Genomic DNA, 69,389 nt, shown 5'->3' with positions numbered 1-69,389 from the left:
GCAGTGCTGGCCTTGAGGCTCACCTCCACAAGGAATGCCAGGGCAGGGAAATCCCAGTATGGCATTTCTTTGCCGAGCATGCTGAGCAGGTAGAATGCAATCTCGGAACAAAAGTGTATGTCTGATTGGCAAATTTCTCTGACAAGAGGAAAAAGGAAACAAGACCCTGAGCCAGTGGGCAAACCTCTGCCAGGAGTGACTCACAGAGTTGAAATCTTTCCCCACCAGCCTTCCAGCAAGGAGCCCTGGGCCATGTGGGAGTTGGTTGCTCATGGGCACCCTCCTCTCCCTGCCTTTCCCAGTGTGCTTGGCCATTCCTCAGTGACAGGGCCCTGTAGCCCACGACCACGGGGACTGTGTGGGGCACCTGGGCACAGAGCACAAATGTCAGAGGCAGTGGGGAGAAGGGGTCTCACCTGCCCAGCAGAGCCACGGCAAAGTGGTGGGTGTCAACAGAGAGCAGCGTGTCCCAGCCACGCCTGCGTTCCATTGCCACCACCACATCCTCACACCGCAGAAGGCAGAGCAGGGACTTCAGGGTCTGCACTGCAAACCTGTGTGCAGAGCAAAGCCCAGGTCACACTGGCAGCACTGGCTCCTTCCCAGGCCACGTGGCAGGAAAACAGGATGGAGCACCTGTTTGGGCTGGTGGCAAGGCCGTGCTCTTCCTGGCATTGCTTCCAGAAGGTATTGACCTCCTCTGGCATATCCAGAGTGCTGAAGAACACTTGGAAGAGCAGATGCACAAAGAGGCGGGGGAAATACACCTTCAATATACGTGGGATACAGGGCACCTGGAGGATCTTCCACATCACCACAGTTGCCTGCAAAGAACAAAGACCCCCGAGACAGTGCTCAGTGCTGAGGTGTCCGTGTGGCAGGGCCCGAGCTTGGCAGGGAGAGGCCCAGAGAGACACAGGGGGAGCACGGGGCCTGGCGGGCCTGAAGCTGCCCCTGGGCCAGGTTTGAGGCCAGCGCCTGAGGCAGGGAGATGCAGTGGGGGACGGAGGATGGAGAGCAAAGGCCAGTGTCAGAAACTCACAGCCAGGGCAAAGACACCCGTTTCGTCCCCATCAGAGGTGCACGTGCTGTGCTCTGGCCAGCTCCCCAGCACATCCAGGAGTGTCAGCTGCACCAGCTCCACAGTCCTGGCTGAGCCCATGATGGTCTTCCACATGGCCATGGCAGCTCTGCGGGGTTAGAGCTCCGTCTCAGGTAGTCTCAGAGCACTAAGGGGGAGCTGAGCTGGCTGCCAGTTCTGCCTCTGCCCATTGCCCCTCGCCAGCAGCACCCAGGCAGCCCAGCCCGTTGGGGACAGAGCTCTGAGGGGCAGGGAGGGAGCATGGCAGCAGGCTCAGGGGCTGACATGCCAGGGCTGGGAAAGGGAGCAGCCAGAGGGCCCTGGAACTCTCTGTTGGTCAGACACCTGGGACAGGCTGTACAGGCTGATGGGCTGGGGAGCCCTGAGCCCTCTGGGCAGGTGGGCCCCATACCTGTCACAGGACGGGGCCAGACGCAGGAGCGTCACCACTGTGTCATCTGGCTGTGCTTCTGTGAGATCCAGCAGAGGCTTGTCCAGCCTGTGCACGTCAGAATCATTGGCCATGAGCCACTGGTGGATGTACCTCACCATGGCAGGCACCTGGAGAAGGCCAAGGGAGACTTGGAAAGCTGCCAGAAGGAGGAATGTCCCCCAGTGTCCCCAGAGAAGTGCTTCCCTTGCCACCACACTGCCATGTGGCCTCAAAGGCTCACAGCAACCAGCATGAATGGCTTGGGAGGCCAAGCAATTTTTGGGAGAATCAAACCCAGCCCACAGGCTGCTTACTTGCGTTGGATTGTAAAAATCTTCCTCTACAAGCATACACAGCAGGGCAGCACTGGTCTTAGTCTGGAAAATGGGTGAGTACGGTCTGAGCCCAGTGCCCATGGCGATGGTCTCTTCCTCCTTCATTCTCTTCATGAATTGGCAGATGAACTGTAGGAGAAGGGCAGGGAGGCAGGGATGTTTCATGGAATGCTGCACACATGGTGCTCGGCTGAGCAGGGAAAGCAGGCCCAGCACAGGTGGGGATGGCTGCAGGTACCTGAGCTGTGCTGCGGAAGCGGCCATGGCTGGATTCCTGCTCTCCCGTGCGCTCCAGGGCTTCATCTGGCAAAGAGTGAGCGCAGACAGAGCTGAGGGGCTGCGGGAGAGGCCGAAGAACACAGCCCAGCCCTGCTCTCCCCAGGCAGGGAGAGCCCTAGGAAGTCCCAGGAGGATGGAGCACGGCCACTGCGGGGTGTTTGCCTGGCCCTTCTTCTGTCCTGTCCGTGGGCATGTCCCCAGGGGATGGCATGGCATGGTATGGCATGGCATGGCATGGCATCGGGTCAAGCCGGCTGCAGGCACCAGTCCTGCAGCTCAGCTCTGCCACTCACCCTCCTGCGGTGGCTGGAACGGCACCACCTCTTCAGTCTCCTGTGCTGGGGCAGCTCCAGGGTCTTCTTCCTCCTCCTCCTCCTCCTCCTCTACCCAGGCCAGCTTGGGCACTCTCGGGGGTCTCTGCTCCATGTCTCTGACTGGATTTGTTGGTATTTGCAGGAGAGATGCCTTGGAAAATCTCCAAGTCACCCAGTCCTGCAGTCGTGCCTGGAAGGCACCTTCAAGAAAGAAGCTCAGGAAGGCTAAAGAACTGCAAGTCCTGCACTCGGTCCCAAGGGCTCCTGCCACAAGGACAGGAGACTCCTGTCAAGGATTGTGGTCTGGCCTCGAGGGCACCGGCAGCAGGGATGGGAGATGCCTCCGGGGCACCAAATCCCACGCTCTGCCCTCAAGGGCACCTGCAGAAGAGAAGGCTCAGGGAGACCACGGGTCGGCAAGTCCTGTGGTCTGGTCTCGAGCTCAGCTGCAGGAATAACGCCTCGGAAAGGCTCCGGTTTGGACAGGAACGAGCGCACTGTGTGGGGGCTCCTCACGGCACCGCTCTGTCCTGTCCTGTCCTGTTGTGTGCTCCGAGCACTGTGGTGTGCTCTTGTCACTGCCAGCTCCTATGTCACCACGTGTCACAAAGGGCCCTTGGACACCCGTTCTATGCCACAGTGCCCACGCTGCTCCATGTCACAAAGGGCCCCTGCACACACTGCCCCTTGCCCTGGGGCCGCCCCCAGCCCACCCAAAGTGGCCCAGGTTGAAGGAATCTCTCACCCCAGATGTCTAAGACAGCCCAACAGGGTCTTTAGGAACAGCTCAAACCATCAGCAAACGCTGCCCTGCTCTGTGGGCTCAGGACAGCAGAAGTAACCCCAAGGGCTCTGCTGGGCAGGGCACAGGGCCTTCCACAGAAGCTGGCTTGGCCTCCTTGGGACACATCCTGGCCAGTGGCCATCCTAAACCCACGGGTGTGACACGGACATGGAACGTGGGGGTCAGGGTATGAATGCTGCTTTGACCCTTGCGGCCTGGGGAGTGCTGACATCAGCAGGTGTGGCAGAGTCCCTGCCCAAGCAGACCTACCACCCTCCGAGCCCTGGCAGCGCTGGTGCCCATCTCCTGTCCCAGAGACCTGTGCCCCTGGGGGGCTTCTGTGCCAGAGGGAGCCAAAGCCCACAGGCACTGGGGACTGTGCTCCTTCCTGCAGGGGCTGTTGGCAGGAGCACCTGGAGACACTGCTGGCAACACTTGGTCTGGGTCAGAAGTTCTCACTCCATGCTGAAATGATTTTCTCATTGAAGTCATTTCCTTCAGCACAAAAACACCTTAGTGGCAAAGGCACAGAAGAATCTGGCATTTAGGAATCCTCACTTCAGAAAAGCTTTACTTCCCGTTGCTGAACTCAAGTAGTTCCAAAAAGTTGCAAACTTCCCAACTTCATTGGGATGGCCTGAGAACGTGACGAGTTGGAATTTTGCTTCCTGTCTCAAAGCAGCAACTCATTTGCCTTAACATCATCCACTGAGAGTCACTTAAAATAACACTGCACAGAGGTAAAAAAAGGGCCATTCTTTTTTTTGCAAATAGTTTTCTATGAAGGGATGATTTTATCCTAATTCTCTTAAAGAATAAAAGCTCTCAAGAAATTAAAGTCCACTCAGTGTTACAAAAGTAGCCCAAACAAATGAGTAGATGGCAAAAGGGCTAATCCTCCCCCTGGTACAGATATCTAAGTGGCCAGTAAAGTACAGCTCTCCCCTCTTGTTCCCTGCAGGAAAATCAGGACCATGAACAAGAATAGTCACAGGTATTCTTTCTGCCCTCTGTAACCAAATCTGTGCCAAACCACAGATGCTGCTTTCAAACTGACTCAGATTCCAGCCTACACTTCTCACCTTCCAGACAACTCCTTCCCCAACAACCCACAAACACCAACACCCCCAAACTACCACAGAGAAGCCCTCAACACCCCGCCAGGACCCCCAGCTGTCCCTGTCCCTCTGCAGAGCTTTCCCACCCTCCAGCAGACCCCCTGGTTCCCTGCACATGCCGTGGGATGGCACTCAGAAGGATCTGCCCCAATACCTTTCTTCTGTGGCAAGCTCAGGCTGCCAGGCCTATGGTTCCTGGATCACCCTTCCCACCTCACTGGGAGCTCCCTGGGAAGCACTTTCCTTGAGAAGCAAGCCCCTTTCCTCCAAAGGCATTTCCCCAAATGTTTTGCTTTCCTGGGGAACACCAATACACTCTTAAGAAAAGCTGGCAAGGCTGAATAACTTCAGGTCCTTTCAGGACAGGCACTCCAGCTCTAGCTCGTATTCCCCCAAGTGTGTTTCCAGGTGGAGGTTCAGAGGTGCAGCCCCAGGCCCTCTACAAACATAAGCTGCCCACTGCCTCTTCACCTGCCTCAACTCCTGCCTGTGGTCGCAGCAGCAAAACCAGGCTGTTCCCAGCCAGAGCCCAGAGCCCTGTTCCTGCAGGATGCTCTTGCCAGCACCTTCCAGGACTCTCGGCTGTGCATGCAGAGCTTTTCATGCTGGCTCCCAACAGGCTTTGGAAGGCAGAGCACAACCTGGCTGGCTCTGCCACCAGCACACCCCAAACACAGGCAGAGGATGAAGCAGCAGGGGCTGTTTTGCAGCCATGCCCAAGAGAAACTGGAAGGGTGCCCTCCCTCTGGTCTCACTTGGTTGGCTTTCTGACTGGCTCTGAGCCTGGGGCTGCCATTCCTTGGTTGTGGGGACCAGAACCACACCTGGGATCCCAGCACTGCCTGACAGCGCTCCGGGCACTGGCACGGTCGCGCCTCCGAGTCTCAGGCACCCTGCTGCTGCTTCATTTCCCATTAGGCACACCCAAATCTCTCTGTTAAGCCCAGATGGTCTCTGGTTCTGCCCTCTTCCTGATCCTGTGCAGGGATGGAGCACTGCTGTGCTTTCAGGAAGCTGTTCTTGAAACCTTCCAGCATTCCAAGCTCCTTTGCCCTCCATGGATGCTTTCCATGGAATCCCTCACAGCTGGGTTCAGAGCATTCTCAGGTTTGCTCTTCCAAAGTCCAGGGGCTCCAGGGTGCTCAGCAAGATCTGCAACTCCACAGTGTTGTGGAACTGGACTTTCAGCACAGGGACCTTTCCAGCCTGATCTGCCCTCGTTCCTCTGTGTCTGTGCAAAAAACACAGTGTGGAAGAGAATGGCAGGAGGGACCTGTGTGTCCCAGGGCTCCGGATTTGCATCGCTCCAGCTCCACAGAGATGCAGGTAAAGCAAAGAAGCCAAACTGTTTATTAATGGAAGGCAAAGCAAAGGGATGAGCTGGGAGGGAAGAAAGGGGATGGGCAGGTTCTGAGGGCTGTCAACAGCAAGAGAGAAGGCAGGAGCTATGGGAGCTTCCCACAGGCTCAGCTGTGCCAGTCATCAGCTGTGCCTGGAGCTCCAGCTGATCTCCTCTGGTCTCCAGGTGGTCTCACCTTCCAAGGGATCTGGAGGTCTTAAAGAGACACTGGTTCTTCTGAGCCTGCAGATGAAAGTAGTTCAGCTCTTCCCTCAAACATCACCTGAACAAATATGCTTATGCAGGACGGGCTGTTGTCTTCACTCAGGCCTTGAAGGGCTGAAAGAGACAGGAACAGAGCCACAGTCAGAACCTGGATGTGCAGGAATCCAAGGAGACCTTTCTGCCAGAGCCATCCCACCCAGCTCTTGCCATGGCCACAAGAGAGGAGGGGCCAAGGGGATCAGCTGCAAAGTGCCGGCCATGAATCCCCCTGCCCACATCCCTGAAATCTCTGTGTGCTCTGCCCACAGCACCCCACCACACAAGGAGCAAAGCCCACCACAGCTGGGGCAGGGATTGCAGCTCCCTGCCCAGGGATTGCAGCTCACCCAGCCAGCCCCTGCTGACAGCCCACTGCCCTCAGTCACCCTCACAGAGGGCCTGGAGCTCTTCCTTCTGCCCCATCAGGAGCAGCCTGGCCATCCCTGGGAACACAGGCTCACCATAACTAAGGCTGCTGTGGCTATTATCCAGTTTGCTTTATGGCTTAATAAGGTGAGGGATTAATGGATTTTTAACTTCCTCTGGAAGGCAGGCACATGGATTCAGAGCTATGAGACACTAAGTGTATGTTTTTGGGGTTACTTTAATAATGGTACTTACTGTGAGGAAATGACACTGGGGGAAATTTTCTCCTAGCCATTCACCCAGCCCTTTGGGTCTGCCCCACCAGTTTTCAAAGGGTTCAGATCCACTCTAAATGCTAATGATACCATACAGTGGTTGGTGTTGCTGATAGGCCTGTTACATTTAGCATTCAGAGATAAGGGAAGATTAACCTGGATAACCACACTGACACCTACCCCAGAGACAAGGGATCCTGCTGTCCCAGAGACTGACCCTGCCCCAGAGCCCATCTCAGAAATGAACCACCCAGGTTGGGTGGGGGTTCTAGTGAAAAAGATGGGCCAGATGCTGAAGGAGTACATTTCCTTGGCTGGTGAAAAACCCTTCCCCTGCCTCAAAGAGGGAGAGTCTGATGGTGCAGCAGTGGAACCCACAGATGTTACAACTGTCCAGGTTCCAGGTGAACTGCAAAGGCAATCACAGCCAGCAGCAGTTGCCCCAGTGGAAACAAGGAGATCTAAGATGAAGCCAGAGCACCCAGATGAGCATAAGAAAGGAGGGCCCTCACAACCCACAGGAGAGACAAGAGTTGAGATCATCACTGAGTCCCTGATGTACAAAAGTCTCTGTAATCTGCACAAAGACATTGTAGAACGGGGATGTGAGGCTTGTACAATCTGGTTACTCTGGGTCTGGGACCTTATGGGTACAGGTGTGCAACTGGATGGTGGTGAGGCAAGGAATGTGGGACCCTTGACCCAGGACTCAGGTATCAATCAGATTTTTGTAAGGGAGCCAGGCTCCCTTTCCCTCTGGGAGCGGCTTTTAGTGAGTGCCAGAGGGAGGTTTGTCCGCAGGGAGGGAATGCAGGAGCACCACCATAGAATGTGCTGGAAGACCCTCTGAGGGGGGAGGAAGGGATCCAGCAGCTGAGAGAAGTGTCAGTATTGGAGGTACTCTTTGGGAGGGATGGACAGCATGATAATGACCCCGACAAGGTCAGGTGCACAGGGCAAATGTTGTGGAGTCTGGCAAATCTGGGGCCATCTCAATACACCACCTTCATTGCAACAATTAATGCCGATACCAACCGAGAGACAGTGGGCTCTGTTGCCAACAAGCTTAGAAATTATGAAAGTATGATCAATGTCCTGATGCAGGCTCATGTCTCTGCTGTAGTCCAAGAACTCAGAGCAGAGATGAGGGAGGAGGTGAGGAGGAACAGTTCCCACATTGTGCCAGTGGCTAATTGCCTACATAGACTCTCCCTTAATTTTTCATCCTCTATCTGTTTTTCAATTGCTGCAGCAATTTTTTCTACAAATTGCAGAAAAGGTTCTTTAAGACCTTGTTTTATAGTGACATATTTTTGTTTTGGATCTGCCATTTCCATTGTTTTATAGCGTTCATACCTAATTGTTGAGCCTGTGTTAAAACCAGGGGATCCCACCATGCCTGTAAATCTGGATTAGAAAAAGGCCCTTGACCAAGCAAAACATCAACTCCTACAGCAGGACGAGGGTCCTGCTGAGGTAGTTTCATTTTATCTAAAGCTGTTCGCTCAGCTAATTACCTCCAATTTTCTTGAAACACGTTATACTGCACTGGTTGAAACAAAACAGTTGCCAAATGCACAATATCATAAGGAGACAGCAAATCTGTATTAACAATACAAATTAATTGCATTACTTCAACAGAATTAATACCAAATTTAGCTACTTTAGACTGAAGATCCTGCACAACCTTCCATGCAAAAACCTCATGACTATCACTTCATCCTGAATTAGGAACTGCTTTAAACACAGAAAAAGCCATTTTACCATTACCAACACTAGTAGCAACACTATTAGCATCCATATCAAGAGCATCCAAGCCCTTTGGTGTGCCTATTCTCTCCACTAAATCCCAGCCTCCTATCTCAACTGCTTTCCTTTTAACATATTCCCAGCACCGAAAAGAATCACGAACAGTTACAGTGACATTATCAGAAGGCTGAGCTTTTGAAACACCAAGCTTATTTCTACTACCAGTTTTACCAAGGTTATTTCTACTACCAGTTCTACGAAGCTTATTTCTATTACCAGTTTTACAGCAAACAGAAGTATGCATTAAGTCAGACCTTTTAACCCCTGTAATTTCCTCATTATCACTATCAGAATCAGAAAAGAAAGGAGGAGAAAGAGTTAATATTTCCATGTGTTCATGCAGTTCAGAGTCAGAATCAAGCAAAGGAGCAGATGGCTCAATTTGTTTCTTTTTTAAGGTCATCTTAGCCGGCCACTGTGCCGAGGACTCAGAGTTAGATTTAACATTAAGTTCAGCTAGTGGCTCTATGGGGGAGGGGTACTTGGATTTGAAGCCTTTTGCAGACAAACACGAAGAAGCCTTATCAACTTTTCCTGTAGCAACAGACCCAGCAACAGTCTCTGCAGAAAAAATCCCAGCAGAACACTCATGCTGAGCTTCTTCCCTTTGCTGCTCCCCAGCAGCTACGAGTTCCTCCTCCAGGTCTTTCTTGTCCTGCTCTGCTTTCCACTCCTTTAAGGTGTTATAAAGCAACCTCCAAGTAGGAGATAAATCTGCAGCTGCTTTATCCCCATTCTGAATTACTTCCAGAGTTTTTCTCCAACTTCTTTCCAAGCTCTAACACTAAAAGCAGTAGTTACATCAGTCTTAAAATTTTGAGACTTTGCCCATAATTAAATACTATGCAGAGCATAGTCCGTTGTTTTAACTCCTTTTCTTTTTAAGGACGTTTTCCATGTAGATAAAACAATCTGTTCTTCACTTGTTAAATTATTTCCCATTGTTCCCAGCAGCTCACCTTTTTTCCAGGTGTCAGAATCAGGTCCGGACTGGCAGCTGCTCCCCGCTGCTCTCAGCTTCGCTGGGCTCTGTGCTCACTGCCCCTCGCCCGGCAGTTCCATCAGGTCAGGGTAGCACCAAATGTCACCTTTAGGCCGGATGTGACATACACACGTGACCAAAGTCCAGGAAGAAAAAAAGTTTTTACTCTGCGTCTTCTCCCGTTTATCCACCCTTAACAAAGCGTGATCTTAAGTCATTAACTACATTACAATAACTTATTATATTCATTGGTGCAAAGCAATCAGCGTCAATATAATTGGCAAAAGTTTAACAGAAATTGTAATAAGGCACGTATACACATCCACTTAGGCACATAGTCTAGCTTACAAAAATTCTCATGTATCTTTTCTAATCGGTTTCCATGCTGACGGCCTTGTCTTCTTCCTTGCTATGGATACACCGAAAATCATCAATTGTTATTTCTTCTATTAACTCAGCTTTGCTTGCAGGCCAGCTGTCAAGCCCCGCCAAAGCAGCCACTCTACCCATGGACAGCCCAAGAGTCACATTTGCTGGAGCCATCAGACTCAGTCTGAGCTGTCCTTTTTCCAAGCTGCAAACAGAACCTGCCCCAGCCAGTGCCCTGCAAACAGGGAGGGTTCTGTCAAGCCAAGGAGAGTGCCCAGAGATTTGGGGTCTGTGAGTGCTGGCACAAGAGATCAGGCACAGGGAAACACCTGCAGGAGGAAAATCTCCAGGAAGACAGAAGATCAGGCAATGAGGGAAAACCAAACTCAGAAATGCTGTCGCAGGGAGAGATCAGAGATGTCCACAGGATCCCCTCCAGTGCAGCCCCTCCCTCTGAAAAAGTCCCCTCCCTCCTGTGCCCCCAGCCAAGCCTCTGCCCTCAGGGCCGGGGCTCCAAGGCGTGCAGCCCCTCCTGTGCAGGCAGAGCTGCAGCAGAGCCATGGGGCAGCTCTGCAGCCCCGGGCCCAGTTCCCTCTGCAGGGCACAGGGCTGGGAGCAGCTGCCCAGCCCTGGGGGCTCTGGCAGGGGGCACAGCTGGCTCAGGGTGATGCTGTCCCCAGTGCCTGGCTCTGAGCAATGCTGTCAGTGCAGCCAGGGAAGGAGCTGCATCTCCCTTCATCCAATGCCATCATAGGAACATCTGGAAGTCTCCCTCAGATTTCAGTCCAAGCTGGGAACTTCAGTCCAGGGTACAAATCTGTCCTAGGGCATCTCAGAGTTATAAGATTGACAGGGAAAGGCAGAGGTGTTGTGACACTGAAAATGCTGCTGGGTTGGTGGAATGAGCAACGTGAGTCCTTGTCTACAAATGTGGAGCTGGGCTGTGGTGGATCCATCTGCTCTCAGCAGCACCTGGTCACTTTTTAAGGGAAAGGTTGGAAGGTGATGACCCTCCACCTGAGAAAGGTGAAATCCCAGAGAAACTCTGAACAGGTCAGAATGACAGACCATCTCCCCTCACTCTCCACTCACCACTCTGCCTCACAGAACTTGCTCTGTTCTCCCTGAGTGCAGCAGTGTTATAGGTTGACTATATGATGCTTTTATCCCCAGTCGTCTTGTTCTGTTTGTGCTGAATAATAAGTTTTGCACCTTTAAGACTTGTTCCAGAGAGTGAAGGAGAGAGAGAAGCAGCAGCAGTTTGTTTTCAGACACAACTCACTCCTCCACATTCCTGCTCCTGGACTGTGTTGTCGGCAGACAGACAGCGGGACAGAGCTCTCCTTTGCTTTTAGTTAGTTTAGCTAGGTGAGGCAAAGAAGTTCTCTAGACTGTGGTTTTTCCCTTTTCTTTGGCCCTGTTCACACCTGCTCTGGACTGAACACCAGCAGAGCACCGGCAGCTCCACCTGTGGCCCCCGGGCCGGGCCTGGGCCGCGGCATTTCCAGCACCGGAGGGGCTGAGCAGAGACTGAGTGAGCTGAACTGCAACCCAGGGGGGACTTGGTGAGTTTGTCATCTCTTCTGGAGCAGTAAGAGTTTCATTGTTTAATATTGTTTAAGTTTTATTGTTTAATGAACAGGTTTTTCCACTTTTCTCCAAGGAGGTATTTTCTCCCGGACCGGTTGGGGGAGGGGCGACTGAATCTGCTTTCCTAGAGGAGCCCTTTGGGGGGTTCTCTCCCAAACTTGCCCTGAACCAGGACAGTGACAGTCTCCAGAATTTTGGGGGTTTTATTGGGGTATTTGGGGAATTTTATTGGATTTTTGGGAGCATTATTAGGATTCTTTGCAGGTCCAGGAATTTTGAGGAATTTTTTTTTGTTCTTTGGTGGGATTTGCGGGGGGTTTGTGGGGTTTTTTTGGATGCTGCCAAGATTTCTTTGGGTCTTGGGGGGATTTTGTAGGACTTTTTGTTGTTTTGGGCATATTTTTGGGAGGATTGGTGGGGTTTAATTGATATTTTTAGGAGGATTGGTGGGGTTTAATTGGGATTTTTGGGGGGGGTTGTTGGGATTTCAATAGATTTTGTGGACTTTGATTGGGATTCTAGGGTGTTCTAATGTGATTCTGTGAGATTTAATTGGGATTTTGTGGGTTTTATTGGGATTTTCTGGGCTTTGAAGGAGATTTTAGTGCCTCTCAGCCCTTCCCCACAACTGGGGACAACCCCAAAGCCCCCTCAGACCACCCAAGGTCCCCCAAAATCCCCCCAAAATTACAATAAGATCTTCCAAAACCCCAGAGAATCCCACAAAATACCAGTGAAACCCACTCAAATTAAAAAATACTCCCAAAAACTTCAATAAATGCCCCAAAACAACCAACCCCCCACAAAACCCCAAAAAAATCCCCCAAATTCCAAAACCCCCCAAATCCACAACACCCCCAAAACTCAGTAATTGTCTCCAAAAACCCCAATAATTCCCACTAAACTCCCTATAAAATTCCCCAAAACCCAAAAAAGCCATCCCCAAATCCCCAAAACCCTCCCAAAATCCCCCAAAAAAGCCCCCAAAATCCCCCCAGACTCACTGGGGCCGTCCTGGATCAGGGGGCACCGGCCGGTGGCACAGGAGCCACTTCAGGGGGCCCTCGAAGCTTTTTGGGGAGGGGGCACCATGGGAGACCACCCAAAAACCGGTAAGGGGGGGGACACCCTGCTGTGACCCCTCCTCCTGAAACCCCCCGACCCCGGTTCAGGGTGGGCCTGGGACCCCCCGGGACCCCCAAATCTCCCCCAGGACCCCTCCAGGAACCCCAAACCCCTCAGAGCCCCCCAGGGTTGGCCCAGGACCCCCTGAGAGCCCCAGACCCCAATCGGGCCCAGCCCAGGATGTCCCCTGAGACCCCCCCAGACCCTTCCCAAGACCCCACCCAGGACCCTGCCAGGACCCTCCAGACCCCTCCCCAAACCCAACTCAGGCTCCCCCAGCCCTTCCCCAGACCCCCGCAGGACCTCTCCCCAAACCCTTCCAGACCCCCCAAAGCCCCTCCCCAAAACCTACAAAACCCTCCCAGGACACCCTCAGGACCCCCCAGAGCCCTCCCCAAACTCCCCCAGGACCATCCCAACCCCCCATGACCCTCCCAAGACCTTCCTACGACCCCTCCCCAAAATCCCCCCAGACCCCCCCCATCCCCCCTCGAGACTCCTCTTAGGACCCATCCGCACCCCCAGGTCCCCCCACAATGCCCCAGGACCCTCCCCAGACCCCACCCAAAGCCCCGGACCCCTCCCCAAAGCCCCCCCAGACCCCCCAGGACCCTCCCGCACCTGTCCCCAGCCCGGCGGGTCCCGGTGGCGGCGGGGAACGGGGCGCCGCTCAGGGCTCGTCTCTGATTGGCCGGAGCCGCGCAGGGAAGGCGGGCGTTACTGAGAGGAACCACGCCGTGATTGGTTTTTTGGGGACATGCAGCGTGGTCATTGGTTGAATCGGGTTGGGGCGCGTCGCTATTGGCTGGGAGCCTGCCCACGCGGCGGAGGCGGGTGATTGTGAGGCGAAAGCGGCAGAGGAGAAGCTGAGGTGGGGTCGGGGGGAAACTGGGGGGGTTTGGGGCGGGTCTGAGGCGAAAGGGGGGATTGTTGGGGGCATTGACTGGAAATAGGGGGGTGTGCGGTGGGTTTGGGGGGAACGAGGGCGTGTGAGGGGGCTTTGGTGGGTCTGAGGGGGCTTTAGGGAGCTTTGGGGGAAGCTTGAGATGGTCTGGAGCGTTCTCAGGTGGGTTTAGGGGGATCTGAGGGGAACTGGGAGGGTCTGAGGGGATTTTGAGAGGAACTGGGGTGTTGTGAGGGGATCTGGGAGGTTTTGAGGTAGGTCTGGGGGGAATTTGGGGGAGTCTGGGGGGATTAATGGGCCTGAGGGGGATTTGGGACAGTCTGCATTTTGGGGGGTCTCAGGTGGGTCTGGGGTGAATTTTGGGGAAAACTGGGGGGAGTCTGAGGGTCCTGGGGAGGTTTTGGGGGTCTTGGGGAGTGGTTTTGGGTCTGGAGTGGTCCTGGGCCAACCTTGGGGGACTGTGGGGGACCTGGGGGAGATTTGGGGGTCCCGGGGGGGTCCCAGACCCACCCTGAACCGGGGTCTGGGGGTTTCAGGGGGAGGGGACACAGCAGGAGTTCCCCCTTCAGGTTTTTGGGGGGTCTCCTATGGTGCCCCCTCCCCAAAAAGCTCCGAGGGCCCCCTGAAGTGGCTCCTGTTCCACCGGCCGGTGCCCCCTGATCCAGGACGGCCCCAGTGAGTCTGGGGGGATTTTGGGGGCTTTTTTAGGGGATTTGGGGGAGGGTTTTGGGGATTTGGTGGGGGTTTTTGGGGAGAATTACTGGGTTTTGGGGGAGGTGTTACATGATTTGGGGGGGTTTTGTGGATTTGTGGGGTTTTGGATTTTGGGGGATTTTATTGTAGTTGTGGAGGGTTTCTTGGGGGGGATTTATTGAAATTTTCAAGAGTGTTTTTAAATTTTGGTGGGTTCCACTGGTATTTTGTGGGATTTGCGGGTGTGCAGAGGGTTTTTTGGGGATTTTGGAGGTTTTTAGTGGAATTTTGGGGGGGCTTTGCAGGTATTCCCGGATGTTGGGAAGGGCTGAGAGGCACCAAAATCTCCTTAAAATCCCCAAAAGTCCCTATAAAACCCACGACATCCCAATTAACTCTCACAAAGTCCTGTTAGAACACCCTAGAATCCCGATAAACGCCCACAAAATCCATTGAAATTTCAACAAATCCCCAAAATCCTCATTAAACCCCACAAATCCCTTCAAAAATGTCCGCAAAACCATAAAAAGTCCCACAACATCCACCCCAAGACCCAAAGAAATCTTGGCAACACCCAAAAAACCCCACAAAAACCTCCCAAAATCCTAACAAAAAAGGCTGATAGAATCCCCCAAAATCCAAACCTACCAAAATCCACAAACCCCCCAAAATCCCCAACACCCCCCAAACTCAGTAATTCTCTCCAAAAACCCCAATAATTGCCCTAAACTCCCAACAAACTCCCCCAGCCCACTGGTATGAACCAGCTGTGCTCCACATGGTTGCAGCTGCTCTCTTTCACCCTCACTTTTGTTCCAGTCACTCCCAGTATCTCCCAGTGTTCCCCAGTTCCCTCCAGCATGTTCCCAGTCACTCCCAGTATCCCCAGTATGATCCCATTTGCTCCCAAGCACTCCCAGTCACCCTCAGTTTAGTGGGACTCACTGCCAGTATGATCCCAGTTCATCCCAGAATAAGCCCAGCAGTTTCCAATGGCCCCCAGCATGCACCCAGTCACTCCCAGTCATTCCCAGTTGCTCCTAGCATGATCCCAGTTCCTCACAGCTGCTGCCAGTCACCCTCAGCACCATCCCAGTTTCTCCCAGTACATCCCATTTGCCCCAACATGGTCTCATTTGCTCCCCACAGGCTCCTGCTCACTCCCAGTGTGATCCCAGTCTCCATCAGTGTGATCACAGTCTGCCCTGGCAGTCTGATCCCAGTATGATATCAGTACAAACCCAGCACAGTCCCAGTCACTCCCAGTATGATCCCAGTATAATGTCAGCACAAACCCAATACAGTCCCAGTCACTCCCAGTATGATCCCAGCATAATGTCAGCACAAACCCAGTACAGTCTCAGTATGATCCTTCTTTGATCCCAGTACAATGTCAGTACAAACCCAGTACAGCCCCAGTCACTCCCAGTACGATTCCAGTATGATGTCAGTACAAACCCAGTACAGTCCCAGTCACTCCCAGTATGATTCCAGTATGATATCAGTACAAACCCAGTACAGTCCCAGTCACTCCCAGTATGATGTCCATACAAACCCAGTACAGCCCCAGTCACTCCCAGTACCATCCCAGTCCAGCCCAGTCCCCGGCAGCGCTGCCACTGCTGGGATCCCCCAGCCCTGTGTGCGTTCCCCCCTCCCGGAGGTGCCGAGAGGAGCCCCAAGGGCTGGCAGTGCCCAGGCAGGGTCCCCAGCAAGGCCCAGTTTGGATGTGCAGCCCCCAGTTTTCCCAGTTTGCCTCTCCTTTGGCCCGGGCCGGGTTCCCCCCGCCCGCAGCGGCTGGGAGCAGCCGAGAGCCCCGCGCTGCCCATCCCGACCTGTCCCGGCTCCATCCCCGCTCCTGCTGCGGGCTGCGAGGGCTGCGGGAACGGGGCACCGAGGGTGTCGCTGCTGCTGGGGGAGGAGGAGGAGGGAGGGAAGGGGAGGGATGGAGGGGGAGAAGGAGGTGGGGTTAGGGAGGGGGAGGAGGGGGGGGAGATGGAAGAGGAGGGATGAAGGCGGAGAGAGAGCAGTGATTGATAGAAGCAGGGAAAGGAGGTGGGGTTAGGGAGGGCGAGGAGTAGGGATAGAAGGGGAGGGATGGAAGAGGAGAAGGAGGTGGAGATAAGAGAGCTGAGGAGGACAAGGAGCGGGGATGGAAGGGGAGGAGCGGGAGGAAGAGGAGGGACAAAGGCGGATCAAGGCTGAGCGGACAGAACCACGTGCTCGAGCCCTGCCTGGATTCGCAGCCCCCACCTGTGGGATCATCGCCCCCCCCATCGCGCAGGTGAGCGGGGAGGGGGAGCTCGGCCCAGATATCCCGGGGGGATCCCTGGGTTGGGTTTTTTGGGGGGATGTTTGGAGAATTAAGAAGTCCAAGGCTGAGTGGAAAAGGCCCCTTGGGGGGACATCGGGAGGTGCCGGTGGTGGCTGCCGGCAGAGGCAGCCTGGAGGAGCAGAGCCCTGTGTCCCCCAGGTGCCCAAAGTGGGGAGCCCAGAGAGGGGGGAGCGCCGCCATTGGCGGGACCCTCAAGAGCCTGGAGAGGGGCAGGGGGGACTCCTTGGAGCCCCTGCAGCCCAGAGCAGAGAGTGAGGGGAGAAAGGACCCGGGAGCCCAAACAGCCCCGGCATCCCGAAATGGGGAGAGCGAAGAGGGGGGAGCTTTTGGGATTGCTGGGACTGCCAGCAGCCTGGGCAGGGCAGGCACCGAGGAGAAGGGGGACCCCCAATCCAAGTGTGACCCCCAGCAGCTGGGACAGGGGGGAACCCCGAACACCAGAGGGACCAGGGACAGGGAACTCTTTGGAGGCTTTTTCAGGGCTAAATGTTGGTGTTTGGGAGGTTTTTATGGAGCCCAGGTGGCCTGTGACTTATAGAGATGGACTTGGACAGAGGGACCTTCAAAATCCACGTGGTCATCCATTGTTTTACCCAAACCAGGATTTCCCATTGCCAGCCCCTGGGAGGCAGTGAGGAAGAGGAAGGTGCCCCAGGACACTGAGGCAGGTGAGGAGGAAGTCAGTGCCCCTTTCCCCCTCTGTCCTGCTCTATCTCCCAGCCCAGCACGGCCCCTGGCTGCAGGACAGCCCTGGGGGGATCTCCTTCCCCTTGCCTGTGCCACGGAGGCAAATCCCATCCTGTTTTTATCCCTCTTCCTCCAGAGCAGGAGCTGAGCATGGAGAGCAGGGAGGACAAATCCCTGTGTCAGAACCTCGTGGAAGAGGCCGTTTTGAGCGGCTCCACGGCGCAGGAACCCAACGGGGAGGAAAAGCCCCGGAGATCCTGCACGAGGAGGGGCTGCAAACGCAGATGGCGGGGATCTGAGGGGGAAAGAGCCAGCCTGGGCCGGGAAGGCGGCCAGAGATGGAGCCAGAGCTCGGAGCTGGTGCTGCATGAGCAGCTCCATGATGGGGAGAAGCCCAACACGTGTGGGGAGTGTGGGAAGAGCTTCAGGTGGAGCTCCCACCTGATCAGGCACCAGAGGACCCACACTGGGGAACGGCCCTACGAGTGTGATCAATGCAGGAAGAGGTTTCAGACCAGCTCCAATCTCCTCAAGCACCAGCGCACTCACACAGAGGAGAGGCCCTTCCGCTGCCCCGACTGCGGGCAGGGCTTCAGGCGAAATGCCCATCTTGTCATGCACCAACGCATCCACACTGGGGAGAGGCCCCACGAGTGTGAGGAATGTGGGAAGAGCTTCAGCCGGAGCTCCAACCTGATCAGGCACCAGAGAACCCACACTGGGGAGAGGCCCCACGAGTGTGGGGAGTGTGGGAAGAGCTTCAGCCAGCATTCCAACCTGGTCATCCACCAAAAGATCCACACTGGGGAGAAGCCCTACGAGTGTTCTAAGTGTGGGAAGAGGTTTCAGACCAACTCCCATCTCCTCCAGCACTATCAGATTCACAGAGAGGAGAGGCCCTTCCAGTGCCCTGACTGCGGGAAGGGATTCAAGCACAACTCCACCCTCATCAACCACCGGCACATCCACACTGGGGAGAGGCCCTACGAGTGTCCCCAGTGTGGGAAGAGCTTCTCACGGAGCTCTACCTTGACACAACACCAACGGAGGCACCAGTAAGGGAAGCCCTGCGAGTGCCCCGAGTGCAGGAAGAGCTTCGTGTGCTGCTCCAGCTCCATCCCCCACTGGAGGAGCCACATTGGGCAGAGCCCTGGTCCCCCACATTCCTGTGATCCATGTTGGGAACACACCTGGCTGCTTCTCCTTTTGGTCTGGCAATGATTTTCTTGTGCCTCATCTTCATCCCTTAAAACCACCATAAACATGGTTAAATAAATGAAATTGATCAAAGATATCTAAAGTCCCACCATTTCTCAGATGTTTGAGGAGGAATTTAGGATTTGGGGACACATTCTGTGTGGAGTGTCCCTGTTGCTAAAAGGCAGGAATTTGATCTAACCCTTCTTGTGTTGCTAACAACTCCTCCCCTGGCCCAAACGCAAACTCCACCCCTGGCGTACCCTATAAAAACCCCATGGCCCTGCCTTTGCCCTGTTTTTTGGGGTCAGAAATGGATTCTGGAGCTCTCTGAAACCAGGACCCGTCTCGTTTGTTCCCGGCACCGGCAGCTGCAGCCTCCCTGGGCACCATGAACTCTGGAGAATGGGGGCAGCCAGTGAGGACAGGTCCTGGATTGCAAGATAAGTGTGTGTTGTGTTTGCCATCTGTCAGAGGTGGGGCAGTTATCTTCTGTGCATTGGGCAGTTTATCTCTTCCACAACCATTCCTCCCTCCAGGAGAGATCTGCTGTTAATGGGCCATTAATTTACAGGAGAGTGAACATGTTTTTCACAGGCAGCTTCACAGAAACTGGAAAACGTGGGGGTTCCCAGGAGGGGGCACCGCTGATCCAGAGCATCGAGGTGCTGCCTGCAATTGTCCATAACCACCCCTAAGGAGCCACCAGGGCTTCACCCTCCATGAGCTGCAGCAGTCGTGTCGGGAAAGGTGACAAGAGCCCGCGGAATGGTCCTTGTTGCAGGCAGATTAGCCACTTGCAGCTCTTCAAAACTCCCTCCTTTAAAAAAACGAAAAAACTGAAATCGTTCCTAAATGTGAAAACCACATTCACTCTCCTGTGAAAATGTAAAAAGTTTAATAAAGGACAGTGGGAGACCAGGACCATGGAGCAAAAGTTATTATGGCCGGGTGCATCTTGGCACTCAGCCAGGAGCGCCCTGTTCCCTTTGGGGATCCCCCTGAAATACCTTTTCCCTTACACCAGCCTGTTGAATATTCATAGACCCTCATGCATATCCATAAACTACTTCACATCTTCCAGAAACTCTTCTACCTGGCCCCTCCTTGGGTCTGCCTTTTCAGAGCATGTGTGTTTCTTGGCTGTGGTTTTGGCTCCTTCTCTTTATCACCTCCAGTTTTGGGCCTTGGTGCACTCTGCCTTCAGACAGGGAGTGCTGATAGTTGGCAGATCTGTACAGGTGTCCTCATCCTGTGTGCACTGGATGTTATCCCATCCCAGCAGGAATTTTAACACAAGCGGCTATTTCATGAAGCTTAATTAACAACAGGAATAAAACCTATATGTTTATACCAAGTTGCTTTAACATCACACATATAAAATCCATTTTAATATCTGTGAAAAACCAATATTATAATATGTTTCTATAACATTGCCCATATCTTTCCTTACCCTTTTGTTCCCAAGCGTGCAGCAAGGAGTGAAAACTGCCAGCATGGCACGGGGTTACTGCCATCTCTCTGTCACCCCGTGTCTCTCTCCCTTAAGAGCCTGAGTGAGAGATGAGGGGCTCCAGGCAGCTCTCCAAAATGCAGTTTATTGTATCCAAGATGTTACAGCAGTCCAGGGTCTGGTGACAGAGCCTGTGCCTCCAGCTGTCAGCTCCAGCTGCAGGCAGGCCTGGAGATCCTTTAGCTCTGGTTACAGTGCATTATATACTCTGCTTTGCTGAGCATCTTAACACAGAAGAAACAATCTATACCTTTACTTTTATCTATAGCCTATCATAACTCCTGTAATTACCATATTCATGTCACTATTCTCCAATCACTAAAAGTTAGTACGTTAGTTTAAGCTAGAAGTTGTTTTTCAGTTTTCTTGCAGTGGAAAATTCAGAGACCTTTTTTCTACTTGCAACTTTGCTGACTTGTTTACCTGTGGAATCTTTTTGGTTGGTGAAAACATCTTGTTTGAGGTGGGTTTATCCTTTGCTCTAAGCCATAAAAACCACTTGTAAGTAGCACACCCTTTGCCTTAGTTACCCAGTAAGACTGGCTCAACAATTCTATGTCAAAACTTGGTTCCATCTCTATTCCTTTTTCAGATTCTACATTCAAAAATCTTTCTGTCATGCACACATATCTTTAAAGTTTCTTGTCAAACTTTCATCCTTCCCAACACTCTGTGCCACTCTGTCTCTCTTTTCCTGAGGGCAGAACACGGGACAGAATCCATCCAGAGGTGACATGGGAGCGCTGCTGTCCTCTCTCCGTCCTGTGTCCTCCTTTCCCCCCCATCTTTCCATGTCCCCCCTTCCCTGCCTGTCACTGCTGAGTCAGAAATGACACGGATAAATGAGTGACACACTCCATGCATCTTCAGAAGGCCAATAATCATCTTTATTAGGAGACGCATTTTTTGGTACTCGATCCCAATACAGGTGGACCTAATTGGTTATTTTACATTTCACATGATTGGCTAATTAAGAAAACACCCCTTGGGGTAAACAATCCATGAGGAAAACAATTGTCACAAACACCACCTGCAAGGTTGTTCAGGATTCTTCATCTCCAGCTCCCTAATGTTTCCCAGACGGATCCATGAGAAATCTTACCTGGATTGTGTATCCACACCTACCCGGGAAGGTGACGGCCGCGCCGTCCCGGGCCCTCCCTCTAGAAATGGCGCTTACCACGCTGTTTAAGGTTCCCCTTTTTCCTGCCCAAGTCCTTTTCCTGTCCCCAACCTCCCCTTCCCCCCTGCTGTTGGAACCCAGGGCACAGGGAATGTCTCCCTGCCTGTCCTGAGAAGTCCTGATCCCCAGGAGAACACTGCTTTTAACTTTTGTCCATGGAGAAAGCTTCCAGGACTTTGGGATGAATTGGGATCTATGAGCGTGTGAAAGAGAGAGTATTGTAGTTTATCACAGGGTGAAAAACTGAGAGCTTTGGATGTTTAGTCTGAGGGTGGATAGAAGACAAGATGGAGGATTTTGGGCGTTGCCTGATCTCCTTCTTGTTCTTCATCTCCTCCATTTTCTGCTGTGTTGGAAGCACAGGGTGATTGGTTGGAAAGAGCTGCAATGCAGATGCTGAGTGGCAGACAAAGAATTAGTTACTGGTAGAAAGGTAGAAATAAAATGTGTTCTAAGAGTTAATTAGGCAAAATGATTTTAAAAGACCTTGAACCTGTGGGTCCTGTGACTTTTGGTGCCTTCTCTTTGTACGCTAAGTCTGGTGTGCAGACGGCGTGCTGAACTTTTGGTAAGAGAAAAATAAACAACAGCCTGAAGGCCAAAAAAAGCAAAGGTCCCGTTTGTTTCTCAATCCTGGCACAGAACTTTTTAGGGGTGTCCCCATCAGGGGATCCTCGGGGGAGGTTCACACCTCCATCCCTCCCTTCCTCCCTCCCTCCCTCCCTCCCTTCCTGTCCCGCTGCTCAGCCCTGCTCAAAGCCCTGCACCCTCGCTACTTCACAAAAGGACCCAAAATTAACCAAAATCCACCCAAAATTACCTCAGAACCCATCCTGAGGGGCTCTGGGGGAAATTTGAGGGGCGTTTTGAGGGATTTGAGCAAACTTTGGCTGGGTTTGAATCCTTCACCCGCTTGGGCATCCACAAGGTACTAAAACCACCCAAAATTTCCTCCAAATTAACCCAAAATCCACCAAAAACCGATCCAACAACCAGGCAGCTGGGGGGAAATTTTTGGGATTTTGAGATTTGGGGGGGATTTTGGCTGGGTTTGAATCCTACGCAAAATTTTGTGTCCAGGAGGTACCAAAACCACCCCAAATCAACCTAGAATCGACCCAAAATTACCTGAAATTAACCCCAAATTACCTCCAAATCCGTCCTGAGAAGGTTTGGGGGTATTTGGAGGGATTTTAAGGGAGCATTTTGAGGGTTTGAATCCTATGCCTACTTCTGTATCCATAAGGTACCAAAACCCTTCACAATCCACCCAAAATTACCTGAAATGAATGAAAAATTCATCCTGAGGGGGTTGGGGGGAGGTTTGGGTGGGGTTTGAGGGGATTTGGGGGTTTTGGGGGGGATTTAAGGGGGCTTTTTGGCAGTCATCATCATCCAAAAAACAACACCCCCTGCCAAGCTGAGACCAAACCCTAAGGACTGTGCCCCTCATGAAGAGGAGATCAAAGAACTGCTCCCTTTCTGGGGAGGAGATCAAAAGCCAGAGGAGACTGAGCTATTAACTCATTAAGTTAAAATGTATTCATTTAATCAAGTATCATCATTTCTGTAACTTTATCCTTTGTGATTAAGTCTCAAATGCTTTTCTATTCCTTGTTAATTTAGCTGAATAATTAATTTGGTTTTATAAACTATTAAGTCACATTTCTGATGTTATATATGAGGTCCCATACATCTAATTTATAAAACCAGAAACTGAAAATTTAGCAGCAGTTTTAACTGCGATAAAATAATACAATCAAATAGAATCCACTAATTACAAAAGGAAATTTGGCAGTGGTTCAGATAAAGCTGAAGCAAAACCAATCGATCGGGGTATGGGGAGGGCTTCCCACCCTGCCTGACGTTCAAAAGGCAAAAGGATCCAAACACAACTTATGTACTGTGTGCTAATACATATTCATCAATATTTTCCTGTAAATCTCCTCCTGTTTCTGATTCTTGAAATCAACATCACCACACTCACAGCGCATGGTCCCGCTGTGGCTAAGGGGGCTTCTGGCTCTCTGGGGCTCTCCTTTGAGGAAGGCTGACAGTCTTCCTCACTGTCCTCTGAATAACCTGGCAGGCTGTGCCTGTGCCCCAAGTCCTGTGTTGTGTAAGTAAGCACTATGCTCCAGTTAAGCCTTTTTATTTTATAGAAAAGAACACTGTTTTAGACTCCCTGTCTGGAATTATCCCAATGTTATTTATGTCATGGCCGATCCTGTCCTGGGAGTTGTCTTAACTTCGTCTTGATGCCAATTCTGACTTGGGAGTCTTCCTAACTTTTGTTCATCAAGGCCAATTCCAATCTCCTGTATCCTGTTTCCCACATGTATCATCTACAAAGAAACCCATCTGCTTCATACTATGAATCACATATACCTTTCCAATTTTCTTCCCAAAATATTGATATAATTACAATTTTGTTAGCACAAACCACATCCATTTATCACAATTTCCCCCGTCTTCTCTCTGGATAATATTAATTCATGCTTTTTATTAAAGACTGAATTTGGGTATCTTCTACATCCCACAAATCCATGTTTTCACACTCCCTCATTTCTCTTTTTGATCAAATTTGATACATGGTATTTTACCTATGCAGGAAATAAAACATGGTATAGACCACAATAGAGTCCAGCTGGTACAAACCACCAGACTTTGTTAGCACAAATCATATCTATTTATCACAACAGGCCAAAAGCTTGGAAAAGGATGAAAGAAATGCTCCGATGATGATGATAACAAACAAAAACCAAAAAAATTTATCTTTGACAGCAAATGAACACCAGCCCCCCTCCAGCCCCCTGAGCCTGGCAGGCCGAGCGGTGCCGTTCCCATGGCATGAGGTGCTGGCAGCCTGCGGAGAGAAACCAGAGAGCCACGGTCAGTCACAGCAGGCTCCTGTCCCCCTGTCCTGCCATGGCCTGTGCCCAGGCCAGGCTGCTGGCTGTGCTCAGAGCCCAAACCTCCCGACCCATTCTCTGTTTTTAAAGAAGGGCAGCATGGCAGGCCACGTTCCACCTCCTCTGCTTAATCACGGCACAGCAACTCCTCAGCAGCTGCAAGAGCGGGATGCCCGTGTGCCCACTGCCGCCTGCCCAGAGCCCTTCTGCCAGCTGAGCTATGGAGCTGGGTGCCCACCTCTGGAGAGCTGCTGCCAGGAGAGGAGCCGATCCTGCACCAGGTCCTCGTCCTTCTGGAAGGGGCTGTCCCTGCAGACCGTGACCCCTGGGGTAGTGCTGGCACTGGACGTGCTCCACAGACGCTGCAGGCGCTTCCCCATCCGGTCTGGGCACCAGGTGTAATCCTCCTGGGAAAAACAAAGAACAATTGCATGAAAGTCAATTCAAAACAAGGCCTGGAAACAAGAAAAAGCACAAAGCCTGTCACCGTTTCACAGGCCTGAGGAGGGTCTGACCACTCCATGCGAGAATTAAACCTGCCCAAGGGTGGAGAAAATCCCCACCTTTCCTCCCGTAAACGCACCCCCCATCCACACGGATGGATGCTTTTGTCGGGCTGGCTGCCCCTGCCTCAGCCCGTCCCAGTCTGGCTGGCAGAAGCTGTCAGCAAGGCCAGCAGCCGGCTCCCCTTCCACAACTCTGCAAGCAAGGGATGTTGTTTTATGCATAAGTTTGTGTATGTGATTGTAACCTAATCACTGTAGTACACATTACTAGTCTCCCTAAAATAGTATATAAGTGCTTGTATCCCACAATAAAATCGGATTCTGATCCCCGAGTCAGTCTCCCCGTCTCTCTCCATCGCTGACACTTCCCTGATAAAGAACTGTTATTCCTGCTCCCATATTTTTACCTGAGAGCCCCCCTTAATTTCAAATTTATAACAATTCAGAAGGAAGGGGTTTCCATTTTTCCATTTCCAGAAAGGCTCCTGCCTTCCTTAGCAAACACCTGTCTTTCCAAACCAAGACACAGGAGCCACCTGTATTATACATGGAAATACTTCACACGAAAAAAACAAGAGCCTCAAAAAGGCAAAACAGCTTGGTAATTGGTAGAAAGTAACTCTGATAAAAAATAAAATGTGTGAATAGATCGGTCTAAAGATGACATTCACAATTTTCCTGGTGACATTGTGCACTGTACTGTAGCAGTGGATAGGCACTGGACATAGCCAGTAGGATAACTGGATATGCTTTTCAAACTTATTCTTAGTATTCATTGAATTATTCATTGAATTCTCATCCTTCTGTACACTTCAGCTCTGCTGTAAACTTCAGAGACATTTTTTCACAAGCTTCTAACAAGTTACTCTGGATCCATAATTCCTGAGCTCCAATGGAGTCCAAATGCCAAGTGGGATTACTCTTTTCAAAGCCTGGAGTCACACAGAATGGAGCAGCACTTAAATCATCCTGTGCATCCCATACACATAACAGTCCAGTCACTGACCATCTGCAATGATTTTTTGACTTTTGCTGCAAATTACCTTCAAGAATAAGCTACAAATAATATCTTGAACCGGTTTAAATTTAGAGACAGCACTGCAATTGCCCTAAAAAATTCTAAGGGTACCTGGTGCTGTTGCAGTAATACAAGAGAACTGTAAGTGTGTATTATTAGTTGTTATTCATATTAGGTACAAATGGCTCAGCTCAGCTTTGCCAAGCAAGAAACAAAACATGGAGAGTTGAAATGATGGAGTTGGGACAGTGTAGCCAGTCTGCTTTTTGTGAGAGATGCTCTTAAGCAGTGGCAGTAGTCATGTACTCATCTCCTGTAACTTTGCTCCTTGTGATCTACTGTCCACCTCAGCAACTTTTTCTGCTCTTTTTTTTCCTTTATTTCTTCAGCTGAGTACCAAAAGGAAAAGACAGAACTGCAATGTTGCTACCAAAATAATAGATATTTTTTTTCAAACTAAAAAATACTCACAGCTTTTAGAAAACACAACAGAAGTGTTGGAAAGTATAAACAATACAAGGTATTGAACAGTATTTTTACATTATACTACATCAGCCAAACAAATGGATAGTAGGGCTTGAGGAACAAGGATGTAATTGAAGTTTTGTTAAAAGGGCTTCTTTTGTTCTGTGTGTGGTAACTGTCATCACCCTGATGTAAATACTTCACAATCTATTCAAATTTTCCTAAATTGTATTATCTTGAGATCAGCTATGATTTTTTAGATTTCTCTTGTACCCATCACTGAATTATCTGAGCACAATCTCCAAACAAGAAAAATGGTAAAGTAGCAAAGGGCTGCAATAAATGAGCAGCCAACAGGATAAGCCACACTGGCACCTATTGGCTTTGCCAAATCCTCTGTGAGTGCTTTCGTTTCTTTTCCTCTTTGGTTTAAAATGCAACACATTTTCATTACTTCTGATGGCTCACCTCTGAAAGAAAAAGGCAGTAGCTGTTTTTGGCAGGGTAAGTTACATTTGCAAATTGGCTCACCTCCTTGGCAGCAGAACTGCATTTTTTCTTATCAAAGCTGCTCCTCAGTTTGAGTGGGGAGAAGGTGCAAAAGGATGAGAGAGGCTGGTGGAGCTCTGATGGTCTGAGGATCCAATGGTGCAAAGAGCTGGAAGGTGAAATACCTTCTCTTGAGTTCAGGATCATTAGGGAAAGGGAATGTGTGCCCGAAAGCTCAGTCCTGTCAGCCATATTCACCGAGTAAAAGGTTTTTTTCCTGCACCTGTGTGTGTGGCCAATGCCAAGGAATGGCAGCTCTTTCTGTTGTGGGGGCATTGCAGCCTCCAACTGCAGAGTATGCAAAGTGAGCTGCATTGAAATGTGTTTTCCAGGGCTCAGTTTTGGGGCTGGTCCTGGTTAACTTCTTTATTGCCTGGTTAACTTTTTTATTGATGATCTGGAGATGGAGATTGAGAGCACCCTCAGTAAATTTGCAGATGCCCAGTTGGGTGGGAGTGTGGATCTGCTGGAGGACGGGAAGGCTCTGCAGTGAGACTTGGACAGACTGGATCAATGGGCCAAGGACAAGGCCATTGAGGTTCCACAAGGCCAAGTGCCACATCCTGCAGGTCACCAGCCGCCTCAGTGTGAGCCAGAGTGTGCCCAAGGGGGCAAGAGGCCAATGGCACCTGGCCTGGATCAGCAGCAGTGTGGGCAGCGGGACCAGGGCAGTGCCTGCCCCTCTGTGCTGGGCACTGCTGAGGCCACAGCTCGAGGGCTGTGTCAGCTCTGGGCCCCTCGGGAAAAAGGACATTGAGGGGCTGAGTGTGTCCAGAGAAAGGCAGCAAGGCTCACAAAGGCTCTAGAAAACATGTCCCATGAGGAGTAGCTGAGGGAGCTGGGTTTGTTCAGTCTGGAGAAGAGGCTCAGGAGGGACCTCACCGCTCTCTCCAACTCCCTGACAGGAGCGTGCACTGAGGGGGGGCTGCTCTCTTCTGCTGGGCCTGCACTGAGAGCCAGAAGAAGTGGCCTCACGTTGAGAGGAAATTCAGGTTAGACTTTAGAAAAAAAATTCCACTGCTCAGGTGTTCAGGCCTGGGAATAGGTTGGCCAGAGAGGTGGTGCAGTTGCCATCCCTGGAGGTGTTAAAGAGACCTCTGGATCTGACACTGGCAAATGGTTTAGTGGTCTGTGTTTGAAGTGTCAGAGCTGGGCTGACGTTGAACTGATGCTCTTCAAGATCTCTTTCACCTCTGACGGTTCTACAATTCCAAGCGCTTCCCGCCTGGCTGAGGGGAAGGCTCAGGGCTGTCCCGAGTCCGAGGGCGGCCGTGCCCTGACGCGCTGGGGCGGCGTCTCCTGAGGGGCCGGGCCGGGCTCTGCCCTCAGCTCCGCGAGATCCCAGATCAGCCCGGCGGGGCCTCCGCTGTCCTTCAGCCCGCAGATCCCATTCCTCAGCCCGCAGATCCCACCCCTCAGCCCGGCGATCCCACCCCTCAGCCCGCAGATCCCACCCCTCAGCCCGCAGATCCCACCCCTCAGCCCGCAGATCCCACCCCTCAGCCCGCAGTTCCCACCCCTCAGCCGGACAGCGCTCGGCAGCGGGCACCCGCCTCGCCTCGGGGTCTGCCCGGAGACACCCGCGCCACTGGATCACAGGTACCCGAGCCGTGCCCCATTTCCCCCCTCGGGACTCCCCAGCCTTCCCACAGAAGAATGCAGCTGCTGTTTCATCTTTAGACTGTTGCCTTCCAACCCCCACCCCCCCACCCCGCTCTTATTTTAAATATGTATATGTTCTTTCCCTTTTATCTTTGGGCTGATCTGGAGTGCTTGCTAAGGCTTCAGAGTGGAGCTCTGATAACGAGCTGTAAATCACTCATGGCCCATCTGAGGGAGGAGGGTGCGAGGGAGCTGAAATAGGCCAGGACAGCCCCAAGTCCTGTTCCACAGCGCAGCGTCCTCACGGCCTCAGCTGCTGCTGTGGGGTTTGGTTTCCACAGGACGCCAACAACCCGCACTTCTCCCCTCTGGCCTTTGCTCCCTGGGTTTTGAAGGATAAGTCCTGCCCAGGCTGGCTGGTCTACTGACCGTGCCAGCCATGTGCTCTGGTGCTGCTGAGCACACACATTGACAGATCTGCACTTCTCCAGGAGTGGTTTCTGAGATTTAAAGCAATGTTACTGGGTTGTTTTCCATAACTGATGGAGAAGAATTTTAGATGCAACATTTGCCAGCTGTTTGTTGAAGCAAATCTAGTTGTTTGTCTTTCCACCTTGCTCTGTGATGCAACAACCGAGGTGAGCTATTTGAATCTAATTAATGTAGGCTGGTTTATAAATACTATTTTGCGTACCTCCTGTAGGTTGCAAAAGTCAAAAAGATGCAGGTAAAGGTCAAGATGTGTCCTTGTATACATCCAGTTTTAAACCCCTTGTGCTTCTTATATTGCATAATTGTATAAACATGTATTAAATGAAACTCTTCTGAAAAGCAATTAGCTCCAGAGCAAACTCATTTTTACAGGCTTCCTTTTGTTTGGGTGGGTTGTGTTTTTTCTTAGGCTGGCAGGGTGGTGGCAGTAGGACAAAAAGAGGTGAGGAAGGCTGGCAAGCTTTTCCTTGTTGTGGCAGGGTTGGATTTGCAGGAAAATGAAATGCATGTCTGTTATCACTTCTGAAAGGCTGCAGGGAGATGACCTCTCTCAATTCTCCTCTCTAAGGGAAGCAGCAAAGGAACGGGGCAATCAGTAACTCCCAAGAGAAAGCAGGGCTGGCTGCTTTCAATGGATGGATGCACAATGATGACAAGGATTCTGCTTTGAGCCTTTGCTCCACTTGGAGAAGGAAAATGAATCCATTCTTATGCTGCATTTGCCACTGATTTAAAGTTTCTACCTGAGCTGAGTAATTTTTGGAGAAATTGTAAGAGGTTACTGTGATGCTTGCATCAACCTTCTCTGTTTGGGACTTGGGGCGTGTTTGAGGGAGCATCTTTGTGCCTCCAAAGCTGAATGTCACTCTGCTGCTCTGCTCTGAGAGGCTGCCCCGTGGGGTTTGTGAAGAAGCAATGCTGTGGGGTTTTGTGGGTTACATGGTTCATGTAATGTGGCAATGTCTTTGGAGAATTTCAGTGGGTTCTCACTGTAAGGAACATGTCTCTGTGCTCACTGCCCTTGGTTTGATCAGTGCTGCCAGAACAATGCTGATGGTTTGGTGGCTCCTTGAGCAGCAGGAGGCCGAATGTTTTAGAGTGTCCATCCCCTAAGTAACATGACTTGGTCTTAGTGCCAGTTGTTGGCTGATGGCAAAGGTGGCCACTCTTGTAAGGAAAGTTGGATCAGCTTTGTTGCGATCAGTGACACAGAGCAGGGGATGTTCTTTACTGACAGTGCCCCTCAGGGGTAACATGGAATGACCTGATTTCTGCAGAATGTCCACTCTCAAAAGATGATCACCTGGGAGTTACAAATGCAGGGCTGTTATAAAAGACTGTATTTCCAAAGGAAAACTCTGCCATACAACAATACATTCAACTGTGTGTGTGTGAGATGACAAAGTAAAAGCAGAAAACTGGGAAAAGTGCATTTTAGAAAAATGATGTCATTTCTACTGCATATATTATAAACACTGCTAATCTGAACAGAACTGAAAAAACCTTTTCCTTGCTGTTGTAGAACAAGAACAGAGATTTAAAAAAAATGAACACTCAAAAGGTGCAGATAAATCAGTGTGGTAAGATATCTAATATAATTTGTCATTATAATCTGCATCAATTTTACAAAGTTTTAGTAGACTGTGATAGGCCTGTTGTGGGGTGGTGAGCAGTTGGGAGAACATGCTTTTTCCTAATTTCCACATTTTGGATACTGTATTGGCTATGCAAAGGGTAAATCCAATGTCAAACCTGCACACATAGTAAAACACACCATTACGAAGTCACATTTTTTGTTTTTAATTTGCTAATATTTATCCACATTTTTATTGTATTTTAACTTATTTAAGAACCCTCAAACCTTGTAAGGGTTTACTGTTAACAATACCTTCTGTCACTGTTAGAAATAATTATCAACTAAGTCTTTTAATGATACCCCAAAGACTAAGAAGCAGATTTTCCAAGTCTGTTTTCCCACCCAGGGTTGTGTGTAGGTGCCCAGAGAATATTTTGTCTTCTGTTTCCACCCACCTGACTGAGGGCTCTGCTGCTGTGCTGCATGGTTTATGTCTCCTGTACCTCAGTACCACGGAGCAGCTTTGTGCTCTTGGACTCTTTCCTTACTACTCCACAGATTTTCAACTGCACCCTGAATTTTATTTGCACTCTGAATACTTTAATGGCTCTGTATTATTTACACTTAATGCACCTTGCAACTGTGAGTTTAACATTTAGTAGTTTACATCAGACTTTCTAAGAGTTACTAGTAATGAAAGGCCAGAAATATTAAAAGGAGGCTGTTACTCTGAAAGGAACTCATGCTCAAATAACAAAGGATGGACAGAAATATTTCTAGGTGTGTTGTTTGTGGCTGAATAGAAGTGATGTAGCTCCATTTTGGCTCACTCCCCCCCCCTTTTTTAAAACACGCCTACATACTGCATTTTGACAGGTTTATTCTAATACTGATTAGATTAATAGAGAGAAAAGATAACAATTTTAATGAAGCTTTTTGTGTTTGCTCCTAGATATGAAAACAGATCTGACCTTACTGCTGGAATGCCTTAAATCTCAGTTGGACTGCCCTCTGTCTCAGCAGGAGGCTGTGGTCACTGTCTATTCCATTTGCCAACAAAACAGTAAGAAAGGCTTTTCCTTAGAAACAATGCAGGCATTTATGTTCACCATATATGCCAAGGAACTGGTGGGCACTGCAAAAATGTCTAAAGGACATAAGGCTTGAGATGTTGGAAAATCCTAGAAGCCTTTCATTTTGCAGAGAAATAGAAGCAAAAGTTTCTGTTCTTTTTTCCTCTTGTAGGTGAAGCAAGCGAATACTTTGGAGGAATTGGTGGTTTGATGTTTAGAAATGACCTTGCCAAGTCGAGTGCTCATTGCATCGTAAAGGTAGCAGCTTTATTTACATTGGGGATTATTCTAGAAAGTAATGGCAATAAAAATAACACTGTTTGTATTTCTGAGTGCGCTCTGGCCCCCTGTCATTACTTGTGCTCCTGCTTTGTCTCCACTTTCTTTTGGTCTCACAAAATGAGACTACAAGATTGTCAGTTGGAGCAAGGGCAGGGAAGGTGCCCCAGTTGCCCTGTCCATCCCCAGATTTGATCTGTGCCTTGCTGACTTGTGCACACAGGGTGTCTTTAAGTTACCAGACAGCTGCACTCCCCCTGTCCCTCAGCAGCAAGTGTTCAGTGACTCCTGGATTGTTCCAAAGCTTGCCAGGGTCCTGCTTGGTGTAGAACTCACTGCAGGGGGAAGCCCTCAGGCACTTCATAGTCCTGCCCTGTCTCTGCTCCCCACATACTGACCACAACTGAAACTTAATAATTTAGGATGATAAGTAGCTTACTTTAGGACTTAGTGGTTTTCACTTTTTGTTTTCAGTGTCTTGTCAACAGACTTTGTGTACTTCTGCATTGCTTGAAGAACTCATTTTATTTTGAATTAAAAAGGATTCTGATGTGAACTTGAAAAGAATGTCTGTTTCTGTCATCTTAGTACTGGTGTCAAATTATGGTAAGTTGGGTTTTTTTCTGTGTTACGACAACACTCCTTTTCTGTTTGCCAATCTGCAGTCCAAAATTTGGAACATGCAATAAGCAATGTTGTGGTGAAGTGAATTTATAAAGATGAATGTTTGCATGTAACCGAACCTGAATTGTCGAAGTAGGTCATTGCTCACTGGGATTTCCTTAAACAGCAGAACGTGGTTTAGTTCTAAAAAGAGAGTTTGCAAATGCAAACCCATAGTTTCTGAGAGTGTCTAGAAAGACAGAGACATAGAAAGGTTATTTACCAATATGTTGATATGATTTTGTATTTCCTTGTGGGGAGGGTATGTGCTTAGGAAAGGGAATGTATGTATGTAAATTCAACTTGCTGTTAAGATTTTGTCTGCAGTTGCATTTGTCTCTGGAGTCTTGTGTGTGTTCTCTTTTAGAAAATGGGCAAACCCATGTCAGAGACACAGGCTGCATCAGCCTGCTGCTGCAGTTGTTCAGGTGAACAGGGTTGCAATTCAAACAGACAAATAGTAGGCTGGTTTGCAGCTATGTTTCCTTGACTGTCTGGGACTTGTTTGCATTTCATTAACAGAACAACTCTCTCCACATCTGAGAAGAATCTGTCAGCTGAAAACACTGATCCCTGCTATCAGCTCTGGTCCTCAGTGTGCAGCACTCTCTGTGCCTGTGTCAACAACCCCCAGAATGGGACGTGTTGCTCTGAAAATTGTGGAAGAAGTTCAGAGATATTCTCCAAATTGGTAACACTTTGGTTTCATTTTTACTGTTCAGCTGAAGTTGATTTCATTGCGTTTTGATTTGGGGTAATTTGTTTTTACTTTTCCAGAAGATAATCAGAACATTTGCTGTGGGGTTTTTCCCTATGCCAAAGGGTGGCTCGAGAGTTGCACAGAGCCTGAGATAGTTCATCCCATCTGTTCATTTCTTGGTCTCACAGTTGCAAACAACTGGAAGTGCAGCTCAAGCTTTACACAGCTTTGCATTTGAGAAAAGGAAGTTTAATTCGAGAGCTAAATGGGTTTTTCTTTCTTGTCAATCTCTACAAAGTCATTTGCTGTTCTTCCCACTTTTACTCTGACCACTGTACTCCACCATCTTTACTTACACTGTGCTGTGCTCAAGTCCACAAATAGCCACAGTCTGCTTACATTTGATAGGGTCAGTGAAACTGCTGGGAGCTGTTCTGATTAAAAGTGTGTCTAAATTAAAGTCCTTGTGACATGGCTGAAAACAATGACTTAGGTAGAACTCAGGCATGATGTTTGCCATTGGTGTGCACATATCAAGGTCATGTTTTCCTGGAACTATTTTATCTGCAGTTACTGCATTTCTTGAGATTAATGTATCTCCAGCTTCTGTTATATCAGAAATGTAATGACTGACACATGCACAGAAAAACTCTGATGGACTTACTTGGTGAAATGCTAAAAGAATTTGCAGACTCTGTTGCTTAAATCACATTTTTTTCTTTTTTCCACTGAGCAGATGTGCAGAAATCTTTTGTTTCTATTGGAGGATTGGATACATTAGCCAAAGCTCTCCTTGAGCTTATGCCTGATTCCTGTTTGTGTCACTCCAGCATGAAACTTGCAGTGGTAGTAACAAAGACTCTGGATGCCTGTATTGCTACTAACTGTGAGTGGAAAGACATTTTTGATCTATGGCAATTTTAAAATGCTATTTTTAAAGTCTTGTGCTGGTGGAAAAGTTGCAGAAATGAATGCTTAAAGGCAGTTAAGTTCTCCACATCCCAGTGGATGTTGCAATGCTTTTTAAAACTCAGAGGTGTAAGTGGGGAGTGATTCAGTTCATCTGAGGTGGATTACTGTCCCATTGTTGCTCAAATGAATGCAGTGAAATTTAAACCCAACTGAAAATTAAAATTGAGATGCTCCTGCCCGTGCTGGGTAAGTAAAGCTGAGCTCTGGGCCTGGATTTGACCAGTCAGTTTGGATCCTGGAGTTGTGCCTATGGCTGAATAATAAATTGTGTAGCTTTAGGAAGCTTTAGTCATTTAGAGGTGGAGCTGAACGGACGTGGTGTTTGTGCACAGCACACTCTGCTCTGGTTTGCTGGCCGGGTACTGCTCTCCTGATGAGGTTTTGTGTTTTCCACAGAAGGTTTGCAGAAACCTGTGATCCTGACGAGCCTGTGCTGTGGCCATGGTTGCTGTATCTCACACTTCTGCCATAAGAGCTTCAAATGGAAGTTCCCAGAAGTTGAAAAGCATCAGCCTGCACTAGTTGTGAGGGTAGTTTCAGCTCAGTTGGGTGTGACAGGACTGGGCCTCAGCGTGGATGCTCTAGCAGTGGTGTTGCCAGTGCCAGGAAGGGCTTGCCCCCTGCTCTTTTTATGGCAGATACTCAGTTTGTCAAAGCTTATTCAACTCTCTCTGGCTCCATGCTGGAGCTGATCAAGGACATGGAGAAACTCAGCAAGGATCTCTAGAAGCTGCACAGTGCAAAGCCCTCCTCATCAGGGAGGATGAGGGCTTTGCACTCAGATCTTCTGATCAGATCTTCTGCCTCCTCTCCAGGGAGCACAGGCTGGGAGGATGGGCAGGACTGGATTTGGGAGCAGCACAGGAGGGGTGGGGTAATCTGAGCTGTTCAGGGTGGAGCAGGGCAGGGCTGAGCAGGCCCAAGGCTTTGAGGGCTCTGTACAGTTCCCTCCAAACCCAGCATTTGATCCTTGGATAATTCCTGTACACTCACAATCGACTTTCTTTTCCTTCCAGTCATTTTAACCAACAGCTGCCATGAGTTTTGTCTTGGCAAAGTATCCCACTCTGTCAGAGCTGCTGAAGCTGCTGTCCAATGAGATACTGAGCACAGGAGAAAAAAATCAGTATTATTCTAACAATTGGACACTGTACTGAAGTTTGTGGTAAGATTTGCTTTTTCTTTTTCCTGTCTGTCAGCTTCTCCTAAATTCTCATCCACTGACTCCTCCTGTGGTGTCACTTCATCAAGACTGGAACACGAGAGAGAGTTCAGTTAAATAATACAATGTCAGTATTTGGACAAAAAGTTTTCTAGGAAGTTCCATCTTTAAATTTTAAAGCTTGTTAGCAGGAAGTGTCTTTAGTAGCTTTGAAAAGTAGACTAAATATGCAAGAATTCAGAGCTGGGTTTAGGTGTCACAGGAAATAATTAATCCAGACCTGAAAGCTACTACCATCCAGACCTAGCAAATGGGTTGTCTTGAGCACCCTTTTCATGGTCCTTGGCACATACAGCTTCTCTCCACTGCTTACAAGGCCAGGAATATTTGTAAAAGCCATGTAAGAGCATTGGTTTCAAGACACAGAAGCAGTTGGTAGCTCTGAAATGGTTTTGTCGTGTTCCTCAGGGCTTGCCCAAGCATATCTGGTACAAATACAGCACTTCAGTTGGTATTTTGTGGTAGTGCATGCAAAGAGAAAGGGAAATTCATTTGTACTTCTGGTTTTTCTCATGTATGTTTAGAGAAACAAGAAAAAGGCCTTTTGTTCAAAAAGGTTGATTTTTATCCTCTGATAGCCAATAACATGTTCAATAATTAGCTCAAGAGGTCATAAATTTATTTTAACAGGTATTTTTTTCATGAAGAATTAGTGAAACAAGAATTAATGGAAAATGTCATTTGAATAGAAAAATTGTTAAAGCTGCTGGGCTGTGCTGGAGTGTAGCTGCCATTGCTAACAGGGGGAAGGCTGGGGACACAAAGGCACAGCATTGCCATTTGCCATTCTCCTGCTGAGAGAGCCTCCTCTTGCTTTGGTGTGGTCACCATCAAATGCTTGGGGTCAGAGGATTCCCTCCAGAGTGGCAGTGTTGGCCTTTGAAGGCCAAGGATGTGCAGGAATTACTTCAGATTTAGCAAAACAAATTGCATTCCTGCTTTGGGCTGGAACAATGTGTTGGACCCTGATGGGGTGTTAGATTTTGCAGGCTGCCAGATGTGCAGGGGACTGGCCCTGGGCAGAGGGGAATGGATGTACTTTATCTGGATCAGTGCCTACTTAGAGGTGTGTTTAAAGCTGCTTTTCTGGCAGGACTGGTCCAGTAGAAAGCACAGTCCAAAGGGGCAGGTGACCGAGGTGGGCTGTTGAGCAGGAAATTGGTAGCAGGAGACATGGAACAAAGTGGTTAAGGATTACCCTGGAGAGGGGCATTGGGAACACCTCAGGGAAGGGCACAGCTAAGGGCCAGTGTGCTGCAGCCACTCCCTTGAGCAGAATGTGTCTGCTGTGAAGTCCCACAGGTGACCTGCTGGTGTCCCTGCAGTGACAGCAGTGTGGCTGGAGCAGGCAGACAAAGCAGGGGAGAGTTTTCTCAAAGCAATGTCTCTGCTCCAGAAGCATTTGCTGTTGTTGTGTCATTCCAGACGTGCCTCTACAGTGGCAATAAATAAGGTAGCAGTAATGACAAGAAAAGCAGCCTTTTAAAACTCCTGGGAAAAGGAGATACCAACTCTACTTTTACCCAAATTGCTGAGAAAATAACTGAACCTTATCCTCATTCAGCATTCACCTCCCTTGTCTTTTGATTTTCACCTCATCTGTCTTTTTTTTTTTTTGCCTTTCCCTCTGTTTGAAACACACTGACTTTTAATTACAATGAAAGGGGACAAAATCATCAAAGCAAAGGAAAAGTGTTTATTAGTAAGGATTCAGCTGAGCCGGGTGTGTCTCCCTCCCCCAGAGCCAAGCACACACACACCCTCCGAGAAAATGGCAATCTTTCTGTGCCCTTTACACCCGGCTGGGACGGTCCCTGTCCCCTTTCCCATTGGATGGGTACTCAGGAGCTTCCATTCTCTGCTCACCACCAACTTTTCTGTCCCCTCCCCTCTCATCCTACCTCCTTTTGGTCAGGTCTTCAACCCTGTCCCTCACACTGCCACACTCAACATCCAACCTGAACAAATCCAAACCACAAACAACACACAGAACCAACAAATTCCATTCTTTTGCTTAATAACCTTTTGGCTTCAGCCAAATATCACTTCATCTCTCCCACCTCCTCTGGTCCTGTGCTCTTCTTACTGATAGGTCTAAATTCTAGAGCAAAAAAGATATTTGCAGTTGTGTGGGCCTGGGTTTCCCTGTCTCAGAGTAAAGGACATCCCAGAATTGTTTCCCATGGAGTCTCCTGTAAATCCATGGGTTTTACTTACTCCATGAATGCTCAGTCAGTGCCCCAGAGCTCTGTGACCACATGGGCACAGGGCTGTGCTTAAGGGAAGTGCTGCCTGGCATTGTGGAGAATGAAACCTGGAGAAATAGATGCCAAAAGAGCAGCTTGGCCTGAGCCTGCTCTGTGTGGCCCAGCAGCTCTGGATCACTCAGAGCAGAGGTGGGTGAGCCACTGTTTGCCCAGTGTGGGCTGGGCAGATGTGCTCGCCCAGAGTCTGTACTTCCCTGGGGATCAGTGGAAGATTCTCATTCATGAACCTTCCTCCCAGCAGCTGAAGCTCTCCCTGCTCTCTCTCGCCTCTCCAGCTGCCGTCAGCTGCCCCGAAACAGAGCTGGTTTGGGGTTTCCCCACCAGAGGTGGTATTTCAGAACTTCGTCGCTCGGGAGGTCTCTGAGATGGAGCTGTCTCTCATTAATAAGGACAAGGTAAGTGCTGGCACCTGGAGCTTTGACACTGTGCTGGAAGAGGAGAGTGCTATCATTCCCCCAGTGTACAGCAAAGCAAGTTCTCTGCTGCAGCACATGCAGAAGAAAATATCTCAGCACCTTGTTCTGCAAGATGCTGGAAATCTTCCTGTGCTGGGAATTGTCCCCTGATTTTGGCCATGCATTGATGGTGTCTATCCCAAAGGAGTTTCCTTCTCTTGCAAGCTCTGGATTGAGAGGAATGTTGAGGGCTGTACAGTTCTTACCTGCTCTCCTCCTTTGCCTTGAGTCTATCCCACACCCTGTGTCTCCTTGGTTAATCTTGGCTCCTGGTAGGAATCTCTGCCTCTCTCAGCCAGTTTGGCTCCCTTTGTGCAGCTCACAGTCACAGCTCAGGGGCTGAGTCTTCTGCACTTTGTGCTGGAATCACTTCTCATCAAAGGCATTGGCACTGCAGGAAACGTATTCTGAAAGAGCCCTGCAATCAGGCTGATGGAGCAGAAGCAGTGAGAGGCCTTTAGGTGCCACTTCAGGCTCCTGCTCAGCTTCATCCAGCTCTGCTCAGCTTTTCCAAAAGCAACACGGTGCTCTGCTTTCCCTTTGGAGAACCAGAGCGCATCCAAAGCCATGTGCTCCTGGAGGTTTCCACCCTCACTTGATTCAGAGCTGCCTATGTGACCTAATGTCATGTGATGGCCCAGACTGAGCTTGCTTTGTCACGGTGGTTTGGGACTTGGTTTTCTGCCTGCCCCATAGATCTGTAGGTCTGACTTTATCCTCACAGCTGGCTTGGGGCCAGACTGGAGTAGTACTGCCCATGAGGTTGTACCACCCCCCCTCTCTGCTTGTCTGGGCAGTTGCTGAGCATGAGGAACTCTGATGGAGGCTTTGCCACTTATGAAACCAGGCGAGGAGGCCACTTACTGGAGCTGCTGAACCCCTCGCAGGTGTTTGGTAAGGGCAGCTCTGGGGGTTGGTTGTCCTGCCCACTGAGAAGGGACAAAGTGGCCTGGGCTCACCATGCCCAGTGGGTGCCTGACAGGGGATCAATGTGCCCTGGGTCTGGGGCAGGCTGGCAGCAGCTGGCCTGGAGGCTTGCCCACACAGGGGCTGTGGCACTGATACCCATTGCCTGCTGGCAGGTGACATCATGATTGACTACACATACGTGGAATGCACATCCGCTGTCATGCAGGCACTGAGACACTTCCAGAGCCAGTTCCCTGAGCACCAAGCCGTGGAGATCAGGTGAGGCACTGAGATGAGAGCTGGCCAGGGGAGAAGGCAGGCTCAGTGTCCCAAGCTGCCTGCCATGGCCTCCTAAACAATGTAGCTGCCTGTCGGCATGCTCTTGTCTCTTGTGCCCTCCAATAATGGGACCCATCCAAGCCTCAGAGGGGCTGATGGAGCCCCCAGTGAAGCAAACACTGAGGTTGAGTTGTTTCTGAAATGGATGACTTCTTTCCTGTCCAGGGAGACTCTGCAGAAGGGCCTGGATTTCTGTCGCAAGAAGCAGCGAGCGGATGGGTCCTGGGAAGGGTAGGTGGTGTTTCCAGCACCCCGTTTTCTTCTGACTGCCCCAGTGGGAGAGGGATCATCATGGCAAGCATTCCTGGCTGGCAGGATCTGTGGGAGGGAAAAGAAGGGCTGATCCTCCTCTAGCTGCTCTGCTTTGCTCTCAGTTAACCTCCCTCCAGCCCAGGCAGAACAGGTACAAGACGCAGAGAAGTTTGGGGTGGCTCCAGCTCCTGTGGTCCCAGTTCTGCTGACACCTGAGTTAGCTGGGAGCAGGTGCTGGTGGGACTGGGCATGGTTGGGTCATAGGGGAAGGCAGGCTGTAGCTCTGTGCCTGGCTCTGCTCTGCTGTGAACACAGCTGTGTTGCAGGCTGCCTCTCCCTGTGGCCTTCACCCCTGACAGTGCTGCTCTCCCCTTCTTCTAGGAGCTGGGGGGTTTGTTTTACCTACGGCACCTGGTTTGGTCTGGAGGCGTTTGCCAGCATGCAGCACACATACCAGGACGGGTGCGAAGGGAATGTCTGGGTACCCTAGCCCTGCCTACCTCCTGGGCTAGGGCAGGACTCTGTGGTGGAGCTGGATGGATCCCTGGCTGTGCATGGGCTCTCCTGCCTCAGGGACTGCTCCTCCCAAATCCAGTGCCTGCAGTATGGCCAGGGCATACTTGCTGCCTCACCCTCAAACTCAGGGCAGTCCCAGCCATGGGCACTTCTTCTCTTTGCAGCTGAGAACTGTGAGCATCCAAATACTCTCTGTCCCCAGTCCTGTCTTGATTCTGGCTCCCATCCCTGCAGGACTGTCTGCCAAGAAGTGGCCCAGGCCTGCCAGTTCCTGATCTCCAAGCAGATGGCAGATGGCAGGTGGGGAGATGATTCGAGTCCTGCGAGAAGCACACATACGTGCAGAGTGCCGAGTCACAGATCCACAACACCTGTTGGGCCCTGCTGGGGCTCATGGCTGTCAGGTAAGAGTAGCCCCAGTGCTCAGGGAAAAGAGATCAAGCTGGGTTGGGTGGCCCTGGGCCTGGCTGGTGTGACCCAGTGCAAAGCAAAGCTTTTGATCATGACTGCAGGCCTCCAGCCTGGGAAAATGGTGCCGTATTCATATTATTTAGTGTCTTGGGGTTGTGGGGAGGGTCCCAAAGCACTCAGCATGCCTGGGGCAAGCTCAGGGCAGCCTGGAGGTAGTTGAGCTCCCCAGACATGTGGATGAGGGTTTGCAGATGTTTGGATAAAGATGCTTACATTTCCCTTGTGCTTTGTAGGTACCCTGACATCAGTGTGCTGGAAAGGGGCATTAAAGTGTTGATGGATAAGCAGCTGCCCAACGGGGACTGGCCTCAGGTACATCTTTAGTCTTTCCAAGAATTCCTGAACACGCAGCAGTCCCCTGTCACTCATACCATTCTGCTCTCTGCTTGTCTCTCAGGGGAACATTGCTGGGGTGTTCAACAAGTCGTGTGCCATCAGTTACACCGTGTACCGCAACATCTTCCCCATCTGGACACTGGGGCGGTTCTGCCGGCTGCATCCCAACAGCCCCCTGGCTGGGCAGCTGCCAGCCAGAGCCAGAGCCAGCCCCTCGGCTGGGGCAGGGCAGGAGGAGCAGGGAGCCCTGTCTACTTGAACCTGCGGCCCTGGACTTGTCTTGGATCCCGGTGTCTGTGTGGGGCCGTGGCGGTGTGTGTTGCATGGGACATCTCCATGCTGACCTTAGCATGTTGACTGCTGCCTCTGCCCGGGAAGGGTGCTGTGCCGGTGCTGCAGAGCCTCTGCTTGCTGTTGAACCTCTTCTAAACATTCCCTTTCTAAGGTTTTTTCCAGGTATGTTCTCCATCCCCAGATGGGGAGTGAAGTGCCTTTTCAGACCATTTTGAAGATCAGATGAAGCTGCCGAGCTGTGTTGTATTTCACATTTGGACAGACTCTCATCCTGGGTCGCATGGCTGCCTTTATTGTCACAGTCTGTCTGTCTATACCAAGAGTGTGGGATTTGGGGTCTCCCCTGTGCCCACCACTGGGGCTTGGGGGGCACTGCACAATCCCTGCTGAGCTGACCTCTGTACTGTGGGTGCCAGTGATGGCCTTTGAGTTACTCACTCTACTCTGGAGCCCGTGCTGGGAGGGGAAGGACACCTGTCCTCCCCCAGATGTGTAAGAAAAGGAGTGCTTTGCTTAATTTTCTTATTGTTCTGTCCCCCAGCTGGTGGCACCTACCTTCCGCAGGTGAAGTCACCACCAGCCCTTGGAGAAGGGGCAGCTGAAGCAGAAAGCTGTGAGGTGGTTGGCATCATGGCACAGCCTGAGCCCAGGGCTCCAGGCTTCCCCCAACTCAGACCGTGGTGCCCTGGGACATTCACAGGTCATTGTCAGAGCTGGAAGTCAGATGGGATAAGAAATTGCTAAGGGTGATGCAAGAGGAACTTCACTGTATTCTCCTTTCTGTCTGCTAGTGTGTGTCCCAGGCAGAGGGGAGCTGGCACAGCAGCCTCATGTCATGTGGCTTGGCTTGCCTGTCCCCAGATGTGTGAGCACCATATCCACCAAACCATGCTGGGAGCCTGTGCCTCCTCTAAAGCATTTAGCCACAGAAAAATGTAATCAAGGAAGCAGCTCACTAAAGGGGAATGATCACTTCCCTCATCCTGCTGCTTACGCTCATGCAGATAAGCAAGACAGAAAAACTTATTTGTTTAAGAAGATTCAGCTCAGGCTGTCTCAACTCAGCCCTGTTTGCCTTTTCCAAATTATGGACCTCTTTATACCTGTCTGTGATATTACTCTGCATTTAAATTTCTTCTTGCTGAAACTGAATTATTCAAGTGTCACGTGCTGATGTGTTTTGAGAGGACATGGCTGTGTGGATTTCACCTATTGTTAAAATCTGCTCCAAGCTGCAATTTTGGATTGAGCACATGCAGAAGAGATCAAGTAGATACAGGATATATTCAGTACAATTCTTGTTTGATAGAAACTGCTTCTTCCAGGAGTCCTCTGGCACTCTTCCCAGGGATCTTCTAGAGTGTTTTGATCTCTGATTTCAGAGATGCCAGGTGTCAGTCCTAGACTACTCCCAGGATGTTAGCTGAGGTGATTTTTTTTCCTTTGGAGAAACGCTCAGGTTTGGAATCTATTCAAGATTCATCCCAGGCATCTGGAGTCTTTTGATCTATGGTTTTGGGACCTGACATCTTGGGTGGCAGCCCCAGACTCTTCCAAGAAAACTTTCTGAGATTATTTTTCTGTTTTGGAGGAAATCTGTTTCTGTTTTTCAGGAGTTGCAGCACATGAAAAGAGAGATACAAATGCAGACTGGTTTATTACATGCAATAAAAAGAGATCCAAGATTTAGCCATGACCGTGGTGATCCTAAGCACTGTCTCTTGACATGATGCCACCCACTTTGTCCCACATGGTCTTCCAGTGTCCTGGTACACTTAGGAGAAAGCAAGTGATCCTCAGGGTCTGTACAGGGATCAGTACTGTGTAATATTTTTATGAATGACATGGATGAAGGGATCGAGTGCACCTCAGCAAGTTTGCAGATGGCACCAAGCTGAGGGTGCAATGCCTCACCTGAAGGACTGAATGATGCAGAGGGACCTGGACAAACTGAGGAAGTGGCCCATGGAAGCCTCATGAGGTTCAGCAAGGCCAAGTGCTGATGCTGCACCTGGGTGAGGGCAACCCCCAGCATCAGTCCAGCTTGGGGGATGAAGGGATTGAGAGCAGCCCTGCCAAGGAGGAGCTGTGGATACCGGTGGGTGGGAGCTGGACATGCCTTGGCCATGTGCACTCACCCCCAGAAACCAACCATGTGCTGGGCTGATCACACAGCGTGGGCAGAAGGACAGGGAGTTCAGGGTGAGACCTGAACATCTGCAAAGCTGTAGGCACACAGTTTTTAGTGACTGGGAGTGGGGCTGGGCCCAGCCTCATCCCACTGGGCACAGCTCTGAGCAGCACTGACAGCAATGAGCTCTGGAGTGCCCAGGGGCACTGACCAACCACCAAAGGGAGCAGAGGGCACACAGGTGCAGTGCATGAACAGGAGGACTATGAAAGGTTGGGCTGAAGGAGAAGAAGGGCAGATGCTTGCAGCCTTCTAAAGAGGTGAGGTGTTACAGTGTGTGGGTTGGAGCTTTCTGATATTGTGTGGTGATTCTCTGTGTATGGTGGCCATCTCAACTGCGACATGTGCTGTGACACAGAGCTGCCTGCAGCCCTGGGGTCTCAGCACAGGAAGGACATGGAGCTGTTTGACCAAATCCAGAGGAGACCATGAAGATATTCCAAGGGTTGGAGCCCTCTCCTGTGAGGAAAGGGTGAGAGCTGAGGGTGGTCAGCTTGGAGAAGGAAAGGCTCCAGGGAGACCTTAGAGCCTCTTCTAGTGCCTAAAGGGCTTCCAAGAGAGACTGAGAGGGGCTTTGGACAAGCGTCTGGAGGGCCAGGACAAACAGGGGAATGACTTCAGACTGCCAGAGGGCAGCAGATCTTTGCCATTCAGAGGGGATTCCATGATCCAGCACAGAGCCTGGCTTGGGCAGGAGGTGCTGGATCCATCCCTGCTGACCTGGCTGTGTGATGGGCTCCAAATGGAAGGATAAGGGGTCCTAGGCCATGGGTTTGTGTCAGGGTCTCCATGAGGAGGTGAGCAAGATGAACACAGAACAGTCCAGCATGGAGTAGGACATAAAGATGATGTGGCAAGCACTTGGCAAGCTGAGCTGCCACCAATTCCTCCGAGAGGGAGTTGAATGCCCACCCCCTCCTCAGGGACTCCTGATGGCAGCATGCCCCAGGGGACTGAGCAGCATGCCTGCCCGTGTCTGTGTCACACCCCTGTGAGTGGGCCGGGCCCCCCAGCACCGGGACTGGTCCCAAAGGGGCCGTGGCAGGGCCAGTGGAAGGCCCCGGTGCCCTTCCTGCCCTGCTCCGTTGGCAGCCATGGGGGCTCATTCTGCTGCCCTGAGCAGGCAGAGCAGAGGAGCAGCTGCTTCTTGTTTGGCTGTTCCTAAAGTTCCTGCTAGCTGCGTATTCAACACTTGGGGCAAGGTCTTCCATGCAAGCTGGGGCAGTTTGGGTGGGGTGGGGGTGTGTCCTGGGGCTCTCTGTGACACAGTGCACCGTGGTCACCATGGGATGGTAAGGGAGAGAGTGTTCCATGGTGACCCTTTGTGACACGTCGTGATATATGTGCTGACAGTGACACAGCCGTGCCACAGTGCTCGGTGCACACAACAGGACAGGTCGGGAAAGAGCAGTGCAGTGAGGAGCCCCCACACAGCCAACTCATTCCTTGCTGACCCGGAGCTTTTCCGAGGCGTTCTCTGTGCGGGTGACCTCGAGGCCAGGCTGCGGGACTCGGTGACGTGGAGCATTTCCGAAGCGTCTGCCATCCCTGCGGCCAGTGCCCTCGAGGATAGACTGCGGGACTCTCAGTCCTATTTCTTTCTAGAGACTTCTCTCTTGCTGGTGCCCTTGAGGACAGACTGCAGGACTTACTGTCCTGTAGCATTCCCAAGGCCCCTCTGTTGCAGGTGCCTTCTAGGTACGACTGCAGCACTTGCTCATCTTCAGCTCTTCCGAGGCCTCTCTGCTTCAGCAGGCACTCATAACTGCAAAGAGTGACATGGAGCAGAGACCACCCAGCATGACCAAGCTTGCCTGGGTGGAGGAGGAAGAGGCTGGAGCTCCCTCAGCACAGCAGCCTGAAGAACTGGAGCAGTTCCAGCTGCTGCAGGAGGGTGAGTGTCAGAGCTGGGCTGCAGGGCTGGAGCCTGCAGCCAGCTTGGCCCCATCCCATCCCTGTGGACATGCCCATGGATAAGACAGAAGCTGGGCTGGATCATCTGGCAGCTGTGCTCCATCCCCCGGGGCATGCCGAGGCTCTCCCTGCCTGGGGAGCGCAGGGCTGGGCTCTGTTCTCCGGCCTCTCCTGCAGCCCCTCAGCCCTGTCTGTGCTCGCTCTCTGCCAGATGCAGCCGAGGAGCGGACACAAGAGCAGGAAGCCGCCCCTGGCCGCTTTTGCGGAACAGCGCAGGTACCTGTGGCCATCCCTACCTGGGCTGGGCCTGCTGTCACTGCTCAGCCAAGCACCAGGCTTGGAGTGCTCCATGGATGCTCCCTCCCTTCCTGCCCTTCTCCTGCAGACCCTCTGTGACTACATCATGTGCCTTTGGCAGGAAGAGACCGCTGGTGTGGGCACCGGCCTCTTGGCAGAGCTTCTGTTCCTCAATGCTGAGACCGGTGCTGCCATGCTGGATTTGCTTGTGGAGGAGGGTGTCTCCGATCCAACGCAAGTAAGCAGCCTGGGGCAAGGGCTCAATCGCCCCAGCACTGCTGTGGCACCTCGAGCCAGCTCTGCCGGGCTCCCTCGGCTCTTGAGGCCCAGCCCAATGTGGTTGGAAGGGAAGCACTTCTTAGGGGAAGCTGGGCAAGTTGCTGCTCTGGCAGGTCTCCGAGTCTCCCCGTGCCTTCTGCAGGTGCCCGCCATGGTGAGGCACATCCACCAGTGGCTCACGGCCAATGAGTCTGCTGGGCACAGGCTGGACGAGGCCCTTCTGGAGCTGACCGAGGAATACCCCTCGGACGTGATGATCACCCTCTTGCGCTGGGCCCCATCGTGTGACAGGTAGGGCAGCCCCACGTGCCTTGAGGGCTTAGGGTTCACCAGCCCGTCACCCAGTAGAGCCTGTCCCTGCTGACTGCCAGACGGGGCGGGGAGTTCCAGGATCCTCTGGCTCCTCTGTTTTACAGTGCTGGGACATCAGCTCCTGAGCCTGGGGCCATGCTCCTTCCCTGCCCCTCAGGGCCTGTACCCACGTGGGCTGGCTGGCCGCTGCCAGCCCGGGGCAGTGGGCAGAGCCAGGGCTGAGGGCCGGCGTGGGCCCTTGCAGCTGCCCAGGCCACGGGGCTGTGGCCTAGACTGCCCTGACACAGAGTTCTGACCCCACAGAGCTGCCGCGACCATGTGGGGAACCATCATGTCCTCGAGCAGGACTGCGGAGCCGGCGCTGCAGTTACTCCTCGACGCGCTCAGCGCCTGGCCAGTGTACAGCGTGTACACCTCTGATGGGGACAATGCAGGAGTCTTTGCCCTGGCTGTGAGTTTCTGGAACCGGCCTTTGCCAGCCCCCAGGCCGCCTCTCAAGCAGCCAGCTCTCTGTCCTCCCCCAGCTGCATCTCCCTGCCTCGGGCACTGGGCTGAAACCTGGCTTAGGGGCAGGGTTCAGGGGCACCAGGCCGGCTGCTCTGCCCGTGTCCCCCTGGCCTCTCCCTCGCATGCTGGAGCCCTGCCACATGGATGTCTCAGCACTGAGCGTTGTCTCTGGGTGTTTTATTTCTTGCAGGCAACCGTGGCACTGTGGAGAGTCTTCAATCTGACCTGGCGCTCCCCTGTCGTGCTGGAGTATTTCCCCAATCTCTTTCTGCGTCTGCTCTTCCAAGCTTACATCAGCACGCAGGAGATGCCAGAAGAGGTTGAGACTTTCTGGAAGGGATGCCAGGAGGAACACGGCCTGGCCGCCAACCCCAACAGGTGCTCCATGCCAGTCCTCGCAGTCTCCCCATCCCTCCCATGCCCCCAGGGCAGGAGCCAGGGCTCCCGACCGTGACCTGGGCTTTGCTGTGCACACAGCTTTGCACTGCAGACCCTGAAGGCCCTGCTCTGCCAAATGCGCTATGAGCACGTGGTGGTGTCAATGGAACGCAAGCGTGCCTGGGACACGCTGCTCTGTGCTGACACCCACCACTATGCAGTGCGTCTTCTGGCCAGGTGAGACCTCGTTCTCCCCCCCAGCCCTCTCCTTTGTGCCTAGAACTCCCCACACAGTCCCTGTGGTCATGGGCGGCAGGGCCTCTTCACCAAGGGAGGGATGAGCAGACTGGAAAAGGCTGGCAGAGGAGGGTGCCCGGGAATAGCCGCCTCCCAAAGCACCCCCTGGGTGCTTGGGAGAAGACCAGGCCTCTGTGAGTCAGCCCTGGGAGAGGTTTGCCCACCTGGCTCAGGGGCAATGGTGCCTTTTTCTCCCCGCCAGGGAGATGCGCCGCGTCTCCATCATCTGGTGTTGCGGCATGGCATCCTGCCTCTTTGACCTGCTCAGCGAAGGCATTTCAGACTGGGAACTGCCCGCCCTGGCGTTCCTGGTGGAGGTGAGTCCCATGGCCATCGCTGCCTCGCTGAGCTGCCTCCCACCCCTCTGCCCTCTGGTAGCCGCAGCTGCCTGGGACAGTGCCCGTGCCCTGTGCTGCTGTCTTGGCTCGGCCCTGTGTGCTTCTGAGCTCCTGGGCACCTCTGCGCCTGCTCTCTGTGCCTTTCAGGTCCTGGACTGCCTGGACTTGAGCGAATGTGGCGAAAAAGTCCTGGAGATCTTGACAAGTCAGCTGCAGAGCGAGTCCACGGAGATGCGTCGCGTGGTGCTCCGCGGCCTCGTGGTGCTCACCTCGATGGTGAGAAGGAGGCAGCAGCTGAAGCTGTGCTGGCAGCATGGGGCTGGGGCAAGCAGCCCCTAGGGCTCAGCTGGGCTTTGGCAGCTGTGCTCTCCCAGCTCTCCAAGGTCACTGTTCAGCTGCCCGAGTGCTCTGGGACAGGCCTTCGGCCTCTGAGCCCTGCAGCAGCAGCGTGGGGTGGCCCAGCCTTGTTTTGCACACAGGATCCAAGCATGTTCAACCTGACTGAAAGCCTTGGGAAACTACTGTGGGATGCGGACGAAGACATCGTGGAGATGACCCTCATTGTGCTCAGCTTACTGCTGCTGCACAAAGACCTCACAATAGCCAGCCCCATCGCCCTGCAGCTGGCTGAGGCGCTCTGGCACCTCTTTGACAATGTGAGGCTCTGTGCCCCCAGCCACGGGCACTTGGATGCTGCCTTGGGCCAGGGCATAGCGGGACCTGGAGCATCTGATGCAGAGGGCTTTTGCTTCCTTTCCCACAGGACAACAGCCATGTGCAGCTGCTCTCCATTCGCCTCTTCCAAGATGTGATCACGCTGGTAGTGGCAAAGGACAAAAAGGCCCTGAAGAAGCATGTGAGCGAGAGCCTGCTCCCGCTCTTCTTCCACTGCCATGATGAGAACGGGCGTGTGGCACAGGTGAGGCCTCCTGGCCTCTGGTGTCTCCGTGGGAGGGGGCTCAGCTGTCTGCCCACCCCCTGGCACCTGACGGGCTCCAGCCTCTTGCTGGCCTCGGCACAGAGATGCGGGTCCTGTGCCCTGGGCTGCGGTGCCATCTCTGGGTCTCTGCTGCTCTGCAGGCCTCTCGGGAAACGCTGCTTTCTGCAGTAAGGTTCCTGAAGAGGAAGGATCTCAAGCAGCTGCTGAAGACGGATCAGATGTGGAGGTTGGCCGAGTGCTTGGTAAGGACGGCCTGGAATCCCCAGCCCAATCCCTGAAGAAGCCGCCTGCCCATGGCACCCAGTCTGTGGGGCTGGCAGCTGTGGCCCCTGCCCAGTGCCCCACGCAGGGGCAGCGGCCTGCGCCCCACACACCACTCCCTTTCCTGGGCCGTGCGGGCTTTTCTCCAGGCTCCTCTGACCGAGCCTCATGCCAATGGAGCCCCGAGCCAGCTGGGCTCTGCTGCGGGGCGGCACCATGGCTCACTGGGTCCTCTGCCCCGTCCCGAGCCTGGCGCCTGCGGCTGTTGGCCAGGCCTCAGGGCTGTGTGGGCAGGGGGAGCAGTGCAGGGTGTAGGGAGCACCCGGCCCTGGGGCAGGGCTCTCATCAACCCTTTCTCTCCGTGCCCTGCCACTCTCTGCAGCTGGGAGAGGATAGGAGCCGTGCGGCCGAGCGCCTGCGCCAGGCCCTGCCATACCTGCGGAGCCCACAGGAGCCCCTGCGAGAGGCGGCCGTCAGGTTCATCGGTGAGCCCCAAGCTCTGCTCTCTCCCCTCCCCGCCCCAGCCCGCCGCAGCTCGGCCCCAGCACCGCCTTCTGCCCTGGCAGCAGGAGCCGGGCGCAGGCAGCTGCAGCCCTGGCTGGCCTCGGCACCGCTGCCACCCTCTGGCAGCCATGACCTGGGGCGGCAGCCTGTGCCAGGGGCCTGGGCTGAGCCCTGCCGGGCCAGCAGGGCGTGTGGCCTCAGGGCTGGCAGCACCCGTGTGCGGCAGCTGTGGCTCTGAAGGCAGGACTCGCTCTGTGTTCCCAAGGGATCGCCGGGCGCTACCTGACAGGGCAGCAGCCAGAGTTCCGGATCATCTGCATGGGTGAGTGAGGCCTGCAGGCTCTCAGCGGGGGCTGCCACCGGCAGCTGCGTTCCCTGGCCTGCCCGTGGGCGGCTCCGCTACCTGCGCGCACCAAGGGCAGCATGGCCACAACACAGACACTCTTCAGGGGCCTGGGGGACATTCCTGGCCAGCAGCTGCCAGCTCGTCCTTCTTCTGTCCTGCTTCTTCCAGGCCCTGGCAGGAGCTGCGTGGGATGGACGTGGCAGGAGGCTCTGCCCAGGTCCCCGCAGATCCACCCTCTGACTGTGGCTCTGTTTCTCTCTCTTGCAGCCCTTCAGGACATGACGGATGACACCAGCCCTACCGTCTCATGCCTGGCACTTCAAACTCTGTACATCAATTTAGCTGTACAGAGCATTCCCTCCTCTGGACTCCAGAAGATGCGAGACCAACTCCGCCAGCTCTGGAAGTCGCGGCCTTTCCTGTGTTACCGTGGCTGAGTGTCCTGCTGTGGCGCCGTGGAGAAGTGATCCGGGAGGCTGCGTCTGCTGGGGCCACCTGAACCTGTGGGGAACACCTCTCCTCTGCAAGCACTTCCTTTCCCACCCTCTATAGGAACATTAAATTGCTGTTGTCATACGCCGATGTCCAGGAGCTTTCTCTTGGTGCAGAGTGTCTTCAGGCCAATGGGGAAGAGGGGAAGAAAGAGTTCTTCCTCTGAGCAAGTTGCCCAGAAGTGGTGTGGAAGGGAAAGTGGCCAAAAGCCCCTTGGCCTTTGGTGGTCCTGCAGGAACGTTTTTGTTTCTGCATCAAGTCTTCTGGAGCTGGGGGAACAAGTGAGTTCCGTGTCCATCAAAGAGCAGAAAGCAGCAGGATGTGTCTGCTCCCAGCGCTTGCCTTGGCCGTTCCTTCTCAGTGCTGGCAGCATCATCAGGGACACACTTCAAGTTCTCTCATGCCGGAGTTATCCCAATCTTCTGCACTTGCCCAGCTTCCTCCCAGGTTCACCAGGGAAAATCGCTGCCCATGCCAGTCCATTCCCTTGCCCAGAAGGCACCTGCTTGTGTTTGGACCCGAGCTGCTGGCCACAGCCAGACGGGCAGCGCTCGCAGCATTGGCCATCAGACGCTGGGCTGACTGGTGATTTCTGGTTTCTCTCCCCAGAGTGCCAGGACATCATTAAGGGGTGTTTGTCCATGCAATCCTTGGACAGGCCATCCTTAGAAGAGCTTTTCTGTCATCCTTGGGTGCAGGGTGTTCCTCTGCCCTAGAAGATGGGAGAGATCCATGTGCACAGTTGGATCCAGGGGCCTGGCAGGTAACAGCTCCACACATCTCTTGGCAATCAGTGGCAAAGCATACCAGACTGGTTTTGTCCTGCCTGTAGCTCTGAGCAGGGGTCAGCAGAAGGGAATAGGCAGCTCTTGGGCTGGAGCTGAGCTGGAGACCTGGTGTGGCAAGCACTGGTGGCCACCATCCTCGCTGGTTGTGTTTGTCTGGTTCATGGATGGCTGGGGCCCTGGGCAGAGCCCTGACAGCCTGGTCTGGCCCCAGGGAAAGAGAAGGAGCCCCTGGAGAAGCTGTACCTGGTGGGGCTGCTGCTGGAGACACCAAGGACAACCTCAAGGATGACAATCTCTTCCTCAGCCTGGCCAGCTGAAGATGATGGACTTTGATTCTTGCACCTTCTTCAAAGCCAGGCTCCATGCCCAAATTGCAGGTGAGTCCACAGCCATGGGGATGCTCCCAGATCTGAGCATGGCATGGCCTGGCCAGGCACGAAGGGTTCCCCCTTTGCTGGGGCAGATGCAATGAATTCTTCAGTTGGCTGCCCAGCTGCTTTTTGGCTCTGGGCAGCTGCTGAAGGCTGGATGTGCCGTGGCTGGCTGCAGGCTGGGCACATGTCCTGCCCTCCTGCTCTGCTCCCAAAGGCAGTAGGGATGGGCAGCTCTGGGCACAGCCAGCATGGCCTGGGCACCGCAGGCCTTGGCACAAGGGGACAGGAGCCCTCAGGTGACAGGCAGTTTCTGGTGTCTCTCCTTGCAGCTGGGCTCTGTGGGTGCTGAGGCTGCTCTGGGCTCTGCCAGGGCTCTGCTGGAGCTCAGCACTGGGCTGGAATCAGCCAAAGAAGAAATGGTGTGACCTGTAGCACAGACTTGCTTGAGCATTTCGGCAACACAGCTCAAGTTTGCAGAGTGTACACCTCCAAGGGAAAACATGACACCCCCCAAAAAAAAAAAACTTGTTCAATAACTTCTGGAATGAAATCAATCTGGGGTGACCCCAAATTACATTTCGCAGCCTGCTCTAGCTGTAGCTCAGCCCTTCTCTGAACAGTTCTCTCCACTGCCTGCCTTTTACTTCCCAACTGCTCTCTTCCCGCAGTGAGCTCCCAGCCCATTGCAGTCTCTATCACACTGTTGCCTTCCTTGGTGCCCCCTCACCACAAGGAAGAGGGAGCCCCAGACTTAGGAATTCATCCTGGGACTGGCTGAGGAGCAGCAATGTCTCAGAGGTCCAGTGGGATTTTAGTGTCATTCAGAGCCACTCTCCAGCCCTCAGCTCTGCTCACTGCTGAGTTCCTATTCCCTTTTCCTCATCCTTTCAGCAGGATGAGCTCTGTGAATCCCCTTGAGCCTCCCCAGCCCACTCTTCCCAGCCCACACACCCCCCTCAGTTTGGCTGAAGCTGAAGCTTCTCTGTCTCCTCTGGCACACCAGTCCAGTGCCCTGTGCGGGGAGCCCCAGCCCAGAGCACAGCACCAACAGTGCAGTCCAGGCTGGAGCAGCTGCCCTGCAGGCCTGGCTTGGCTCTTTGTGGCAAGGGAATGCTCCCTGTTTCCAGCTGTCCCTGCAGGATGGCCCCAGGGCAGAGCCCAGCCTGGCTCTCACTGCAGCCCCTGGAGCTTGGGGCAGACAGTGCTCCCAGAGCTGAGGTTCCTGGGGAGCACCCGGAGCGGTGCCTTGCACTCTGTTGCCGTGTGTCACAGTGCAGGCTGGCTGGTACTGTGTGAATGCACCAGCCCCTGGTTTGACTGAGAGGGGCCTCACCCAGTCACATCTCTGCCAAGGCTGCAGCATTTCACTGGCCAGAATCTGACAGGGCATAGAGATCAGAGTAATGAAATTATCCAGACTGGGTTTTTCAAAGGCCCTTTAGAAGGAAGGGCTTGAGAATAAACATTCTCTGTTTGCCACATGGACATCGGGGTGAGTGGTCTCTTTGTCTCCAACCCATTCCCTCCCCCTGCCAATGTTACAGCCACCCACTCCCTCACACATCCCCCCTCGTGCCTTCCCACTGCCGTGTCCTGTCAGGGCTTCTCCAGCCCCTCATCCCATCGTGGCTCTGTCCCCTCAGGGTCTTCCCCATCCCAGCCAAGCTGCCCGGCAGCAGCACCACAGCCCCACAGCAGCTCCAGAGGAGCCCCAGCCAGAGGCACCTCGGAGCCCTCAGCAATCCAGCCAGCAGCACACGGGCAGGAGGACACAGATGGCCCTTCCTGGCTGGCACAGGGCTTGTGGCCATCTCCAGGCACCACTCTCGCAGGGATCCCCGCAGCTCCGGCCCCTGCCCAGCTGCTCTGTCAGCAGCACAAAGGCTTCAGAAGAACCAGAAAAAGGGCAAGCGCCTTTTGACCATTTTCCCTGCTACACTGCACGTCTGGGCAGTTGGCTGAGCCCAGGCACCCTTTTCCCCCTCTTCCCCTATGCCCTGCAAACCCTTGCCAGCAAAAGAAAACTCCTGGGAGTCTGTGTATTATAACACATTCTATATTCATAGACTAAAGAAAAAAAAACAAAAAGAATAAAAGAACAATTTTAAAGAAACAGAAAATTCCCGCTGGCTCAGGTTGCTCCAGCAGACACAGCCTGTGGGCTCAGCTCTCTGCAGAGCTCCAGCAGCGCAGCCAGCCGAGCCCCGACAGACGAGGCCGTGTCGTCCATGCCCTGCAGAATTGATCTTGCAGCCTCTGGAAGATGGAATATTGCTCACTATATAGTGCCCGGAGGACATACAATGTTTGAAGTGCCATGTCTGACACAGCACTGCTGATGTCCTCTGTCAGGTGTTCAAGGGCTGAAAGAGAGAGCAACAGAGCCATGGTCAGATCCCAAATCTTTGGGGACGCGAGGAGAGCCCCCTGCCAGGGCCATCCCAGCCGGCTCTAGGCATAGCCAGGAGGAAGCAGGGAACAACGGGACCAGCCTGAAGCTGCTGGCCACGAATCCCCCACGTGGTCCTGAAATCTCTGTGTGCTCTGGCCACGCTGCCCCTCGTCCGCACAGGGAGCAGAGCCCTCTGCAGCCGGGGCAGGGCTTGCAGCTGCCCCCACCAGCCTCCACTGCCAGCCCCCTGCCCTCACTCACCAGTGCAGATCAGCTGGAGCTCTTCCTTCTTCCCCCTCAGGTACTGCCCAGCCATCCCTGTGAACACAGAGCCTGTCACGGCCCCAGCGGCACAGCTCCCTGCCGGCGGCGCTGCCGGCGCTGTGGCCACACGGCCTGCTGGCCCGGCAGGGCTCAGCCCGGGCCCTGGCCGCACGCTGCCGCCCAAGGGCTCGGCTGCCAGAGGGCGGCAGCAGCGCCCAGGCCAGCCGGGGCTCCACGGCGCCGGGCCCGGCCGGCACTGCCGGGGCAGCAGGCGGGGCTGGGGCCGAGCTGCGGCGGGCCGGGGAGGGACCCGGGCTCGTGGCTCACCCATGAACCTGATGGCCGCCTCTCGCAGGGGCTCCTGTGGGCTCTGCAGGTAGCGCAGGGCCCGGCGCAGGTGCTCGGCAGCTCTGCTCCTGTCCTCTGCCAGCTGGAGAGAGAGGCGGGAGGGAAGGAAGGGTTGGCACGGGCTCAGCCCCTCGGCCGGGCGCTGCCTACGCCCAGCCCCGGCCTCCCCTGCCCGCACAGCCCTGAGGCGCGGCCAGCAGCCGCTGGCGCCGGGCTCCCGAGGGGAGGGGCAGAGGGCCGGCTGCTGCCCGGGGAGCCGCGGTGCCGGCCCGCCCCGCAGCTCCGCCGGGCCGGGGCTCCACGGGCACCCGGCTCGGGCCCACGGGAGCCTGGAGAAGAGCCCGTGCGGCCTCTGCGTGCAGCAGCGGGCAGGGGCACAGCTGCCCGCCCCGCACTCTCAGCACCGCCCTCGGGGGCCTTCTCCAGGCTGAGACTGGGGCTTCCAGGCTGTCCTTACCAGGCACTCTGTGAACTTCCACAGCTTCTTGTTCTTCAGCAGTCTTTCAAGATCCCTCCTCTTCAGGAACTTGGCCACACAAAGCAGCGTTTCCCGTGAAGCCTGGAGAGCAGCAGAGACGAGGAGATGACCCCAGAGCCCAGGGCGCAGGACCCGTGTCCCTGTGCCAAGGCCTGGAGGAGGCTGCAGCCTGGCAGGCACCAGGGCAGGAGGCAGCCGAGCCCCCTGCCAGGGCGACAGCAGCAGCCCACGAGTCCTCACCTGTGCCACAAGACGATTCTCATCATGGCAGTGGAAGAAGAGTGGCAGCAGGCTCTGGCACAGGGGTGTCTTCAGGGCCTTTTTTGCCTTTTCTGCTGGATGAGTCACCAATGTTCGGAAGAGCAGTATGGAGATTACCTGCACCTGGCTATTGTCCTGAATGAAAGGAAGAAAAAAAGACCTCAGAATTGGCTGCATGGGGCTCAGCTTGACACAGGCCTGCAAATCCTCAGGGCATGAATTGTCCGGGTAGCACCCAGTGGCCGTGGCTGGGGGCAGCGAGCCTTACGTGGTCAAAGAGTGGCAGGAGTGCCTCAACCAGCTGCAGTGTGATGGGGCTGGGCATCAGCATGTCATTGTCCAAGATGATAAAGCTGAGTAGCATGACTGTCATGATAACTATCTCACCATCTGTGTCCCACAGGAACTCCACAAGACTTTCAGTCAGGCTCCACATTTTTTTGGTCTGTGCAGAACACAAATTTGTGAAACCCCACCCTCCTGCCGCAGGGCCTGAAGGCCAAAGGCCTGTCCCGAAGCACTTGGGCAGCTGAAGCAGGAGGCAGGAGAGCTGGGAGCAGCTGCCCCAGCTCCCAAAGCCCAGCCAAGCCCAAGCGACTGCATTCCCTAGCTCAGCCTCAGCCACTGCCCCCTTCTCACCATCGAGGGATCATCAGTGAGATCAAGAAGGGCCCTGAGCGCCAGGCGACGCCTCTCCCTGCACTCCCTCCGCAGCTGCCTTGACAAGATTTGCAGGACTCTGTTAGCACTGCATTCACTCAAGTCCAGGCACTCGAGGACCTGAAAGGCACAGGGCAGTGACAGCGGACCCGGCCGGCAGAAGCCCGGAACCACACAGGGCTGGGCCCAGGCAGCAGCACAGGGCACGGGCTCCATCCCAGGCAGCTGTGGCTCTGAAAGAGCAGAGAGCTGGGAGGCAGCTGAGCGAGGCAGCGCTGGCCATCAGGCTCACCTCCACAAGGAACGCCAGGGCAGGCAGCTCCCAGCGTGGCTCCTGTGTGCTGAGCAGCCGGAGCAGGTAGCGAGCGATCCGGGAACACAAGGGGATGGAGACACAGGACATCTCCCTGGCAGGAGAAAAAGTAACCAAGACTGTGGGCCAGGAGCACAAACCTCCGCCAGGACTGACACACACAGGTCTGGTCTTTCCCCAGCATTGTGCAAGTGGCCCTGGACTATTTGGGAGGCGGCTCCTTGTGGGCACCCTCCTCTCCCAGCCTTTTCCAGTCTGCTTGGCCATCCCTCGGTGACAAGACCCTCTGGCCCATGACCACAGGATCTGTGTGGAGCTCCCTGGGCACAGAGCACAAATGTCAGAGGCAGTGGGGAGAAGGGGGTCTCACCTGCCCAGCAGACTCATGGCACAGTGGTGGGTGTCAGCACACAGCAGCATGTCCCAGCCACGATTGTGTTCCATTGCCACCACCACATCCTCGTGCTGCGTTCGGCAGAGCAGGGACTTCAGGGTCTGCACTGCAAACCTGCGTGCAGAGCAAAGCCCAGATCACGCTGGGAGCACTGGCTCCTTCCCAGGCCACGTGGCAGGGACAGGAGGAGTAGGATGGAGCACCTGTTTGGGCTGGTGGCAAGGCCATGTTGCTCCTGGCATCCCTTCCAGAAGGTAATGACCTCCTCTGGCATATCCAGAGTGCTGAAGAGCACTTGGAGGAGCAGATGCACAAAGAGGCGGGGGAAATACACCGTCACCACATGTGGGACACAGGGCACCTGGAGGATCTTCCACATTACCACAGCTGCCTGGAAAGGACAAAGCCACCCGAGACAGCGCTCAGTGCCGAGGTGTCAGTGTGGCAGGGCCCAAGCTTGGCAGGAAGAGGCCCAGAGAGACACAGGGGGAGCAGGGGGCATGGTGGGCCTGAAGCTGCCCCTGGGCCAGGTTTGAGGCCAGCGCCTGAGGCAGGGAGATGCAGTGGGGGAAGGAGGATGGAGAGCTGCTGGAGAGGTGGCCTTGGGGCCAGCAAAGGCCAGTGTCAGAAACTCACAGCCAGGGCAAAGACACCCGTTTCGTCCCCATCAGAGGTGCACGTGCTGTGCTCTGGCCAGCTCCCCAGCACATCCAGGAGGATCAGCAGCACTGGTTCCGCAGTCCTGGGCGAGCACATGATGGTCTTCCACATGGCCATGGCAGCTCTGTGGGGTTAGAGCTCCGTCTCAGGGAGGTCTCAGACACAGCACGGTGGCCTGGGCAGCAGTGGGGATCTGAGCCAGCTTCCAGCTCTGCCTCTGCCCATTGTCCCTCACTGGCAGCACCCAGGCAGTCCAGCCCTGTGGGGACAGACCCCTGAGGGGCAGGGAGGGAGCATGGCAGCAGGCATGGGAGGTGACATGCCAGGGCTGGCAAAGGGAGTAGCCAGAGGGCCCTGGAACTCTCTGTTGGTCAGACACCTGGGCCAAGTTGTACAGGCTGATGGGCTGGGGAGCCCTGAGCTCTCTGGGCAGGTGGGCCCCATACCTGTCACAGGATGGGGCCACACGCAGCAGCGTCATTAGTACATCAGCAGGCTGTGCTTCGGTGAGATCCAGCAGGGTCCTGTTCAGCCTGTGCTCAGCAAACTGATTGGCCAGGAGCCACTGGTGGATGTACCTGACCAGGGCGGGCACCTGGAGAAGGCACAGGAAGACTTGGAAAGTTGCCAGAAGGAGGAATGTCCCCAGGGTCCCCAGAGAAGTTCTTCCCTTCCCACCACACTGCCATGGCCTCAAAGCCTTCCAGTGACCAGTGGGTGTGGCTTGAGAGGCCAAGCAATTCCTGGGAGGATCAAACCCTGGCCACAGGCTGCTTACTTGCTTTGGGTTGGAAAAGCCCTCCTCTACAAGCATATCCAGCAGGGCAGCACTGGTCTTGGTTTTGAAGATGTGCGTGTATGCTCTGAGCCCAGTTCCCATGGTGCTGGTCTCTTCCTCCCGAATTCTCTTGATGAATTTGCAAACCAGCTGTAGGAGAAGGGCAAGAAGCCAGGGATGTTGCATGGAATGCTCCAAGTGAGGTGACAGCAGGCCCAGCCCAGGTGGGGGTGGCTGCAGGTACCTGCGCTGTTCGGCGGAAGAGGCCACGGGCGGGGTCCTGCTCTTGTGTGCGCTCCAGGGCTGCACCTGGCAAAGAACGAGCGCAGCCAGAGCTGAGGGGCTGCGGGAGAGGCCGGAGAACACAGCCCAGCCCTGCGCTCCCCACGCGGGGACAGCCCTGGGATGCCTGAGGGGATGGAGCACGGCCACTGTGGGGTGTTTGCCTGGCCCCTGTCCATGGGCATGGCCCAGGGGATGGGATGGGATGGGATGGGATGGGATGGGATGCAATGTTGCCAGGCTGGCTGCAGGCACCAACCCTGTGGCCCAGCTCTGCCACTCACCCTCCTGCAGCAGCTCAAACAGCACCACCTCTTTGGTCTCCTGTGCTGGAGCAGCTCCAGCGTCTTCTTCCTTCTCCTCCTCCTCCTCCTCCACCCAGGCCAGCTTGGGCACTCTTAGGGGTCTCTGCTCCATGTCTCTGAGTGGATTTGTGGCTACTTGCTGGAGAGATGCCTCAGAAAAGCTCAGAGTCAGCAAGTCCTGCAGTGGTGCCTGGAAGGCACCTTCAAGTAAGAAACCTCAGAAAGGCTACAGGACAGCAAGTCCTGCACTCTGGTCTCGAGGGCTCCTGCCACAAGGACAGGAGACTCCTGTCAAGGATTGTGGTCTGGCCTCGAGGGCACTGGCAGCAGGGATGGGAGATGCCTCTGGGGCACCAAGTCCCACGCTCTGCCCTCAAGGGCACCTGCAGAAGAAAAGCCTCGGGAAGGCCACAGGGCACCAAGTCCTGTGGTCAGGCCTCGAGCTCAGCTGCAGCAATAACACCTTGGAAAGGCTGCGGTTTGGACAGGAACGAGCGCGCTGTGTGGGGGCTCCTCACGGCACCGCTCTGTCCCGTCCTGTCCCGTTGTGTGCTCTGAGCACTGTGGTGTGCTCTTGTCACTGCCAGCTCCTATGTCACCACGTGTCACAAAGGGCCCTTGGACGCCTGTTCTATGCCACGGTGCCCACGCAGCACCGTGTCATAAAGGGCCCCTGCACACATTGCCGCCTGCCCTGGGGCCGCCTCCAGCCCACCCAAAGTGGCCCAGGTTGAAGGAATCTCTCACCCCAAGTGTCTAAGACAGCCCGACAGGGTCTTTAGGAGCGGTTCAAAGCATCAGCAAATGCTGCCCTGCTATGTGGGCTCAGGGCAGCAGAAGGAGCCTCCAGGGCTGCCAACACAGCTGCACTGGGAAGGGCACGGGGCCTTCCAGGGAAGCTGGCTCGGCCTCCTTGGGACACGTCCTGGCTGGTGGTCATCCGAAACCCACGGGTGTGGCATGGACATGGAACGTGTGGGCCAGGGCACGAATGCTTCTCTGAGCCCTGGGGCCCGGAGAGCGCTGACATCAGCAGGTGTGGCAGAGTCCCTGCCCAAGCAGACCTACCACCCTCCGAGCCCTGGCAGCGCTGGTGCCCATCTCCTGCCCCAGAGACCTGTGCCCCCGGGGGGCTTCTGTGCCAGAGGGAGCCAAAGCCCATGGGCACTGGGGACTGTGCTCCTTCCTGCAGGGGCTGTTGGCAGGAGCACCTGGAGACAATGCTGGCAACACTTGGTCTGGGTCAGAAGTTCTCACTCCATGCTGAAATTATTTTCTCATTTCCTTCAGCACAAAAACACCTTAATGGCAAAGGCACAGAAGAATCTGGCATTTAAGAATCCTCACTTCAGGAAAGCATTACTTCCCGTTGCTGAACTCAAGTAGTTCCAAAAAGTTGCAAACTTCCCAACTTCATTGGGATGGCCTGAGAACGTGACGAGTTGGAATTCTGCTTTCTGTCTCAAAGCAGCAACTAACTTGCCTTAACATAATCCAGTGAGAGTCACTTAAAATACTGCACAGAGGTAAAAAAAGGACAGTTCTTTTTTTTGCAAATGGTTTTCTATGAAGGGATGATTTTATCCTAATTCTCTTAAAGAATAAAAGCTCTCAAGAAATTAAAGTCCACTCAGTGTTACAATAGTAGCCCAAACAAATGAGTAGATGGCAAAAGGGCTAATCCTCCCCCTGGTACAGATATCTAAGTGGCCAGTAAAGTACAGCTCTCCCCTCTTGTTCCCTGCAGGAGAATCAGGACGATGAACAAGAATAGTCACAGATAGTCTTTCTGCCCTCTGTAACCAAATCTGTGCCAAACCACAGATGCTGCTTTAAATCTGACTCAAATTCCAGCCTAGACCTCTCACCTTGCAGACAGCTCCTTCCCGGACACCCCACCAACACCAACACCCCCAAACTCCAACACAGAAGCCCTCAACACCCCGCCAGGACCCCCAGCTGTCCCTGTCCCTCCGCAGAGCTTTCCCACCCTCCAGCAGACCCCCTGGTTCCCTGCACATGCCGTGGGATGGCACTCAGGAGGATCTGCTCCAAGGCCTTCCTCAGTGGCAAGCTCAGGCTGCCAGGCCTATGGTTCCTGGATCACCCTTCCCACCTCACTGGGAGCTCCCTGGGAAGCACTTTCCTTGAGAAGCAAGCCCCTTTCCTCCAAAGGCATTTCCCCAAATGTGTAGCTTTCCTGGGGAACACCAATACACTCTTAAGAAAAGCTGGCAAGGCTGAATGACTTCAGGTCCTTTCAGGACAGGCACTCCAGCTCTAGCTCATATTCCCCCAAGTGTGTTTCCAGGTGGAGGTTCAGAGGGGCAGCCCCAGGCCCTCTACAAACACAAGCTGCCCACTGCCTCTTCACCTGCCTCAACTCCTGCCTGCAGTCACAGCAGCAAAACCAGGCTGTTCCCAGCCAGAGCCCAGAGCCCTGTTCCTGCAGGATGCTCTTGCCAGCACCTTCCAGGACTCTCAGCTGTGCATGCAGAGCTTTTCATGCTGGCTCCCAACAGGCTTTGGAAGGCAGAGCACAACCTGGCTGGCTCTGCCACCAGCACACTCCAAACACAGGCAGAGGATGAAGCAGCAGGGGCTGTTTTGCAGCCATGCCCAAGAGAAACTGGAAAGGTGCCCTCCCTCTGGTCTCACTTGTTTGGCTTTTGACTGGGTCTGAGCCTGGGGCTGCCATTCCTTGGTTGTGGGGACCAGAACCACACCTGGGATCCCAGCACTGCCTGACAGCGCTCCAGGCACTGGCACGGTCGCGCCTCCGAGTCTCAGGCACCATGCTGCTGCTTCATTTGCCCTTAGGCACACCCAAAGCTCTCTGTTAAGCCCAGATGGTCTCTGGTTCTGCCCTCTTCCTGATCCTGTGCAGGGATGGAGCACTGCTGTGCTTTCAGGAAGCTGTTCTTGAAACCTTCCAGCATTCCAAGCTCCTTTGCCCTCCATGGATGCTTGCCATGGAATCCCTCACAGCTGGGTTCAGAGCATCCTCAGGTTTGCTCTTCCAAAGTCCAGGGGCTCCAGGGTGCTCAGCAAGATCTGTAACTCCACAGTGTTGTGGAACTGGACCTTCAGCAAAGGGACCTTTCCAGCCTGATCTGCCCTCGTTCCTCTGTGTCTGTGCACAAAACACGGTGTGGAAGAGAATGGCAGGAGGGGCCTGTGTGTCCCAGGGCTCCGGATTTGCATCGCTCCAGCTCCACAGAGATGCAGGTAAAGCAAAGAAGCCAAACTGTTTATTAATGGAAGGCGAAGCAAAGGGATGAGCTGGGAGGGAAGAAAGGGGATGGGCAGGTTCTGAGGGCTGTCAACAGCAAGAGAGAAGGCAGGAGCTATGGGAGCTTCCCACAGGCTCAGCTGTGCCAGTCATCAGCTGTGCCTGGAGCTCCAGCTGATCTCCTCTGCTCTCCAGGTGGTCTCACCTTCCAAGAGATCTGGAGGTCTTAAAGAGACACTGGTTCTTCTGAGCCTGCAGATAAAGGTAGTTCTGCAGCTCTTCCCTCAAACATCACCTGAACAAATATGCTTATGCAGGAGGGGCTGTTGTCTTCACTCAGGCCTTGAAGGGCTGAAAGAGACAGGAACAGAGCCACAGTCAGAACCTGGATGTGCAGGAATCCAAGGAGACCTTTCTGCCAGGGCCATCCTACTAGCTCTTGCTATGGCCACAAGAGAGGAGGGGCCAAGGGGATCAGATACAAAGTGCTGGCCATGAATCCCCCTGCCCACATCCCTGAAATCTCTGTGTGCTCTGCCCACAGGACCCCGCGTCCACACAAGGAGCGAAGCCCACCACAGCTGGGGCAGGGATTGCAGCTCCCTGCCCAGGGATTGCAGCTCACCCAGCCAGCTCCTGCTGTCAGCCCACTGCCCTCAGTCATCCTCACAGAGGGCCTGGAGCTCTTCCTTCTGCCCCATCAGGAGCAGCCTGGCCATCCCTGGGAACACAGGCTCACCATAGCTAAGGCTGCTGTGGCTATTATCCAGTTTGCTTTATGGCTTAATAAGGTGAGGGATTAATGGATTTTTAACTTCCTCTGGAAGGCAGGCACATGGATTCAGAGCTATGAGACACTAAGTGTATGTTTTTGGGTTACTTTAATAATGGTACTTACTGTGAGGAAATGACACTGGGGGAAATTTTCTCCCAGCCCTTCACCCAGCTCTTTGGGTCTGCCCCACCAGTTTTCAAAGGGTTCAGATCCACTCTAAATGCTAAAGATACCATACAGTGGTTGGTGTTGCTGATAGGCCTGTTACATTTAGCATTCAGAGATAAGGGAAGATTAACCTGGATAACCACACTGACACCTACCCCAGAGACAAGGGATGCTGCTGCCCCAGAGCCTGCCCCTGCCCCACAGCCTATCTCAGAAATGAACCACCCAGGTTGGGTGGGGGTTCTAGTGAAAGAGATGGGCCAGATGCTGAAGGAGTACATTTCCACAGCTGGTGAAAAACCCTTCCCCTGCCTCAAAGAGGGAGAGTCTGATGGTGCAGCAGTGGAACCCACAGATGTTACAACTGTCCAGGTTCCAGCTGAACTGCAAAGGCAATCACAGCCAGCAGCAGTTGCCCCAGTGGAAACAAGGAGATCTAAGATGAAGCCAGAGCACCCAGATGAGCATAAGAAAGGAGGGCCCTCACAACCCACAGGAGAGACAACAGCTGAGATCATCACTGAGTCCCTGATGTACAAAAGTCTCTGTAATCTACACAAAGTCATTGTACAAAGGGGATGTGAGGCTTATACAACCTGTCTATTTTGGGTCTGGGACCTTATTGGTACAGGTGTGCAACTGGATGATGGTGAGGCAAGGAATGTGGGACCCTTGACCCAGGACTCAGGTATCAATCAGATTTTTGTAAGGGAGCCAGGCTCCCTTTTCCCTCTGGGAGCGGCTTTTAATGAGTGCCAGAGAGAGGTTTGTCCACAGGGAGAGAATGCAGGAGCACCACCATAGAATGTGCTGGAAGACCCTCTGAGGGGGGAGGAGGGTATCTAACAGCTGAGAGAAGTGGCAGTATTGGAGGTCTCCTTGGGAGGGATGGACAGTATGAAAATGACCCTGACAAGTTCAGGTGCACAGGGCAAATGTGTGGGAGTCTGGCAAATCTGGGGCCATCTCAATACATCACCTTAATTGAAACAATTAATGCCGATACCAACTGAGAGACAGTGGGCTCTGTTGGCAACAAGCTTAGAAATTATTCAAGTATGATCAATGGCCCAATGCAGGCTCATGTCTCTGCTGTGCTCCAAGAACTCAGAGAGGAGATGAAGGAGGAGGTGAGGAGGAACAGTTCCCACATTGCAGCAGTGTGAGTCACAGGCCCCAAAGTCAGAGCCCAACGTTCCCCAGCTAGAGAGAGAGGGTACACCCCACGGGCTGACCTGTGGTTCTTTCTGCAGGACCATGGGGCAGAGACATGGGAAGGTGGAATGAGAAACCCACTTCTGTCCTGGCAGCACGAGTGTGTCAACTCAAGGAGGGAAACACTAATCAAGGGAACTCCAGTAAAGTGAAGGTAGCCTCATTCTCCCATGACCGAGCTGCTGAGTATGATCTGTCTGATCCCCTTCAAGGAACCTCTGCCATGTATGCCCAGGAAAGAAATAATACCCAGGGTTAGAGGGGCCCTGCCTCTAGCCAGGGAGAGGCACGGGAGAAGTGGATCTTCTGGATGGTGTGGATCCGATGGCCCCTGGCACATCAGAACCAGAAAAATACCATGCCTCAGTTGATACTGGTGTGCAGTGTACCCTGATACCATTGGGATATGTGGGAGCAGAACCTGTTTCCTTTGCTGGCGTGCTGGGGGGAATCACAGCAATTGACCCTGTTGGAAGCCGAGGTGAGCCTGACTGGGAAAGACTGGAAGAAACATCCTATTGTGACTGGCCCAGAGGCCCCGTGTGTTCTGGGCATAGACTTTCTCTGGGATGGCTATTACAAAGACCTAAAGGGACTCATATGAGATTTTGGCATAGCTGCTGTAGAGGCAGAAAATATTAAGCAGTTGAACACTTTGCCTGGACTGTCAGAAAACCCATCTGCAGTAGGTCTCCTGAACGTGGAAGGGCAACAAGTGCCAATTGCCACTGCGACAGTGCACAGCCATCAGTATCAGACGAACCGAGATGCCGTGATCGCCATCCACAAAATGATCCGTGAGCTGGAGAGCCAAGGGGTGGTCAGCAAAACCCACTCACCCTTTAACAGCCCCATCAGGCCTGTGCGCAAGTCTGACAGGGAATGGAGATTGACTGTGGACTATCATGCCTTGAACAAATTGACTCCACTGCTGAGTGCTGCTGTGCCGGACGTGCTGGAACTCCAGTATGAGCTGGAGTCCAAGGCAGCAAAGTGGTACGCCACTGTTGATATTGCCAGTGTGTTTTTCTCCATTCCTCTGGCAGCAGAATGCAGGCCTCAGTTTGCTTTCACCTGGAGGGGCGTGCAGTACACCTGGAACCGACTGCCCCAGGGGTGGAAGCACAGCCCCACCATCTGCCATGGACTGATCCAGACTGCACTGGAAAAGGGTCAGGCCCCAGAACACCTGCAGTACATCGATGACATCATTGTGTGGGGGAACATGGCAATGGAAGTATTTGAAAAAGCAGAGAGGATCATCCAGTTCTGCTAGAAGCCAGTTTCGCCATCAAGAAGAGCAAAGTCAAGAGACCTGCCCGAGATATCCAGTTCCTGGGAGTAAAGTGGCAAGACGGACGGCATCAGATTCCCACTGAGGTAATCAACAAGATCACCGCAATGTCTCCACCAACTAGCAAGAAGGAAACACAAACTTTCTTCAGTGCCATGGGTTTTTGGAGAATGCATACTCCTGAGTACACCCAGATTGTGAGCCTTCTTTACCTGGTCACCTGCAAGAAGAATGATTTCCACTGGGGCCCTAAGCTGCAGCAAGCTTTTGCCCAGATCAAGCAGGAGATCGCTCATGCAGTTGCCCTTGGCCCAGTCAGGACGGGACCAGAGGTGAAGCACGTGCTCTACTCTGCAGCCGGGAACAATGGTTTGTCCTGGAGCCTTTGCCAGAAGGTGCTTGGGGAGACTCGGCATCGACCACTGGGATTTTGGAGTTGAAGCTACAGAGGGTCCGAAGCCAACTACACTCCCACAGAGAAGGAAATCTTGGCTGCCTATGAAGGAGTTCAAGATGCCTCAGAGGTGATTGGCAGGGAAGCACAACTCCTCCAGGCACCCTGACTACCAGTGCTGGGGTGGATGTTTAAGAGAAAGGCTCCCACCACCCACCACGCCACTGATGCTACATGGAGTAAATGGATTGCCCTCATCACACAGCGCGCCCGTATTGGAAACCTGAATCGCCCTGGGATTTTGGAGATAATTACAAACTGGCCAGAAGGTGAAAACTCTGATCTCACTGATAAAGAGGAACAAGAGCAAGTGACATGTGCTAAAGAAGCTCCACCATACAACCATCTACCAGCAGAGGAAACACGCTATGCTCTTTTCACAGACAGTTCCTGTCGTATCCTAGGGATGAACCGGAAGTGGAAAGCAGCCGTATGGAGCCCCACACGACAGGTCACTCAAGCTACCGAAGGAGAAGGTGGATCAAGTCAACTTGCTGAACTCAAGGCTTTTCAGCTGGCCCTGGACAGAGAGAAGTGGCCAAAGCTCTACCTTTACACTGATTTATGGATGGTAGCCAGTGCCCTGTGGGACTGGCTGGAAAGGTGAAAAAGGCCAACTGGCAGCGTAGGGGAAAACCAATCTGGGCTGCTGATGAATGGAAAGACATTGCAACTCCGTTGGAGAAGCTACATGTGAAAGTCTGCCATGTAGATGCCCATGTCCCCAAGAGTCAGGCTAATGAGCAACATTGAAACAATGAACAGGTAAATCAGGCAGCAAAAATAGAGGTGTCAAAGACAGACCTAGATTGGCAACACAAGGGGGAGCTGTTCCTAGCTCGATGGGCCCATGATGCCTCAGGTCATCAGGGTAGAGATGACATGAGGGCACGAGACTGAGGGGTGGATCTAACCATGGACAGTATTTCTCAGGTTATCCATGACTGTGAGACGTGTGCTGCCATCAAACAGGCCCAGCGGGTGAAGCCCCTGTGGTATGGTGGGCAGTGGTCCAAGTACAAGTATGGGGAGGCCTGGCAGATCGACTACATCACACTGCCCCAGACACGCCAAGGCAAGTGCTACGTGCTGACCATGGTGGAAGCCACCACTGGGTGGTTGGAGACCCACCCTGTGCCTCATGCCACTGCCCGGAACACCATCCTGGGCCTGGAAAATCAAGTCCTGTGGAGACATGGAACCCCTGAGAAAACTGAATCAAACAACGGGACCCATTTCAAGAACAGCCTTATCAACCCCTGGGCCAGGGAACATGGTATTAAATGGATATATCATATCCCCTATCATGCACCAGCTGCAGGGAAAGTTGAACGGTGCAATGGACTGCTTAGGACTACCCTGAAGGCACCTGGGGGGGACTTTAAGAACTTAGGAAATGAACTTAGCAAAAGTCGCCTGGATGGTCAACACCTGAGGGTCCATCAATCGAGCTGGTCCTGCCCAGTCTGAACCCTTGCACACAGTGGATGGAGATAAAGTCCCTGTTGTACACATGAAAGATATTTTAGGAAAGACTGGATTAATCCCACCTCAGGCAAAGACAAACCCATCTGTGGAATTGTTTTTGCTCGAGGACCTGGTTACACTTGGTGGGTAATGCAGAAAGATGGAGAAATCCGTTGTGTACCACAGGGAAACCTAGTCTTAAATGAGAACAGTGTGTAAGGTTTCATTGTGATGCAGATGGAAATAGAATAAGGGGTGGATAATGTCCTAGATTGCAAGGCAATATGTGTGTTCTATTTGCCATCTGTTAGAGGTGGGCAGTTATCTTCTGTGAATTGGGCAGTTTTTCTTTATCTCTTCCACAAACCAATCCTCCCTCTGGGAGACATCTGCTGTTAATGGGCTAATGAATGTCACTGCATGACTGATAACAGTTACATCATCCCATTGGGAGATGCTCCGCCCAGAGGAGGGGCCAAGCATTCCTACCTGGATAGAATCTGAGATTTTGGGACAACCGAACAGCCTTTCCACTGGATTCCCTAAAGGAGGAGCAGCCTTTCCACTGGATTCCCAGAGGAAGACTAGGCCCATCTATACCACCACTGGACCTTCAGAAGAAGACTACACCCTTCTACAGGATCACTGCTCCAACAGAACCACACCTGTCTGCAGGAAGACTGCAGGAGGAATGCAGCCACCATTTCAATTGCACTGCTACCAACACCCTGACCCACAGGGTGTCAGGTCATATTCTGAGCCTGTCAGTGCTGTTTTGTCTTACTGCATTGTTTCTTTTATTTTTATTTTCTTCCCTAATTTTTATTTTCTTCCCTTATTCCTGCTCCCATATCTGTGCCTGAGAGCCCCCTCAATTTCAAAATTATAACAATTCGGAGGGAGGGGGTTTACATTTTCCATTTCAGGGGCGGCTCCTGCCTTCATTAGCAGACACCTGTCTTTTCCAACCAAGACAAGGGGAAAGGTTCAAAGCCTCAGTTATAATGCCAATAAAGTTTGAAGGAACAAATAAAATAGGAATTGGGGATGTTCTGTTAGTTCCAAATGCAGGGTGAAATTTATTAGGATGGAGTGCTCCCAGAGAAAGGGAAGATGGTAGTTAAGCTTCTCCAGTTAAGGGAAGGAAATGAGGAGAAAATTCATGAGATGATGTGGGCAAAACTAAAAAATGGACGTAAATTAAACATCAAACCTATAGTAATAAAAATAGTTAATGAAAACCATCCATTTTGGGTACGGCAACATCCACTCTCCCTGGAGGGGAGACAAGGACTACGGCCGGTGATCCAGGACCTACTTGAGGACAGGCCCTTAAAGCCATGTATGTCCCCCCATAATACACCCATATTACCAGGAAAGAAGTCAGATGGGACTTACAGGCTTGTCCAAGAGTTGAGAGAAGTGAACAAAAGAACAGTGAATCGGTACCCAGTGGTGCCTAATCCCTATAGACTACTGAGTAACATCCCAGTGGTTCAGTGTGACAGACCTAAAAGATGCTTTTTGGGTGTGCTCTCTGGCAGAGGAAAGTGGGTTATATTTGCCTTTGAATGGGAGAACCCTGATTCTGGGGGAAGCAACAGCTTCAGTGGACTGGGTTTCCCCAAGGGTTTTCCAAATCCCCAAACCTGTTTGGTCAAACCCTAGGAGGAGAAGTACTAAAACCACTTCTCCATTAAACCTGGGATAAAGCTCATCCAATATGTAAATTATTTGCTCTATCAGGACTGGAAGAAAAAGAAGTTTGGGAATCGACCATAGTGTTGTTAAATTTTCTGGGGAACTAAGTTTTTGGATATCAAAATGGATTCTCCATTTTGTAAAAATGGAAGTACCTAGGACATGTGATTTGTCAAGGGAGCTGGCAGCTGAACCCTGGGAGAATTATGGGGATAGTCTCACTCCCAGGGCCAAAAACTAAGAGGGAAGTCAGCAGGTTTTAGGCTTGTGGGGATATTGTAGGCTATGGATTGAAGGATACATGCAGGCCATCCAGATCTTGTATGAAAAGTTAGTTGAAGAAGAGATTAGGTGGGAAAAAGACGATGAACAAAAGTTTGAAGCTTTAAAGCAAAAATTAGTCAGTGTACCGGCACTGAGTCTTCCTGCCTTAGACAAACCCTTCTATCTGCTTGTGGATATAGAAAAAGGGGAAATGAGATTGACTCTCAAGCAGAGACTGAAAGAAAACCAGAAAAACACCAAGATGCCCAAAAAGTAGAGTCAAGCTTCCACCAACCAGCTTGAGAACTGTCTTCCTGTTTTAATGGGTGAGAATTACCAGCATCTGTTGAGGAGAAGTACACAAGGGACTGTAAAAGGTAATGGGACAGCTTCATCAAGAAAATAAGACAAAGGGAGGAGAGCAAGACCGGGTTGGCTGCTTTGCTCACTACCAAGAAGGCTCCATAGCCCTGCTGCGGGCAGCAACCCCGTAGGCATGGTAAGGTAGGGACAAAAGGCCAGACCAGACCTCTGTCATTCCTCTCCTCAGTTGTCTTTTAATTCAACAGGGACTGGAGGGCAGGACCGAGTTGGCCTCTGTACTCACCCCTAAGATACACTGA

General features: G+C 52.9%; 2 protein-coding genes, 1 long non-coding RNA gene and 1 pseudogene across 3 annotated transcripts; 3 read left to right on the top strand and 1 right to left on the bottom strand.

Annotated features, from left to right (window-relative positions):
* LOC132334709 (zinc finger protein 850-like) overlaps positions 1–18,376 on the top strand; it is an 800,740-nt pseudogene extending 782,364 nt beyond the window's left edge.
* On the bottom strand, positions 5,666–10,580 carry LOC132334891 (uncharacterized). The gene is made up of 2 exons (XR_009488537.1): positions 9,357–10,580; positions 5,666–6,022 (listed from the first exon to the last, which is right to left on the bottom strand). It is a non-coding gene; the product is annotated as an uncharacterized LOC132334891 (long non-coding RNA).
* Positions 18,377–38,159: 19,783 nt separating the features above from the next.
* On the top strand, positions 38,160–42,539 carry LOC132334854 (lanosterol synthase-like). The gene is given in 8 exon segments (XM_059861035.1): positions 38,160–38,620; positions 38,809–38,914; positions 39,140–39,205; positions 39,608–39,688; positions 39,977–40,050; positions 40,053–40,146; positions 40,447–40,525; positions 40,611–42,539. Coding segments are annotated over 8 exon segments (786 nt in total). The 5' UTR covers positions 38,160–38,532; the 3' UTR covers positions 40,809–42,539.
* Positions 42,540–45,689: 3,150 nt separating this feature from the next.
* Positions 45,690–49,983, top strand: LOC132334740 (maestro heat-like repeat-containing protein family member 6). The gene is made up of 11 exons (XM_059860845.1): positions 45,690–45,815; positions 46,140–46,287; positions 46,534–46,958; positions 47,221–47,335; positions 47,504–47,632; positions 47,836–48,012; positions 48,120–48,275; positions 48,437–48,538; positions 48,940–49,042; positions 49,327–49,383; positions 49,675–49,983. Exons 3-11 carry the CDS (start codon positions 46,858–46,860, stop codon positions 49,842–49,844), a joined length of 1,110 nt encoding a protein of 369 aa, XP_059716828.1. The 5' UTR covers positions 45,690–45,815; positions 46,140–46,287; positions 46,534–46,857; the 3' UTR covers positions 49,845–49,983.
* The last annotated feature ends 19,406 nt before the right edge of the window (positions 49,984–69,389 follow it).

This window comes from Haemorhous mexicanus, chromosome 16, assembly GCF_027477595.1.
Source record: "Haemorhous mexicanus isolate bHaeMex1 chromosome 16, bHaeMex1.pri, whole genome shotgun sequence".
In the NCBI taxonomy this organism is placed as follows: domain Eukaryota; kingdom Metazoa; phylum Chordata; class Aves; order Passeriformes; family Fringillidae; genus Haemorhous; species Haemorhous mexicanus.
The sequence above is the reverse complement of the archived record's forward strand: the minus strand, read 5'-3'. Positions and strand labels throughout refer to the sequence as shown.

What these genes read in the sequence shown, in the direction of transcription:
- LOC132334740 (XM_059860845.1), top strand. Translation starts at nt 46,858, where the DNA reads ATGCGCTATGAGCACGTGGTGGTGTCAATGGAACGCAAGCGTGCCTGG. An exon ending in GCAGTGCGTCTTCTGGCCAG is followed by an intron (nt 46,959 to 47,220) that starts GTGAGACCTCGT and finishes TCTCCCCGCCAG; the next exon opens with GGAGATGCGCCGCGTCTCCA. An exon ending in GTTCCGGATCATCTGCATGG is followed by an intron (nt 49,384 to 49,674) that starts GTGAGTGAGGCC and finishes TCTCTCTTGCAG; the next exon opens with CCCTTCAGGACATGACGGAT.